Source organism: Micropterus salmoides, unplaced genomic scaffold, assembly GCF_014851395.1.
Source record: "Micropterus salmoides isolate LMB-PRFRI ecotype aquatic unplaced genomic scaffold, ASM1485139v1 Ms_hic_scaffold_9, whole genome shotgun sequence".
NCBI lineage: Eukaryota > Metazoa > Chordata > Actinopteri > Centrarchiformes > Centrarchidae > Micropterus > Micropterus salmoides.
In genome coordinates, this window is record NW_024044681.1 from 1,244,179 (window position 1) to 1,311,727 (window position 67,549).

The 67,549-nt window shown below is 40.6% G+C and overlaps 3 protein-coding genes across 3 annotated transcripts; 1 reads left to right on the forward strand and 2 right to left on the reverse strand.

Moving 5' to 3' along the window:
- Nucleotides 1-16,353: 16,353 nt before the first annotated feature.
- On the forward strand, nucleotides 16,354-34,447 carry LOC119895272 (bestrophin-3-like). Its single transcript, XM_038708257.1, has 14 exons — nucleotides 16,354-16,429; nucleotides 20,576-20,738; nucleotides 21,298-21,392; nucleotides 24,357-24,444; nucleotides 25,911-26,056; nucleotides 27,026-27,180; nucleotides 28,973-29,050; nucleotides 29,247-29,399; nucleotides 30,426-30,506; nucleotides 30,742-30,893; nucleotides 31,450-31,540; nucleotides 32,031-32,149; nucleotides 32,292-32,567; nucleotides 32,776-34,447. Exons 2-14 carry the CDS (start codon nucleotides 20,587-20,589, stop codon nucleotides 33,176-33,178), a joined length of 1,989 nt encoding a protein of 662 aa, XP_038564185.1. The 5' UTR covers nucleotides 16,354-16,429; nucleotides 20,576-20,586; the 3' UTR covers nucleotides 33,179-34,447.
- Nucleotides 34,448-34,540: 93 nt separating this feature from the next.
- On the reverse strand, nucleotides 34,541-41,937 carry nots (nothepsin). Its single transcript, XM_038708258.1, has 9 exons — nucleotides 41,785-41,937; nucleotides 40,391-40,571; nucleotides 39,485-39,602; nucleotides 39,185-39,303; nucleotides 38,498-38,697; nucleotides 37,322-37,447; nucleotides 35,771-35,915; nucleotides 35,557-35,655; nucleotides 34,541-34,779 (listed from the first exon to the last, which is right to left on the reverse strand). The coding sequence occupies exons 1-9, from the start codon at nucleotides 41,844-41,846 to the stop codon at nucleotides 34,603-34,605; spliced, it is 1,227 nt and encodes a 408-aa protein (XP_038564186.1). The 5' UTR covers nucleotides 41,847-41,937; the 3' UTR covers nucleotides 34,541-34,602.
- Nucleotides 41,938-43,839: 1,902 nt separating this feature from the next.
- Nucleotides 43,840-57,097, reverse strand: cct2 (chaperonin containing TCP1, subunit 2 (beta)). The gene is made up of 16 exons (XM_038708259.1): nucleotides 56,999-57,097; nucleotides 54,957-55,031; nucleotides 54,797-54,862; nucleotides 54,239-54,350; nucleotides 54,058-54,134; nucleotides 53,501-53,613; nucleotides 51,628-51,830; nucleotides 51,429-51,529; nucleotides 50,137-50,264; nucleotides 49,834-49,937; nucleotides 49,171-49,290; nucleotides 48,945-49,073; nucleotides 47,055-47,158; nucleotides 46,486-46,585; nucleotides 45,361-45,502; nucleotides 43,840-44,299 (listed from the first exon to the last, which is right to left on the reverse strand). The coding sequence occupies exons 1-16, from the start codon at nucleotides 56,999-57,001 to the stop codon at nucleotides 44,269-44,271; spliced, it is 1,608 nt and encodes a 535-aa protein (XP_038564187.1). The 5' UTR covers nucleotides 57,002-57,097; the 3' UTR covers nucleotides 43,840-44,268.
- Nucleotides 57,098-67,549: the final 10,452 nt, after the last annotated feature.

Genomic DNA, 67,549 nt, shown 5'->3' on the forward strand with positions numbered 1-67,549 from the left:
AGAGAAGAGAGAGAGAGAGAGAGAGAGAGAGAGAGAGAGAGAGAGAGAGGCAGGATGAGTGGAAGGCTTGTCGGTTCAGCCCACACACTGCCAGCATGACACACACTCCTGAGTGTACGAGAGTGTGTGTGTGTGTGTGTGTGTGCACGTGAGAGTGCGCACGTTATCTCCCACTCGAATGCGTGGGTTAGAAAACACACCTCTCTCTCTCTCTCTCTCTCTCCTGCTCTCTCTCAAACGAGCGAGAGAGCAAGAGAGAGAGGGGGGAGAGCGAGGTGGGGGGGGGGTTATGAAGCGTGGGAGTGGAGGAGCGGCCCCGTCGCCATGGCAACGATGCAATAGCAGGACAAAAAAAAATTAAATTAAAAATTAGAATAAAAAGGATTCATCATCATCGTCACCATCATCACATGCCATTGATGACGAGCCCAGGTGCATGATGGGGGATGCTCAGCTATTAAGTACATGTTTTTGTTTTATTTGACTTTTTATTTTTTTTCTGTAAGTGGGATCGACCAATCAGAGCACATGTGGCAGATGGTCACATGACCCAGGAGATGAAGAGGGTGTTTTCCACATGTGAACCTGCAGTCAGGCAGTCAGAGACGCTGGAGGATCGCAGACGTTTGAATCTCGTCACAAAGATTATTTTCACTGTTGATTTATCTGTCGATTATTTTCTCGATTCATCGATTATTTTTTTGGTCTATAAAGTGTCAGATAATTGTCACAAATGTCGATCAATGTGTTCCACAGCCCAATAAAACGTCCTCAAAGGTCTCTTTTGTCCCCAACCCAAAGCTATTGATTTTACTGTCATGGAGGTGCAAAGAAACCAGAGAATATTCACATTTAAGAAGCTTGAATCAGAGAATTTTTCTTCAAAGAAATTATTCAAAGCAATTAATCGATTATCAAAATAGTAGCCGAAAACCGTAATGGTCCGAATATATGACGACCCCGCCTTTTTCAAAACTCATTTTTGGAAAAACTTTTTGAAGACCAAACCTGTTTTTTTTAAAGAAAATTACCTTTGAAAATAATTCAAATAAAAACATATTGAATAAAATAAAACAAGGTGTTGTTTTTAACATCTTTTAAATAAAATAACGTTACATTTAAGGTCACATTTAAATTACCGCTCTAATAAAATGTACAGGTTATCACATTTGTAAATTAATGATTTATTTCATTATTATTATTTACAGTAAATATCATAAAAATGAGAATAAACAGTCTACTGGTGTTTCTGATACCAATTAAGCTGTCCATCATAGTGAAAAATGTGACTCAGGTGAGTTTTTTGTACAAATTTCCAGGAAATAAACTCTTATATTTCAGACCAATATAGTAATTTAATAGTTGACAACTAATTGATTATTCGATTATTCGTTGCAGCTCTACTTGTCATCAGCTTGAATCCGTTCACATGGCTGTTTTCTATGCTACAGACATGTTAATGTTAAAGCCAACAATTACATAAATATGAGATTTTTTACATTGAATCAGCCTGGAGTCCATTTTAAAGGTTCATTTCTGTGTTTTTAAACCTATTTTCACACATTTTGGTGAAATGAAATGACTCGTAGGTACAAAAAGTTTTCTATCCATGCAGTCGATGCTTCAGCCGGCAGCTGAACTGGCTGCAACTTATTTTATCAACTTATCACATTTAAACAGTGATTGCTGCAGAAATGTAGTGTTTTCTGTGCAACTGTCCACAGAGTCGCAGTGTTATACCTAAAGAAGGACATACATTTGTATTCTGTGCTGAGGATAAATCCATGATGTCAGGAGATAACAGATGACAGACTGATCATAAAGCGGTCATGTTTGGGTAAAAAACTAATAGCCTATTCAACCGGGATTTTAAAGTTTTTAAAGGTGTAATGGCGTTCCGATAGGTGCTTTAAAATCGAGAAGCATGAATGAGGAAATGTCAGACAGCCGCCTAAGTCTCCGCAGGAGGGGAGGAGTTAGACAGAAACTGGTGGTCCAACATATCCAACGAGTTACTGATCTAGGGTTTATCTGATCTGGCTCTCTGAAACAGAAAACCCAGAGTTTCCCTCATCTCAGGCTTAACATACTCAGAATTTTCACTAATCCCGCTTTCTGAAACAGGACCCTGGTGTCTGACAACGTCATGGAAAGGATCCCTACGAGGGACTCCTGGCTCAACAACTACAGCAGCAACACCCTCGTTACATTAATGCATGAAGAATAATAATCTGATGAGAGAAGATATAACAGGCACAGGGACATTTAAATGCTTTGTATGTTGCATAATTTTACCTTTTTTACTGATTATATTTACATACTTTGGCAGCACACTAGAGGATAATTGGGACAATTTCGGGTCCAATTTGCTCTCTCGTCAATCTCGGGGGTCTTCCTGAGCCGAGGCTGGTCAGAAGTATAGACGTTATTAAAGAAGTTGGTGGACCGATGTTTTGAAGCATCGAGTTTGACATTTTGGCCGTCGCCATATTTTTTAATCAGCTAAAGCAAAACAGCAACGTGAAACTCAGAAAGAAACTCCAGCCGCTGCTGCCAGTGCTGCTTGGACTCATCGGGAGAGAGTGGCGTTATATCACCCAGTAGTAAGTAGAGTAGCTAATATTACTTTTTTAAGGAGTATATGCTAAGTAACTAGTAGGTAATAACTATTATTTCTGAGTAACTTGCCCAACACTGAGTTGACAATAAGGATAAATTGGGTATGTTTTGATTATTGCTTGTTTTAGGCTATGTCTAATGTTTACTTTGACTTTGTTGTCAATTGATCAATCAGATTGTACTTTGCTGTACAAATGGCTGTTGGCACATTATAAGTTAATGTCTTGTGAATTGTTGTGACAGGGTTTTTATAAAGCCTTTTCATACACAGCTTGGATCCGCGGGGTCACCCTGCGCTCCTCATCAACAGACAGGCAAACAAGCGCTCCGCGAGGTAACCATGGCAACGGCTTCTGTGTAACTGGCGCGATCCCGTGAAACTGGCAAACTTTTTCCTACAGTTTATCACTAGACAGCAGACTGATCTGCTGTTTGATCTGAGTTTCCTGTATAACTGTTTCTTTAACAGTCAGGCCACCAGGTCTTAAACAGGCAACGACCTTTTCGTAATTCACCGTCTCTTATTCATTAAAAATAATCTATTAACTTCTACTGAAGTCTTTTGAAACTTAGTAGTTATATTATTTAGTTAAAGACTCAATTATTTCATGCTGCATGTTGCACATTTAGCTGTTGAAGTTTGGTGAAAAATGAATACAAACTAATAATTATTATAGAGAGGTGGCGATGGCGCAGTGGATTAGACACTTGTCTTTGATTCCCACTGCAACACATCCACCAAATAAGTTATTGTCATGGGTCCGGCTTTACCATCCATGCTATAATAGAGCCGCCGCCAGTTTGATCGGGGTGTGGAGGGGTCTCATTATTTATTCCTGCTTTTTTGCCCTTGGTCAATCTCATGCTGTGTTGAAGAAGACTTGAAACTAGCGACTGAGACCATAAACTCATCAGGAAAGTGTTTACAGAGGTAATATATCAGCTGATTAGTAGAATGCAGGTTTAAGGGACTGCCGTGTTGGCATCCGATTGCTGACCGGAAGCTTCCCGCTTGGTTGGAACAATTATCAGCCCAAATTATGCTCAAGTGTGACAGACATAATCTTAAGATTGCCAACTGGATTGATATTTACGATTTAATACTCCGAACATTTCTTGTACCTTGAAAGGAACAGCGATGGAATATTGAGCAGAACCCCGCAACAGCCAATGAGAGTGAGCTGACCGGGAAGCATGTTGTGTATTTGCCCGCGCTATAAAATGTATAACCTGCCGATTCCGTCTTCTCAGCTTCCAGTTCATCCACAGTTTCACTTTCTTCTTTTGTTTGTAGCTTTTGTTTAAACAAGGGCAACCAGCTGATAACGACAGTCTGCCTCCATGTTTGTTTCTGTCAGAAGTTTAATCACGCAAGTTTCTGTGAGATCCTAAGTCCCCTGAACCGCCACTCTCAAATCGCTTAATATTAAACGCCAAGTGTGTGGCCCGGCGTCTTGACTGAATCATCTGGTGTGCGTTCTTATTATTAAAATATTAAAAATCTGTTAATTCTGTTGTTACGTCCGTGATACCCCATGTTTTTTTGACAATCCTGAGATTACGGTAACATTACTCGTAATGGAGTATTTTTACCCAGTGGTATTAGTACTTTTACTTAAGTAAAGCATCTGAATACTTCTTCAACTAGTACAATGGAAAATTTGTCCACACTTTTTAAAAAAGTGTTTAAAAAGCATCCTTTGCCAGATAAAGCTCGGGTCAAACGGGACTTAATGCCGAGGACTGAAGGAGGATGTTTTATTTACTGATCCTGAGATAACAGGCTTTAATTTGATGATGGCGAGCATAAACGAGGTTAAGAAATGATAAAAACAAACTGTCATCATATAATTACATGTTCTGAAGCTTGTGCTGAAGTTGCAATCACAACAAACCCTTTATTTACGTGGCTTGAAAGGTTCAGCCGGATGTCATTTCTGTATTTGTTTGAACTGTCGCTGAATCTGTATGTGAGAAACAAACAATATACTCTGAGGGAGAGATCACACACTTGATGGCTTCCCTCCTCTACAGATCTGCTGCTGCTCACATCACCAACTGTAAAAGGGAAAAGGAGCTTCAGGTGTGTTTATTCCCACTGAACTGAGACAAAAGAGAGATAAGATGGAGCCTAAATGTTATCAAGACTGAATCTGAGCACGGGCCGGTGGTAGATGAGTTTGTTAAATGGTGTGATGAGGCCTTCCTCCAACTAAATACTACAAAGACTAAGGATATAATTATTGATTTTTAGAAGGAAGTCATCCAAATCACCAGTCTCAGACCTTCATTAAAGGAACTGGTATTGAATTTGCAGAACAGTATAAATAATGATCTGAAATTTGATACTAATTCAGATGCAATATGTAAGAAGCAGCAGCAACGTTTGTATTTCCTCAGGTAGTTAAATGTTTTCGATGTTGACAAGCCAATTATGTGTTTCTTTTTTAAGTCTTTTGTTGAACCAGTTCTTACTTTTGCTATGATTACATGGTATGGAAACCCCGAACATTAGGGACCAAAACCACCTAAATAATATTGTGAAGGTGGCTGGTAAGGTTATAGGTGTCTCACAGACTTAAAAACATCCGATCTGTATCAGATTTGAACCACATATGGAAGTGGCCCAATTCCAAACTGGAAAAGATCAGATTCCACGTGACTTGGCCTGTTCACACGGTCATAAAAAGATCAGTCCTGAGTCACATATGGGCAAAATAAATCGGATTTGGGTCACATTGGCCTGCAGTCCGAACGTAGCCACAGACTCCCCTGACTGCTATCCTTGACCAGCAGGTTCTCCGTTAAGTCCAGGTTTATATTAGACAGCAAAAACCATCCTCTTCATTCCGAGTTTGTAACTCTTCCCTAAGGTCGTAGATTTAGAGTTCCACAATTCAAGTGCAATAACCCTGCTAAATCTTCTCAGGTAACATCATAATTAGAGATTGTTTTATATAGTTAATGTAGGCCTATTTACACAGTATTGTATGCACCAGTTACATTTCATTTTATTTTTGTGTGTGCATTTTTTGGGTATTTATGGTGTTTATTCTGATGCTTATATGTTTTATCTTGTGCCCTGACTGGAAAGTCAAGTTTCCCACTTGGGATAACAATAAATGAACTGAACTTCTCAATAGAGAGATAAGCTGATCGGGTGTGTGACACAGTTAGGCAACTTAAACCCGCGTATATTAAATTGGACCTGTAATATATTTTATTAGAAGGGAGTTTAATATATAAATACACTTCTGTTCATATGTAACTTTCTCCTTATAGATAGCCTACCTCCCTTTTGCCCCATGGGATTAATTTCTAATTATAGAAAAAATACAGTAGGCTCCGTAGTCAATGGCGAGAGACAACTAATGTTGGAACTGTGCCCTGAATTACACACGATGTCTGTCAATTTAAAAGACAATTTAAGTCAAGAAAGTCGCAGTTTGTCACAAAACAATAAAGTAACGTTTAGTTTTGTGTGAGACCGCTCAATGACCTACATCTCTCATCTTATAGAATATACATGTTAGCGCTGTAATGCTAAGCTAATGTTTATTTCTTACTTGCTAACAGCTAGGTAACTTTGCTACGTTCCACACACAGATCTCACTCGATGTGTTTAATCCAATAACCCTTTCTTGACTTAAATTACCTTTTAAACTGACAAACGGGATCAAAACAATTTGTTGCGTCTCGCCATTGAATACCGTACATATTTCTGCCGAAATAAGGTCCCATGGCGGTCCACCGAAAGGGGAGGGGCTTAGGCTCTTTATACCGCAGCACCCAGAATTCTTGATTCTGATTTGGCTGATTTGTTTTAACTTTAAGTAACCAGCCAGCAAGTTTCGATCTAAAAGTAGCGCACATTTAAACTGAATTTTCTGAACATGAGCAAAAGAAAATGGTATTTAATGCGCGTTTCGAGTTGGTTCATCACGACAAACAGCCGGTGGAGCTAATTCTCCAGTTCCTCCCATTAAACTACCACAGAAGAAGAGAACACAGCGAAGTGACGTCATTAAAATAGCTCCATCTGAAGCTCAAATGATGGAAAACAGTGTGGAGAAAATGATGAAAATCAGTCATTTGTGTTAGTTTCATGTGTTAATGTGAGGAAGGTTACAGTCTCCACACACATCTGATGCTTTCAGCTCTTCGCTTCAAGCCTCTACTTCATTTCATCATGTTTAAGTTGGAGCTGATGGAAGTTGAACAGCGGTAACTTTTAATAAAATTACTAAAAAGCAGAAACCAGAGAAGGCGTGAGAGGAGATGGGTACGACCCTTGAACCGGTTGAGGCAGGAGGAGGAGGATGAAATGTGGCGCTACCAAGCCGACCGATCACAGTTCATGCGGTCTGCGTCGCTGTGTAGTACAAATTGCGCTCAAGTCTGTTTCTACTGTACTTTTGTCACATTTTGCAATATTTTATGTGTTTTCATTCGGGATTTTTTTTTTTGTATTTAAAATTTGAAATGTGCATAAAAACAGGTGGATGTGAAAAGTTATAAATGAATGCTCTCTAGATAAAGACAGCAGCAGTGAGGCTTAGCTAAAGAGCTTGGAGTTATTTGTGTAAGCAATAATAATAAACTTCATTTCAAACTTTGCATCACTACACTCATAGGACGTACAACTTGTTGGGTATTTTAGTGCTACTTCACATTCGACCTTTTCTCTATACGTTGGGGATTTTTCTGCAGCCTTGGATCAAAAGTTTCTCACATAGGGGAGAATCTGTATTTTGGGATTTACATTTTAATGCCATGCCGAACACCCGACTGTCTAGTTACCATAGCAACAAACCCACCTGCTGGAGATTAAAACCTGCTTAAAATGCCTATCTGAGGTGCGTTCAGGTGTTCGGAGCCCCACAGTGCAGAGTTGTGTCAAGCTATTATAAATTCCCAGGAACAAGCCCCGAAATGGAGGGTGGTGGTTCACAAAAACTTACTTCTATTCTCACTCATTTTCCCATCTATTAAATATATTTTATCTTGCCTTTTCTTATCTAAAAGCATTTCTGACAGCACCATTAAAAAATTACATAGACACAGATTTATACATACAGAGGGACAGGAAAATAAATACATGATTTAAAAAGTTTGGCTTTTATTTATTAATTAAATCACAATGATACCAAACCCAATATCCTTGACACCAGCAATACCTAACCTGCCGTTAATGTGTATTTATACTTTTCTTGGCATTTTTGAGCTGCAATAAATTTAACTGACATGTCTTCCATGTTCACCGTCTTAGTTTAGTGTGTAAGCAAGTTAACATTTGCTAATTATTAGATATTTATCACATCCAGACGGGATATGGTCCCATCCCTCCGAACCAACTGGACCCGCAGATCACTTGTTCCTACCAGTCTTACATTATTGAACCTCTGGGTGTGAGGATGCTGAACCTTATTATAATATATAGAGCAGTCTGATGACGTTTTCTGTTGGTATGGTAGTGTGTTGGTCTGAAGATTGCTGTATGGCACATGATGAAATTGGGGGTGGTGATGGAGCAGTGGATAAGAGACCGGGGTTTAACTCCGCACTGTGACATGTCCCCCATTGTGTCCCTCAGCAAGACTCATGACCCCTCGTAGCTCCAGAGGCCTCTGACATAAATAGCAATTATATTATATTATTATAATTATATAATATTCCCAGAGAGTTGGCAGAGAACAAAACAAAGCTAGAAGTTGGACTTACATTCATCGGATGGGCACAAACACTCCAACGGGATGATCATGTTGCTCTGTGTCTGCTGGCTGTCATGTTTTCTGTCCCCTAGTGGCCAAACGCAGTATTTAAGCCCAAAATAAAACCACAAATCACTTCCCTGTCTTTTTAAATCTGTGCCAAGTCAGTAACATCTGTACAAATTATAGTTGTCAAGGTAAACACACATCGCCAGATTGTTTTAATATTTTTCAGCTAACTTTGTGCTACAAGACTGTCAGCTGTTTAAATCCACTCACATAAAACAGCTGTTTGAACACAGTTTATTGATTTAGAAAAAAAAAACAAAAAAACAGGACTTTTACAAAATAAATCCTGTCATATAAATGTACAACATTCAAGCATGTTAATTAACAGATTATATAATCTAATCACTAAAGTCATCACTGTAATCTGATTACAGTGTCATTACTAGATTATTCTGATGACTGTATTTACATTACTGCAGGTCTAAATACTCACTGTTTTTAGGACACTGAAGAGTGTAAATGTTGGTATTTTCTATGTTTTATTTTGTTATGTTTGGTCTCTGTTCCGTCTCCAGGTGTGCGTTTGTTTTATGTCTCTTTGGGTCCCTTCAGTAACAGGTCCATGTACGCTCCAGTAACCAGACTCTCCTTTGAAACACCCAGCTTCTCCATCAGATCCTCCGCCACCTTTACGGCACAAAAACACATCAAACTGTTTAAAAACATGGAAGTTGACCCAAAATAGTGCATAAACCATGGAGTTAATAGTGGTAAATTATGTGACTGAATTAAGTTTCTTTAGCCTCAACAAGAAGCAAACAGTTGTCTTTTTAACTGCAGCACACAGTCAGTATCTCTCCAGTTTCTAATATTATTACAGGTTGTCATTTTAACTTTTTTGGGTATATTTAGAACATTTTAGGTGAAGCTTTTCCAACACCCACACACTTAACATGCATGCAACACTCAAGTGGGCATCTGTGAATTATGAAAATAACCACTCTGCATTAATTTAATTCTCCCTTTTTATGAGTAGTTTTAATTGTCATTTATTAACCTCAGTTATTAGGCTGCTGGAGGGAAAGTTACAAGCTAATGTTAGCGTTAACACAGGCAGGATTATAACATGCAAACAATGCAGCACAGATGGACGGACTGACAGACATCCGCCAGAGTAACGCTGCAAGTGGCTTAACAGTTCACACCTACCTGCTGTCCCTCTTCTACAGTCTGCTCTGGACGCATCACCACCTGAACAAACAAACGGGTTATTCAGCCGGTGAGTTCACATTTACTGCATCGATTTTGCTCATCGCACATTTCCTCACACCTGTTTGTCTTTCAGGACGACTCAACTTTCTCACTGAGGAAAAGGATTTCCAGCTGCGTAACCTGCTCCTCTCTGTGCTGTCGGCGGCTTCACTGGGAAATCTCAAATGCTTTAAATACAATATTTTCAAATGCTGTAACAACTCGGCGTCGACCGTGGACACACGGCGCTTTAAACTAGAGGGGGGCAGATGACACTGAAGGTTCAAAGTTTGTTTTACTCCTGTTGTGCCGGAGCTTGTGTCAAATGAAGGTCATCATGAGTGATGCTGGTGCGTCAAAAGGCAGCTTCATTCAGTTTGACAGTTTTGAAAGTTCTCCAACAAAAGGTCAAGGTCAAGAAAGTAGACGTAATGTAATCTTGTATCTATCACGTTACAAGACGCGGACACGGTGGATATTTCATAAGCAAGGACCAGGTGAAGCGTCAGTGAACACGCCAGGGCAGAAGGCATTCGGTACCACGTTGGTTTAAATCGTTCCGATAGGCTACGTCATTGACAAACCTCCACACACACTGAACAGATGAGAACAGGTGAAATTCGGGACAGAAGAGTTTGGGGTGGGCGTGGCCTCCAGTACGTTACTTTCAGCGTCAACTAACAATAAAACAAAATTAAAAACGTAGAGCTAAAATTAGGGCTGTACATAACGATTAGTCGATTAATCTAACGACTCATTTTGAGTATTCTAAACAAAAACAGTTGCCCGTTACTCGATTAACAGACCAATTTATCCAAAATAAATACCAAAAAAATGTCTAATCAGTAAATCAATATTTTATTCACTCATCTTGATAAAGCACATTAGAATAATGACAATAGCAGCAGATATTAAAATGAATCAGATGTGTTGTAATAACAATATTGAGTAATGCAGTATGATATTCAAATGTATTTCTGCATCAGTGTGGGGCAGAGAAAAGCTTGTCGGGGGGGGGGGGGTCCCTGCTAACACCGAATGCAGCGACGCTTCGACACATGTAATGCGACTACGTCGACGAATCGCCCCAGCCCTATCTAAATTTAATTATTCTTGTTCATGAAGTCAAATGTGTGTCAAAAACAACTAATGACCATGTTGTATGTAACAGTGTGTAAATCATGATCCGTTCCAGACAATCCTTTTTAATTTAATCAGTGTGGGGCCCTGTCACATCTGTCGGTGTCAGAGCTCTCCTTATCCAGGGGTGGACTGGTAATCTGGCATACCGGGCAAATGTACGAAGGGCTGACGCACCTATGGGGCCGTTATAACTTAAATAATTTATTCAAATCACATCATTAAAAAAAATGAGCCAACGACCGGCCCCAAAAAGCACGAACAGCAGCACATTTTGTATGTCTGACTAGCCCCCAGTCTCCCGCCATCTGTTTCTTGTGTTGCTGGCCAAAAAAATATTGAGACGCTCGCGTCAAATGTGCCAAAATAACCGATGCCACCGGGGCTGCAGTAGCTTCAACGTCAGCTGCAGTACCCGACACAGAGCAGCCACAGGTACTTTAACTGATTAAAGGATAGCGTGGCCACTGCCAGGCAGAGGAGGCGGCCTGTGACAGAGAAGAAATCGACGAGAACCAAAAGACGAGTTCTGCATCTTTTCTGAGACTTTAAAACAAACATACCGCTGATGGAAAAATCAGAGCAGACACATAAGCAGATTCAAATGGTGAGTACACACCAAAACACTAGAAATATAAATATTATAATAATAAAATCGTTGTGATGTCAAGCTAACAACAACAGTCACTTCCAGGTATAAAATTTTTAAAATACTCTGATCTGTAAAAATCTACACATTTGTTTATAATAATGTTTAAAAAAGACATAGCTAAACACAGTGGACAGACCTATCTGACGTTTCTGCTGTGCTTATTTTATGTACTGTGTTGCTCTGCTGTAGTAGCTCCCAAACATCTCAAACTGGTTTAGAGTGAGCTTTCATTGTCTGCATCCCAACAGGTAAATTAGGTTGTGTTGTTGTTGTTGTTAATGAGACTTGAAAGCATAAAACATACAATATACATGAATGAGTTTGTCTATAGTTAATAACAGTAACAACACAACTGCATGTTTTTCTTCTCTCACAATTTTGAGATCATCATATTTCATTATTAGGAGTTAATTTCTCATAATTTCAACAGTTTTTTTATGATTACAAGATGATGAGACAGCTTTATACATAATACCTTGTAAAAACACTGTTTCATGAGGGTTAGACGTAGGGCTATTGTCAATTTATCAGTTTTTAATTCATTGTATGGTTTATAAAATGTCAAAAAATTGTTTTTTTTGTCTAAACAACTGTCTTAAACTCAAATTTACATTATAATATATCATATAAATTTAATTTATAATGATAGAAAATTAAGAAAAGCAGCAAATCCTCTCATTTAAGAAGCTAAAAACCAGAGAATGTTTGGTTTGATTTTTACTTTACGATGGACTCAAAACGATTATCATATTGTTTTTTCTACGACGGATCTATTAATCTTTACATCACCAGTTAAAAGACAAACAGTGTGTGTGTGCTGACCTCCAGCTCCATGTAGTTTCCCAGTCCCTCCACTGTGTCCAGGTGAACTCTGGTCTGACCAATCAGAAACAGTCGTCGCTCCTTCCGCACTTCACCTTTAACCCCGAGGGCGTCTGACAGCACGGCCTGAACACACACACAGTTATTAACGAGCGAGAATAAAGAGCAATATAAAACTGCAAAAACACAGGTTGGCGTTTTACCCGCAGGCCGGGCGGGTCGCTGGTTGGACTGATGGAGTAACGGGACAGTTTGGGTCCATCAGTGTCCGGACGCTCGTAGAAGATCAGCTGACCCGACTCATTCTAACAAACAAACCAAAACAAACAGACGACCAGTGAGTCGGTTTTATACCTGGGAACAAGACATGGCATATTCTGGCAATTTGATGGGTGTTTTTTTTATTTTTAATCCAATATGATTTTGTATCTTATGCAATAATTTATTTTTAATGTTCATTTTATTTTGCATTTTAAATTTTGTTTTTTTTAGTTTTTTTTTTCTTTTTATGTGTATTTATTGTTTCTTTTTAAAATTAGTTTTTATTCTTTATTAATTTATTCTTGATCTTTATTTAAGTTGTTTTCTTACATATATATTATTTTTGTATATTGCTCTGGGGTATTTCTATATATTGTTTTTTGTGACATTTGCACTGATCACAATTGCTTGTTTGAAGTCAAACCTCTTTTACACACTTGAGCGTTTTCACTAATACCAAACAAATGGTTGTTTTTACATATTTAAGCTTTTATGACATCATACCTTTTACAGAACCTTATGACAGTAAATATAATTATTAGTGTTAATTAAAAATCCTTGATTGAATTTTACAATGTGCTGAACGTGCAGTCACCACCTCACCTGTCAGTCAGTGTTGTGGCCACCAGGTGGAGCACTAAGTTCAGACTCTGGTGCTGATGTTGAAGCTCCAACACACACACACACACACACACACACACACACACAGTACTGTACGCACCATAAAGTCTCGTAGCTTGAGTCGTCCTTGGTTACAGTTGAAGAATGTGTCGTGCTGTCTGATGATCGTGCCCTCTGATTGGCTGAGCTGGGCAGCCTTCTCGGCAAAACTTGTCGGGTCGCTCACTTTGGCCTTGATCTCCACGTTGGACGGCATGACTCTACTGAGCATGTGCAGAACAAAGAGAGAGAACAAGTGTTTCTTAAAATAAACTGAACCTCTGGGACCATCAACAGTCCTCTATACTGCTAACTGCTGACTCCACAACCATCTTGTAATCAATCGATTAGTCAATCAGTCGGTATATCTGCTTAGGAAAAGAAAATATAAACAGATTCATTCAAAGTTAGGGTACAGAAATAAAAATTGCCAGGTAAAGGCTAAAAAACATTATAGAGAAACACATGATACAAATATATGACAAATAAATAAAGTATAAATTAGCATTAAAACATCTAAATCATTATTCAATATATGCATTTCTTGTATTTTATAATTGGAGTTCTTTAAACTGATTTATGTCTCAAATGTTTTCGTTCTGATTAACAAACTAAATTTCACCCAGAAGTTAATTAATTCCCTTAAAAAAATTAGTGGTGGAAAATAACTAAGCATATTTACTCAAGTACTATTATAGTATTTCTATTTTCTGCTACGTTATACTTCTACTTCACTACCTAAATATTGTACTTTTTCACCAATTAATTGATTTTAAAAATAGGCAATAAATAATTGATTGTTTCTTTCCGATTAAATAATTCAATTTCACCCAGAAGTTAATTATTTTATGGAGGAATATCAACATCATAATGTCTGAAATGTTTTCTTTATGATTACATAAAATTATTTCACTCAAAAGTTAATTCCCTTTATATTTTAATGGAGGAATATCAATATTATTAGTGGTGGAAAATAACTAAGCACATTTACACAAGTAGATGAGTTAGAATTTTAATGTACTTTAAATTACTTGAGCATTTCCATTTTCTGCTCCGCAACACTTAAACTCCACTAACTTACCTCTCTGAAGGAAATATTTCACTTTTTACTACACTACATTTATATGTGATTAATAATACAATATATAATCAACAAATCAACAAAGTGGATTATTATTGGTTAAGGTGAGACTTGAAAAAAAAAATGTAAGATTTAAGAAGCTAATATTTTACTTTTTTATACTTAAAAAATTACTCAAACCGATTAATCTATCTTTTAAATACTTGCCAATTAATTTAATAGTCAACAACTAATCAATTAGCTCTAATTCACGAGCTAACGTTACCCAGAAGTATGAAAAGTAATTAAAAGCAGCTGCACCAACATTAATACTTTAATAACGTTAATTATAATCCACTAATATAATATCTAGAGTTTTACACTGTAGTATTTCTTCCAGCACTGCTTGTCCTGAGTAACCATCAGTATGTTAGCATGCTACACCGCTAGCTCACTCCGCAGCATCACATCATTCAAGCTAACGGTAGCTAGCTTGAATGCTACCAAGCTAGCAGCTAACTGCAGCTGCTAACCGTTGAAGTAAACATGTCGGACAGCAAACTGGCCGCACAAACAGCGGCACACATGAATAAAAACGACGCCTAAAATGACTAAACTTTTGTTGTCTTACCTGTTGTCGGTGTTTCTTCTGCTGTTGTCGGTGTCGGGGCTTGATTTTCCCGCGAAACACTCGCTCCGAGGCGGAGCGCCAGAACCGGTCTGAGAGCGGCTGACTGCGCACAGAGGGGCCGAGAGGAGGCGGCTAACTGACCGCAGAGCAGCGTGGAGTGAATCCGCCTCCTGACGGAAAGACACGAACAGGAGGAGGGAGTCACTGCGTCTGCGCAGAAGACACGAAGACGCCTCACTCCGTTTTATTTCTGCTTTACACACGTTTTAAAGGAATAATCCACCTAAAATATATCTTTTGAGCATCAAACCCTGTCTGAGAAGAAAAGTCAAGTTCACTTTTCTGGTCTATATGTCCCTGCTTCTGCTGAATTCTATGTAAACGTATCCGGTCGGTACAGATAACGGATTCTGCGATCTGTTGCACCACTGTAGTGAAGAGAGATTAAATTCTTGCATATTTTGTTGTGCATGCTCACACAACATGTGTCCACGTGTGGAAAGCTCAAGATATTGATACTGAATATACACAATATTGAACTGGGCTACTTGATGCCTCAAATGAGAAAAGTGGATTAAATATATTAAAATATTTCTGCAAATCAAGTGAAGAAGTTCAAGTTGTTTGTGTTTCCAAATCTCACCAGGAACATCATATAAATATGCCCAAAATGTTGGAAGCCACAGGTACAGACATGATCCAAAAGACCGTCAGACTATGCTTAACTTAATGATGTTTTGTCTTATTTCTTTCAATTTCTGTAATTTTTCACACGGGATTTTTAAATGTGAGATTTGAAAATGAGCATGTAAAACACCTTGTCCGAAGTTCAAAACTACACCTTCCATAAACCTCAAAAGCTCGGTGATAAACACTGTCTCATTAGTTAAAATCTGTACACGTTATAATAATTAAAAATATGTACTTTAAACGCAAACATGAGATTAATATCCACCTTCTCATCTCAGCATCTCGAGCTGCAGTTCCCCTAATGGCCACTAGATGCTGCCCAAACAAACTTCAACTGTATTGAAATGAATGGAAAAAAACTATTATTCTATTCATGGAGAAAATTTATACTTGTATTTTCTATTTCATGATTTTAATGATGTTGCTCTTTTCTTTTTAAATCATGGAAACTGCCATCTTAGTAAATTAGTGATGCTAAAATAATTCAGGCAGCAGATTTAAAAGCTACGTCTCTGCGTCTGTGATTGGTCGGTTATTACTGACACTTAGTGGTGTGACACCGCTTCTGTTTATACTTGTTTACCTCCACTGTTATTTATTCACACACACTCACACGAGGCTAAAGCATGACTACATTTAGCTCGCCGGCTCATCAATACAACTCTGAAGCTGTATTTGTGTGTCGTCTGCTGCCTGGCATTACTGGGCAACTGGACAGCATCATGGAGAGAGAGAGAGAGAGAGCATCAGAGAGAGAGAGAGCATCAGAGAGAGAGAGAGAGAGGGGGGGGGGGGGGAGAGCATCAGAGAGAGAGTGGGGGGGGGGGCAGTTGTTGGTTGGCATTTGGAAAAACATATCAGGAAAGAAGAAGCCTGATGGAGAGCTCCGCTGAGGAAAAACACAGACGTCTGTGAGGTTTTCTGTGAGTAAAATACTAATAATTATAATTATTAAATGTGTTATTATAATTTACAAAAATAATTTAGGTTCAAAACATCAGTCATGATGTTACAGAAGTGTTAATTATCCAGGCTGCAACCGGAAAAGCCGAGTAACGAGAGACTTTCTGTCTGATTGCCTCTCTTTCTGTCTGTCTCCCTGTCTATCTGCATGTCTGTGTCCCTGCCTGTCTCCCTGCCTGTCTCTCTGTCTGTCTCCCTGTCTGTGTCCCTGTCTGTCTGTCTTCCTGCCTGTCTCTCTGTCTGTCTCCCTGCCTGTCTCCCTGCCTGTCTCCCTGTTTGCCTCCCTGTGTGTCTCCCTGTCTGTCTTTCTGTCTGTTTTTCTGTCCACCTGTCTCTCTGTTTGTCTCCCTGCCTGTCTCCCTGTCTGTCTTTCTGTCTGTCTCTCTGTCCGTCTGTCTCCCTGTCTGTCTCTCTGTCTGTCATTCTGTCTGTCTCTCTGTTTGTCTCCCTGCCATCTCTCTGTCCACCTGTCTCCCTGTCTGTCTCCCTGCCTGTCTCTCTGTCTGTCTCCCTGTCTTTGTCCCTGTCTGTCTGTCTTCCTGCCTGTCTCTCTGTCTGTTTCCCTGCCTGTCTCCCTGTCGGTGTCCCTGTCTGTCTCTCCTTCGGTCTCCTTGTCTGTCTCTCTATTTGCCTCCTTGTCTATCTCCCTGCCTGTCTCCCTGCCTGTGTCTCTATCTGTCTTACTGTCTGTCTCCCTGCCTGTCTCTCTTTCTGTCTCCCTGTCTGTCTCTCTATTTGCCTCCTTGTCTATCTCTCTGCCTGTCTCCCTGCCTGTCTCTCTGCCTGTCTCTCTGCCTGTCTCCCTGTCTGTCTCTCTGTCTGTCTTACTGTCTGTCTCCCTGCCTGTCTCTCTGTCTGTCTCTCTATCTGTCTTACTGTCTGTCTCCCTGCCTGTCTCCCTGTTTGCCTCCTTGTGTGTCTCCCTGTCTGTCTTTCTGTCTGTTTTTCTGTCCATCTCTCTGTCCACCTGTCTCTCTGTTTGTCTCACTGCCTGTCTCCCTGTCTGTCTTTCTGTCTGTCTCTCTGTCCGTCTGTCTCCCTGTCTGTCTCTCTGTCTGTCATTCTGTCTGTCTCTCTGTTTGTCTCCCTGCCTGTCTCCCTGTTTGTCTTTCTGTCTGTCTCTCTGTCCGTTTGTCTCCCTGTCTGTCTCTCTGTCTGTCATTCTGTCTCTCTCTCTGTTTGTCTCCCTGCCTGTCTCCCTGTCTCCCTTTCTGTCTGTCTCTCTGTCTGTCATTCTGTCTCTCTCTCTGTTTGTCTCCCTGCCTGTCTCCCTGTCTCCCTTTCTGTCTGTCTCTCTGTCTGTCATTCTGTCTGTCTCTCTGTTTGTCTCCCTGCCTGTCTCCCTGTTTGTCTTTCTGTCTGTCTCTCTGTCCGTTTGTCTCCCTGTCTGTCTCTCTGTCTGTCTCTCTGTTTGTCTCCCTGCCTGTCTCCCTGTCTGTCTCTCTATTTGCCTCCTTGTCTATCTCCCTGCCTGTGTCTCTATCTGTCTTACTGTCTGTCTCCCTGCCTGTCTCTCCTTCTGTCTCCCTGTCTGTCTCTCTATTTGCCTCCTTGTCTATCTCTCTGCCTGTCTCTCTGCCTGTCTCCCTGTCTGTCTCTCTGTCTGTCTTACTGTCTGTCTCCCTGCCTGTCTCCCTGTTTGCCTCCTTGTGTGTCTCCCTGTCTGTCTTTCTGTCTGTTTTTCTGTCCATCTCTCTGTCCACCTGTCTCTCTGTTTGTCTCACTGCCTGTCTCCCTGTCTGTCTTTCTGTCTGTCTCTCTGTCCGTCTGTCTCTCTGTCTGTCTCTCTGTCTGTCATTCTGTCTGTCTCTATGTTTGTCTCCCTGTTTGTCTTTCTGTCTGTCTCTCTGTCCATTTGTCTCCCTGCCTGTCTCCCTGTCTGTCTTTCTGTCTGTCTCTCTGTCCGTTTGTCTCCCTGTCTGTCTCTCTGTCTGTCATTCTGTCTCTCTCTCTGTTTGTCTCCCTGCCTGTCTCCCTGTCTCCCTTTCTGTCTGTCTCTCTGTCTGTCATTCTGTCTCTCTCTCTGTTTGTCTCCCTGCCTGTCTCCCTGTCTCCCTTTCTGTCTGTCTCTCTGTCTGTCATTCTGTCTGTCTCTCTGTTTGTCTCCCTGCCTGTCTCCCTGTTTGTCTTTCTGTCTGTCTCTCTGTCCGTTTGTCTCCCTGTCTGTCTTTCTGTCTGTTTTTCTGTCCATCTCTCTGTCCACCTGTCTCTCTGTTTGTCTCACTGCCTGTCTCCCTGTCTGTCTTTCTGTCTGTCTCTCTGTCCGTCTGTCTCTCTGTCTGTCTCTCTGTCTGTCATTCTGTCTGTCTCTATGTTTGTCTCCCTGTTTGTCTTTCTGTCTGTCTCTCTGTCCATTTGTCTCCCTGTCTGTCTCTCTGCCTGTCATTCTGTCTCTCTCTCTGTTTGTCTCCCTGCCTGTCTCCCTGTCTCCCTTTCTGTCTGTCTCTCTGTCTGTCATTCTGTCTGTCTCTCTGTTTGTCTCCCTGTTTGTCTTTCTGTCTGTCTCTCTGTCCGTCTGTCTCTCTTTCTGTCATTCTGTCTGTCTCTGTCTCCATGTCTGCCTCCCTGTCTGTCTCTGTGTCTGTCTCCCTGTCTGTCTGTCTCTCTATTTGCCTCCTTGTCTTTCTCCCTGCCTGTCTCCCTGTCTGGCTTTCTGTCTGTCTCTCTGTACGTCTGTCTTTCTGTCTGTCTCTCTGTCCGTCTGTCTCTCTGTCCGTCTGTCTCTCTTTCTGTCATTCTGTCTGTCTCTGTCTCCATGTCTGCCTCCCTGTTTGTCTCTGTGTCTGTGTCCCTGTCTGTCTCTCCTTCTGGCTCCCTGTCTGTCTGTCTCTCTATTTGCCTCCTTGTCTTTCTCCCTGTCTCTCTGTCTGTCTGGCTTTCTGTCTGTCTCTCTGTACGTCTGTCTCTCTGTCTGTCTCTCTGTCCGTCTGTCTCTCTGTCTGTCTCCCTGTCCGTCATTCTGTCTGTCTATCTGTCTGTCTCTCTGTTTGTCTCTCTGTCTGTCTATCTGTCTTTCTGTCTGCCTCTCTGTCTGTCTTTCTGTCTGTCTCCCTGTTTGCCTCCCTGTCTGCCTCCCTGCCTGTCTCCCTGTCTGTCTCCCTGTCTGTCTCCCTGCCTGTCTCCATATCTGTCTCCCTGCCTGTCTCTCTGTCTGTCTCTCTGCCTGTCTCTCTGTCTGTCTCCCTGTTTGTCTTTCTGCCTGTCTCCCTGTCTGCCTCCCTGTCTGTCTCCCTGTCTGTCTTTCTGCCTGTCTCCCTGACTGTCTCCATATCTGTCTCCCTGTCTGTCTCCCTGTCTGTCTTTCTGCCTGTCTCCCTGCCTGTCTCTCTGTCTGTCTCTCTGCCTGTCTCCCTGACTGTCTCCATATCTGTCTCCCTGTCTGTCTCCCTGTCTGTCTTTCTGCCTGTCTCCCTGCCTGTCTCTCTGTCTGTCTCTCTGCCTGTCTCTCTGTCTGTCTCCCTGTTTGTCTTTCTGCCTGTCTCCCTGTCTGCCTCCCTGCCTGTCTCCCTGTCTGTCTCCCTGACTGTCTCCATATCTGTCTTTCTGTCTGTCTCCCTGTCTGTCTTTCTGTCTGTCTCCCTGTCTGTCTCTCTGTCTGTCTCCCTGTCTGTCTTTCTGCCTGTCTCCCTGTCTGTCTCCCTGACTGTCTCCATATCTGTCTCCCTGTTTGTCTCCCTGTCTGTCTCCCTGCCTGTCTCCCTGTCTGTCTTTCTGTCTCCCTCCCTGTCTGTCTTTCTGTCTCCCTCCCTGTCTGTCTCCCTGTCTCTCTGTCTGTCTCCCTGTCTGTCTTTCTGTCTGTCTCCCTGCCTGCCTCTCTGTCTGTCTCCCTGTCTGTCTTTCTGTCTCCCTCCCTCCCTGCCTCTCTGTCTGTCTCCCTGTCTGTCTTTCTGTCTCCCTCCCTCCCTGTCTTTCTGTCTGTCTCCCTGTCTGTCTTTCTGCCTGTCTCCCTGTCTGTCTCCCTGACTGTCTCCATATCTGTCTCCCTGTTTGTCTCCCTGTCTGTCTCCCTGTCTGCCTCCCTGTCTGTCTCCCTGTCTGTTTCCCTGTCTGTCTTTCTGTCTCCCTCCCTGTCTTTCTGTCTGTCTCCCTGTCTGTCTCCCTGTCAGGTTGCCTCAGGATGACCGTCACATATTCCAGTAAAGTAGCGAACGCCACCTTCTTCAGTTTCCACCGGCTGCTGCTGCGTTGGAGGGGAAGCATCTACAAGCTGCTGTACCGAGAGTTCATCCTGTTCGTTGTCCTCTACACCGTCCTCAGCGTCGTGTACAGGTCACACACACATGTTCACGTAGGGATACGTTTGCGTACAGTGTGAGGAACTGGAGACGCTTCGTACATCTTTATAAACAGTCTTTGGGATTCATCCGCTGCTGGAAATAGTCCCCAACATCTTACAGAGTCTTTCTTTACCCTTTGACATGTTTCCCTGCGTAGCTTTAAGGCTGTTTAAGGTTGTTAAAATCATCTTAATATCATATATATTCTGTGTTTCAGGTCTTCAGAGAAGGTGTGTGATGTTCACACTGAGCGGCATCACGTCAGCAAATAGAAATATTATACACTTTTCTTCAAAATTCAGACTGACATATTTATTACCTTTGATATTTATAACAGCGTCTTCCCAACATCAATATGTTCAAATATTTTCTCAAGAACATTTCTTTAAATACTAAAAAAACCACCACTTGGAGTCATATCAGAACAAGAATAACTAACGATTCAGAGCTTAAACTTAAACTTTGAATTTCTGGAAATAATCACTTCACTACAGTGAACGTTTTCTTGTAGCTTCGTCGTCAGTCATTGTTCTGTGTCCTCTGTGCTGCAGGCTCGTCCTCTCTGAAGAACAGAAGAGATTGTTCGAGAAACTTTCCATGTACTGTGATAAATACGCGGAGCAGATCCCCGTCACCTTCGTTCTGGGTACGTCTCACTGTTTACTATCTAACCATAACCATATCCCTCACAATGGTTTACGTTGCCAGAACCAAATCTTTCCCAAACCAAACCGTAGTTGCCATGATGTGCCACGATAAAAAAAAAATCAAGGACTCAAAGGTTTATTTGAGTTGACAAAAATTATTAGAAAAAGGAAACATGAAGGATAAAAAATTTAGATGAATATACATATAGAAAAACCCGCTCTGTCTTCCAAAAATACATAATGAACTTAAAATGTAAATGAAATCACAGCAATAATCTAATTTGCTGAACGATATGTGATCCTTTGCCGCTAAACCTGCAAGCCGCACATACAGGCTACCAGTAGACGCACTTTATGCTGGCGAGTCGTTAATGCTTCTTGGTCTCTAAATATTTTAGCTTGCTCTTGTTTATCGTGTGTTTACAGTGAGTTAATTCATGGTTGGGTTAGTTAACTATTAACATAATGTGAATCATCAGTACTGTTGTTATGCTTAACTGAACCTTAATATACTTTACCTTAAAAGGTAACTTCGTTATTTTTAAACCTGGGCCCTGTTTTCACACATGTTGGTGTTGAAATCACTGGTAGGTAAACAAGGTCTTGAATTCGTGTAGTAAATGCTTCTTTCAGGGATGCTGATTTTGGCATTAAGCATAAAATAAAATATACTTACCAGAAATATAAATAGCTCCTAATAAGCTTTTCAGTGGCCTCTATCCTGATTGACAAGTCGCCATGTTAGCGACTTGTCTGACAGCTGCACGCACGTCGTGGTTCCTCGCGGGTCTATTTCAAGTAGCCGGCTATTTAAAAACCAAATATAAAATATTCTTTGTGGGGTTCATCAACGGTGATAAATTATCCGAAAGTCCCGCGAGGTGCGGACAACTCGGCACAACACTGGTGAAGCTGGAGCTCAGTCTCTTCAGCAAGCGTTCCTTCGCGTTAGGGTTACAATTTTGGATTCATTCACGCACTTCTTTAAATGTTGAAATGTATATTGTAACAGCTGTATATTAACTTATTGGGAGAAAACTGGTAGTTCTATGTAAAATCAGACGTTGAGCACCCCCATAACGCCAAAATGGCGCGATCCTTGTTTCACTGAGAAGCTTCGACTATTAGTGGTCAACACTAGTACCTACTAGTTATTTTCACCTCAAATTCTGTGAAAATAGGGTTTAAAAAAACTAATATGATTCTGAAACAGAACAGTTTAAGATTAAACTATATTTAGTTTGAGATGTCGTCCTATATATTAAAGTACACCCGACAGCTAATTAGAAACCAGTGATGTCTGTTGCAGTTGTATAAGTTTTAGGTATTGGGCTCACATATGGCAGGATTTTGAATGCAGGTATTTTATTTCTACTTGAGTTTAGATTGGTGCAGAGCCAATGAAATGCAGTTAGCATGTAAGAGTGCAAATGTCAGGATGTTTAAACGGTATGAACAGCAATCTATAAAAACGTGCACGCATTAGGTTTTATATACAGTTGGTTAATGTACAGTAATATAGTTGTGGAGGGCTTCAGTGTGTGCAGAAAATAGTGAAAATAACATGTACTGTGAAAAGTGCAGTATGAATACGAGGCGTAATTAGATTCGAAGGTGTGGAGTTGAAGATCGATAACTTCTTCCACCGCTGTTGAAGACTAACAATTAACTACTGTATTAATATTTTCAAACAGAAGCTTTCTATCTAAACTAAAATTTAGCTTTAATTTTGCTTCCTGCCTGAGGACAGAGCACGACAGACAAGCAGACAGAGTGTTTGGTTGCCTCATTAGCCGGCTGCTAATGGAAACAGATCATTAAAGAGCGGAGAAAGACTAAAAGCAGGATGAGTGTCTCTGTCCTGATTCACACTCAGTGAGAGAACACGGCGTCTATAAAGTGCTGCGTGTTCACTCAGTGTGAAGCCTCCAAACAACCACGTGTTTCCCACATCCAGTTATACAAGTTGACCAAAAACAGAACTGTTATTAATTAATTAGCTCATCCATAATGAGCTAATTAACTTGGTTACACACAGTGAACACTTGCTAGTAAGAGACTGAACATGCACTCAACACACTGAAGGCAAACATGCTCTAAACATGCTACACCCCAAACACTACCACAACAGTTACTACACAGACTGTTACAACTAGTATTGCTATTGCTGGTATGAACATTTATTTGTACATGTTGTTTTTGTAGTATTAGCTGCTACTATTAGTACTGTTAACTACCGTACTAACAGTATTAATAGTAGCAGCAGTGATAGTACTATTTGTAGAACCAGCAGCTGTTATTGTTTTATTTTTGTAGTATTATCAACAGCAGCAGTAGTAGTAATACTAATAGTAGGAGCAGTGACAGTACTATTTGTTGTACCAGCAGCTGTAATTGTTAAGTTTTTGTTTTAGAAGTATTCTAGTATTAGTTTTTGTAGTATTATCAGCAGCAGTAGTAGTACTAATAGTAGCAGCAGTAATAATACTATTTGTTGTACCAGTAACTTTATTAGTTTCGTTTTTGTTTTGGAAGTATTCTAGTATTAGTTTTTGTAGTATTATCAGCAGTAGTAGTAGTACTAATAGTAGCAGCAGTAATTGTATTATTTGTTGTACCAGTAGCTGTTGTTGTTGATTGTGTTTTTGTTTTAAAAGTAGTACTGGTTTTTGTAATATCATCATCATCAGCAGCAGCAGCAGCAGCAGCAGCAGCAGCAGCAGCAGCAGCAGTAGTAGTAGTAGTAGTAGTATTAGTAGTAGCAGTAGTAGTAGTAGTATTAGTAGTAGTAGTAGTAGTAGTGGAAGCAGTAGCAGCATTCAAAGTGTTGAATACCTTAAACACACACTGAAGACATGAAATGTCAACCTGAAGCTGCTACTTAAGTTTTATTTATTTGAACTGAATTGAATTTAGAGAAAATAACTGTTCACAATGTTTATCGGTGAGAGTTTGTGTTTTAGGTTTTTATGTGACGCTGGTGGTGAATCGATGGTGGAATCAGTTTGTTAACCTGCCCTGGCCGGACCGACTGATGTTCCTCATCTCCAGGTACTAGTACACAGTGACTCAGACTTTGGTTGTTGGGACCTTTAAAGAGACAGGAGCATCTATAGCAGTGGTCGGCAATAGGCGGCCGCAATAATATCAGATTGCTTTGATAGCAGGAAAATAAAAAATAAATAAATTGATAGCGGTTGGTGCTGAAATAGATCTCAGACATGACAGCTACAGTTACTCACATAATCACTTCCTCTTAAGTGATTGTGCCTCCAAAATAAAAGCAGGAGAAATTTTTTTTTGCAGCAATGCTTTATGTCGAGTTTATTGAGAGCTTTTACTTTGAAAAGTTCTAAGAGTCTCTGGCTTGTTTGACACACCTCTAAAAAAGCTGTCAGTAAACGTGTGATTGGACTCCCCTGAATTTCCTCAGGGAAATGAAAATAAGCGACCATCGGTTCACAAAGGCGGATCAAACGCCGGGACGCACACAAACTGCAGCACATTTTTTATTGTGAGCATGTGCAAAAGTGTCCTTCTAATCCATTTGATTAAGAAAGGAGAAAAAATTTGACCCCTGATCTACAGCTTGTTTCAGACAGAGGCTGAATTAAAGGCCTTTATGAAGAGACAGTATAAGACAGGAAATGTTTTTTTTTAACTTTGAATCATGCAAAGCTGCCATACAGGAGTCACAGAACTACAATATAGTGCTGGAAAAGCAGCATAATAGGTCTCCTTTAACTGTGTTCCCGTCTAGCTACACCGGTAGGTGATCTGCAAAAGTCAGTAGATGTATTATATTTGCTAAGGTTAAAAAGTTTTCCTGAAGAACTTTTGTGCAGAGAAGATGACTTTCAGATACTGATTACTTTAACCAGCTACCTAATAACACTGTTGACATATGTTGACATCAATTTACCTACCAAAACAGGTTTTACTATGTGATAGTATGTATTATTTTAATTAAATACAGACAAATATACTTAATGTGCTTCCTTGGTGTTGCCATTGTTGTGTCAGACAGTTGCCCCTTCATGAAGTTGGGGTAGTTGTATGTTATATAAGTATGAACTCTGACTTTGAGTGGCGATCAGTTGTACTTTTTCTAGTTGTCCAGAATGCAGCATAAGGCTGGAAAGTCAGGAATGACCCTGAGCGTGACCTGAACATAAGCTTCACCTCACCTGTAAACCTGTAAATTAAGACAGCTAAGAAATTTCCCCGTACAGTACATTAAGTAGGACTCGTATCAGAGTATTTTCACACTGTGGTACTGTTATTTATACTTAAGTAAAGGATCTGAGTACTTCTTCCACCACTGCCATCCCGTTTTTCAGAGAGGCTCCTAACCAACCTTTTAAATTCAGATAATAACTCCATTTCTATGGACGTTAAAACACAGACAGATGGCGGTTAGTTCACGGTGCTCGGGAATGTAAAGCATCGAGAGTTGGTAGGAAGTTCAGGGAGGTGTGCGTGTACCGTACACCAATTGTTTCCTCTGCCTCCTCCAGCTGTGTTCAGGGTAAAGATGAATATGGCCGCCTGCTGCGCCGGACGCTAGTACGTTACGTCAACCTGACGTCGCTCCTCATCTTCCGCTCCGTCAGCACCGCTGTCTGCAAACGCTTCCCGACCATGGAGCACGTGGTCGAGGCAGGTGAGAGTCTGAGTGTTTAGGTAACAGTTTTGTGTTACATTGTGCAGCCCAAGTATACAGTGTTCATATATTTATGTTTCGTGTGTATAACTGAACGGTCCGTGCTGTGTCGGTGTGTCTTTACTGAAATGATAAAAGTCTGATGGAGTTCAGCTCCTTCCCGGCTGTTCCTCTGCCTTCCTGTAACCGTCTGATCTGGCCCCAGGGATTGGCTCGTTAACGCCCAATTACAGCAGGACTCAGGGCCACAGGAGATCCTTCATGCTTTGTTAGGAGTTAGAGCCCCCAGACTGCGACACAACAGACTGTAATAATATTAATGTCTGTATGCATGTAAAGTCTGAGAGATCTTTGTGTTTGCTACAACATTCAAATTAAATCACAACAGTTTTTGCTGATATTAATTCCCGCAAGAAGATGATTTCTAATGTTTTTAATCATCCCTTGACATTCATTAGAGCCAATTTTGGGTCAACATGTCCCCACTGTGCACATGAATGTTAATCTGGATAAAACCACCCCAAATGCCTTTATGAGATGTTGGACTGCTTCAAAAATACATTTATTTCAATACATTTAATATTTTTGTTAAGAATATGATGAATTTAATGTCTGTGGAAACTCCCAGTCATCCAGGTTAATGATATATCTTCAAAGACGTGGTGTAAATGAGCCTACGGAGGTTAAATTCTGGCGACGGCCTGCGTCTTAGGTGCAGGGCCCAGATATCTCTTCGAAATGGGGGATCGAACATTCAAATGCATTGGCTTTTGAATTGAAATTAAAACAGCTCTATATTGAGACACAATTACAGAAGTAATATTGAATGGCTGCAGGCACGAATAGTATCAACAATGTGTTTGTATAAACTACAAAGCTGCTGCTAATCCACGACTCAGAAGGATTCATTCAAGTGAAAGAGACTGATTGCTGGTGTTGAATAATCAGTTTGTCCGCCTCCGCCTGTAGGTTTTATGACTCCAGAGGAGAGGAAGGTGTTTGACAACATCCCTTCTCCTCATCTGAAGTACTGGATTCCTGTCGTCTGGTTCTCCAACTTGGCGTCTAAGGCTCGACAGGAAGGACGCATCCAAGACAGCATCGACCTGCAGAACATTCTCAATGTGATGCACGGGGATTACACTATTTTATATTTAGTGTCAACATATGAATGTATAGACATGTAGTCCGCGTTCAGACTGCAATTAGTCAGATCTGAGTTTTTAAAACAATGTAAAGTCACATGGAATCTGATCTTTTCCAGTTTGGATTTCTTTCAGATGTGGTCCAAATCAGACACAGGTCGGATTCTTTTAAATACGTCCTCAGTCTGGACGCTCAGACCAGAATTCGCTCAACTCTGACGTCACTCTAGAGCTTGGGTAGCCAACACGGTGCGCGCAACATCAATTCATTAAGCATGCGTGATTTATAACTTTGACCTCGTCAGTCTTTGCGATCCCAACAGTAAAAGAAAGGAGTGTCAGAGTGTCTCATTTGTCCCACGACGCCATGTGGCTCACTATGGGTAGAAAACTATACTGTACATGAATAGTGATAGTTCTCAGTGAACTTAGAATATATATAGACCAGTGGCACTTAAACTTTTTCTCGTCAAGGACCCCTAAACTAACACAAGAACACGGAACGAACCCATTAGATAAGATTTTGTCCCAGGGTTTCCCATCTGATAGCTGATACGCATTGTATTACTTACAGATGGAGTGTATAGTGAAAATAAATGATTCCGCTTTTTGCTGGGGAGCCCCCTCCTCAAGGACCCCAGACCCCACTTTAAGAACTGCTGATATAGACTATTAATTGGGTAATATTGATTATTTAAAGGCAAACCAAGCAGATTTACATTAACAAGTAGCCCCTAATTTTAGTCTTTCTCCTTTAGATAGCTCAGTCTCGTAAAGGTTTGTAACCCCAGGCGACCGCGCAAACCTGCTCGTCAAAAAGCCATAATTAAACTTTCTTCTCGTCTGCGTTATCATTTGCTCACAAATTCCCCTTCTTCCACCTGAAATCACCTTAAAAATAAAACCGTAGACACTGGTCTCTGTGGCCTCCGTTTTTACTTCCGTACGACAGCGTGCTGCATGCGACGTCATATTATTCTTTTCCACACGTGGGTCATTTTCAGCTCACACTGGAGTCTAATTTGAGCCACATTTGAAAAGAAATGTGAACAGTCAGTCAAAAAAATTGGATCCGAGCATAAATCGTAATTGAGCATTAAGGCCTGCAGTGTGAACGTAGTCTTAGAAATAACAATCATGATAGAATATATAATAGTCCAAAAGTCACATGGACATTTTACTGCTTTATTACTTAAATAAGTCAATACACTTAAATACTTTTACTGATAAGGATCTGAATACTCACTCCACCACTGACTAAACCCCGTATACACATGTTCTGTGTCACTACATCACATTACTGATGGTATAGACGCTCTAACTTCTGTTTCACTGTGACTTTAAGGGCAATTGAGCTCACCAAAAGAATAATTTGCGTCATCCAAAGGGCACTAGGACACCTGGGCCGACTGGAGGGGCATAACTGGGCTTGTTAGAGGTGCTGTGGGCTTCAAGTGTCCAAGTGGTGAGATATTCGCGGCAACATGAAGCATGAAACTGTCCCATTAGATTACAGATATACCCTGTGAAAGAGAAAACGGCACTTAAGCAGCCACTCACACTTGTGCTTCCAGCAAAACCACTTGAGAGTCTAAACCCCCATTAGTCTGTGACCGCATAAACCAGACATGTAGGTAATGTGACACTCAGCTTACTCCCCAAAGGGGTGGGTGGGACTGTTCTTCCAGTCACCATGTGGAGTCACAGAAATGTGGGTTTGGTGATTTCTGCCAGACTGGAAACCTTGTTGAATCTGTGTCTCTGTCTTCAGGAGATGAACGTGTTCAGGACTTGGTGTGCGACCCTTTTCGGCTACGACTGGGTCGGCATCCCGCTGGTTTATACACAGGCCTGTCTCTCTTTTCCCATCTCATGTCTGTCACTATAACATGTTTAAAATGGATGTAGCTCATCTAATCACATCAGCAATCATCTTCCATCATTACTGTAACCCAATCAGCGCTCTGAATCTCCCACAGAGAGAGAGAGAGAGAGAGGGCTATATAATGTAGTCTCTCTCTCTCGCTCTCCCTCGCTCTCTACAGGTCGTCACTCTTGCTGTCTACACCTTTTTCTTCGCTTGTCTGATTGGTCGTCAGTTCCTCGACCCCGCCCAGGGTTACCATGGCCACGACCTTGACCTCTACGTCCCCGTTTTCACCCTGCTGCAGTTCTTCTTCTATTCCGGCTGGCTGAAGGTGCAGATAACTTTCTTATTGTCAACAAATTCCACAAAAAGACCAAAACCAACAACATCTTAGTGTCTCTCAACGCTGTCTGAGTTCCTGTCTGTGGCTCAGACCCAAGCCCATTTATAAAAACCTCAGTAATTTCCTAAACTCACCGTGGTTTCTATCAAACAATCAGGACAAAATAGTGCATTGGTTGGGGACTATTTCAGGAGTGCAAAAGAATTATGAAGTTTGCTTAACTGAAACGTAGCTTTGCAATAAATTTACTGTAAAAGAAGAGAACAGTTTATGACATTTAAATACCCTCCTGACTGAGACAAGATAAACAGACGTGTGGGTGACTTGTTTTCCTTTTTGAACTTTGTCCTGTTATATTAATAACGCACCATATAAAGTTATTAATAACTCACTTTGTGGATGTGACCCAGAGTGGCAGAAACAAGCCTCACAAGTAGTGGGACTAAAGATTTAAAGAGGTCGTTTTCAGGTTCATAAATTTTAGGGGTTGTACCAGAACAGGTTTCATTTTCAAAAAACACAATATTTTTTGTCATACTGCACATTGCTGCAGCTCCTCTTTTCAGCCTGTGTGTTAAACGCACCGTTTTAGGTTTTAGCTAACGAGTGAAGCATCTCACTTCTGTGTGATCTTTGTTAGATGTTGAGCAGTAGCTAGGTAAGGACTACTAGCCAATCAGAAGCAGAGTAGGGCGGGTCCTGACAAGCAAGGTAGTGTGAAAGGAAAAGGAAAAAGCATAATGTGACCTCTTAAAGTTTGTCCTGGGTGTAGTGCTAGAAGAAAATTGCGGGGGTCATTAAATAAAAAATAGCTGATCCTCTGAAGATATTCTGATCACATTTTGGGGAAATCTGGGGTGGACCACCACAGGCAGAAAGAAGAGGATGCAGCCGAATGACACCTCAAATGTCCTTAAAAACAAGGAGGGTTTTCAGAACAGTCTCAACTTGTGTGTAAAGTCACGTCTTTACAGTGTGACTGAATTCCACATATGATTTGTACCTTGCTGTTAGGTAGCAGAGCAGCTGATCAACCCGTTTGGAGAGGATGACGACGACTTTGAAGCTAACTGGATCATCGACAGGAACCTTCAGGTCAGCGGCCAATCAGAGCGCTCAGAGAGAAGCTCAAGACCTCTGACATGTGAAGGTTTTACCGTCTGGTCCAGTAGTAGAGACCCAGTTATCTTGACAGAAAGGACTAATTTTGGGGGCTAGTGGAACAGTACTGCTCCTTAATGTTTCCAAGCAATAAGTGTTTAATTATTAATTATTATTCTTATTATTAATTATTTAAATGTCATCACTTCCTGTTTACCTGTCCCTCCAGGTGTCTCTGCTGGCTGTAGATGAGATGCATATGAACCTGCCTCATATGACCAAAGACATGTACTGGAACGACAGCGAGGCGAGGCCGCCCTACACGCTCGCTGCTGCAGACTACTGCATCCCTTCGTTCCTGGGCTCCACCACCGACATGGGGTAAACACACACACATAAATACTCACACACATATTACACAAAGAGCAAGCTGTCGGGTTATGAAACCCTCTTTTAATTTTTATGGCATTTTTCCGCAATGAGTGTTTTAACTTTAATGTGTTTGGAGGATACTTTTAAGGCACTTTTTTATTTAGGATACTTATTTATTTTACAATGCATGATACATTGCCTTAAAATGTATACAAAGTAGATGCCTACATGGTTCTAGCTGTGACTAATTTGCAACCCCTGTCAGTGTTGAGTTTAAAATATTACTTAATGCCATTAAAATACATACAATAGGTACATCCAGTACATGCAATATGATTCAGGCCTAAAAGGAAGTGGAGACCAACATAAAACAGAGACCAGAAACAATACAACACAATGGTCAGCAGTTAACTGTTGAATAAAGCCATTATCCTCCAGAGCTTGCAGTCTTCCATCATCATTATGGAAATCAGTGTGTTGTGTTACTCTTCAGTGTAACGCAGTTGGTATGTTTAGAGTAGCTCCTTCAGTAAAATAAAAGTTGTTTGTCCAATGTGTCTCCCAGACTGTCTGACATCCTGCAGTTTGATGATACTGACTTTGGTGAAAGTCGTCCACGGCAACAGGACTCTGTTTTGACTTGGCGCCAAGATTCGGTAATACTACGTTTTTTTATTACCTCTGTCAAATGATGTTTTGCCACACAAATATTGACACATTGGGCCCAATTTGGACAGTTTCACTTTTGTTGCCAGCTGTTTAGACATTAACGACTGTGTGATGTGTTATTTTGAGGGGACAGCTAATTTACACAGTTATACAAGCTGCACACTCACTACTTTACACTGGATCACAGTGTCATTTCTTCAGTGTTGTCACATGAAAAGATATAATCAAATATTTACAACAACGGGGGGTGGGTTAGGGCTATAGAAAAGTGAAGGGTGTACTCTCTTTTGTGAGAAACTGGATATAGATATCACAGATTGATAACGAGCTGGCTCTACGTGCAGATTTCTAAACCTGGTCTTCACGTGGTCCTAGTTTGTTTGAACAGTCCTGAATGGAAGAAGACAGCCTTCCAGGGAAAGAGTGTATATATTTATAGAATATTTCTTCTACAGTCATATTCCTTTGTGTTTGCAGGTTCTGGGTCGTGTCCGCCGGCTGCTGAGCGTTCAGGAGCCTCCTGACTTCCGACCTCCTCAACCCATCTTCAAACGACACAGCAGTGACGCAACAGGAAGCTTTTTCCCAGACATCAGGTACAGTACCCGTATTGGCCGATTGCAATTACATCAGGTATGTTATTGGGCACCGAGCTGGCTCAGTGATTAGCACTGTGTGTGTCTAATTGTATTAACAGTCGGTCCTTCTTCCATCCATTTTGTCGTCCAATCAATTCAGGGTCCATCCAGGTCCAGAGGACGTGCGTCCACCCTCGTCCTTGGTCATGCCGCCCTCTGCCATGGACACCCTGTCCACCTTAAGGGAGGTCAGCAGCAACCCTCCATCCCCAGAAAGCCTGCACTCTGCTGTTTTCCCTCGCCTCGTTGTCAGCCCGCCGTTGTCCAGTGACGTCTGTCACAAAATGGATTCTTTTGGCAACAGTGAAGCGGCAAAACCTCAAAATGGACTGGACCTCTCCCCAACTGAGGAGGCACTGGGTTCCGACACCCCTAGGTAAGTCTTTGGTTTTCTTCTCAAAGTGTCACACCTCCTGACTTTCCACTACTTGTTTGCCAAACTTTGTCCAAATTGAAACCGTTATGCTGTGGAGATAGTGGGCCACACGCAGTCATAGCTTTAGAAATTCAATTTAATTCATTTACTATTTGTAATCGTATCCCTTCTCTCCTTTATATCCCCCCGGTGGTCTTTGTATTTCTAGGAGCAGCTCTGCCTGTGTTTCCCCCACCCAGATGGGACCTAAGGAATTCCGCTGGACAACGCAAAACTTACAGAATCGCCCACCGACCCGACCACGGGGGCGCCAGTTTTCCCTCCAGTTCTCAAGGCAGTCGTCAAAGGGTTCGGTCCGCAGCCTGCCGAGCCCCAAGGCTCTGGGAAGGCGGCGACGAGGTCTGGCCCGATTCCAATCCCGACGATCACCTGGTCCGACTACGAACACTCTGCAACTCCCTGACCTTGAGTACAACCACGAGTTCCAGGGAATGCCAGGGACTGAGGACGACGACAAGGAAGGAACCAGTAACAGCGACGAGATCAAAAACCCCAACTCCCAATCACAGAGCTTGGGGGAAACAAATGAGAACCACTCACACATAACATAATACTGCCCAAACAGAACCAATCGCTGAGTGGGTAACGACATTACCCAACAAGAGAAGTCTCAACCTTGACTGAGAGGAAAGTTGACTTCTTGAACCAGGAAACCCTTAGTAAGGTCCAGCCTCTGAAGGGAGCTACTGCTTGTCGCCAGCTTTTTCACTGGAGACAAACCCTAACCCTACAAAGGTACACCAAAGAAAAACAAAAAATACAAAAGAAACCAAACCGTTCTCTCTCCCAAGTCATCATATACGGACGCATGGTCAAGACCCCTTGCTTGTTTGAACCACACTGGGCAGCCCCTTAGCATTATAGTTCAAAGCACTGGGGGAAGCCCTGTAGTGTCATATATGAATGCTAAAAGCAGGTGTAGCATATAAATAACTGGTTGGACGGGTGTTCATTTCCCGTGTAAAACAAAAAGTTAACACTGATTGTTTTTAGTAGAGTTCCGTAAGTTGCTGATATTATGGAAGTAATGTTACTTGACTTATGTAAGTTAAATGACGTAAGTAACAGTTAATTTAACCCAAACCATGATGTTTTTCTAAACCTAACCAACCGAATGCCGTTTGGCAACATTAACCGCTAGTTTTATTTAGAAAGTCTAACCGGATGTTGGCCGAGAGGTCTTGACCATGTGTCCATGTGCGATGAACTGAGAGGGAGAGTGTGTTGAAAAATCGTAATGCTCGTAATCAATTTTTAACTCCATGTTGCCTATTAAAAAAATGGGCAACATGGGCAAAGATGGGAAGAGAAAGCAACAATCACCACAGCTGAGCATGATAGGCTGAAACATCTGCCATACAAGGTAACTGCCTTAACATTTTCTTAATGGAAGAATAAACCAATTCACAATTGAAGAAGTGAAATTAGAAACCAAAAGCTGAACCTGTTATTTCTACAGAAAGATTGGGGGTTTTCACTCACTTCACCACAGGCAGCATTTTATTGGATGTCATCTGGTGGCCATCAGAGAACCTGCAGCTGAACGGTGACTGCTGTTTAAATATACTCAGGATTACTGTCTGGACTTGAAATGTTTCTTGAAGAAAATTGTTTTCTTGCACAAAATCTCCTGTCTTTGTGTGAAATCGTGATGTTTGTCATTGTTTTTGTAAATGTAACTGAAGTAATCGCTAGAAACTGTACATTTTTTTTAAATAAAGCATTGTGACTCACTTGTCAATGTGTCACCAGAAATGAAGAATGGTGTCCCCGAGGCCATGACTGAGGATTCAGCCAATAACGGTTGTTCGTCCTTCGTGATGTAATGTGGGGATGGGTCTACGATTTGCTGCACAATGCTGTTAGCTAGTTGCAAAAAAAGTGTCTGTGGCTTTGTAAGAACTACAAAAAGCTGTCTTTTTAATTGTATAGTATTTATTGATCTTACAGTTGTCAGCTATTGATAGCCGATGGGTTAGTCTTCGCCTGAGTGCTTAGCAAGGGCAAAGCCGACCCGGTCCTGTCCTCTGTCAAAGATGCTGTAGAACTCCGTCAGAAATACATCTCCCAGAATCCACAGAGGGCCTTCGGGGGAAAGAATGTCCACAGCCTGAAAACCACTAAAACACAGCTCCCTGTTGCCAAGCATCTCCTGGAGATAGAGAGAGAGAGACGTCGAGAGAGGACTTTTGAACAGACATTTCAGTAGCATACTGTGTATTTAAAGTTTATTTTTCATGTCAGACATAAAAACATGGCTGAATTAATTATCATTTCTCTAAGTAACAAGATATAAAAACAGACAAAACATCAAAACTGCATGGTTAAGTCAGATTTGTATGTTTGCTGTATTTACTGAAGCAAAACCTTTGATTAAAAACATTTTTGTGCAATATCCTTTCCGACAAAACATGTTCTGAGATCGAACTAAGTTGTGGTATAGAGTTTGACTGTGGTGAAAACCTGCAGAGTCTTGGCCACATGGTTTAGGACGTCAACCTTCTTGGAACATCCCTAGAACCCTAGACCTTCTATGACCCTTTGACTCCTGTGAAACCTTCAGATACTATAGAGTTCTTGGATTTCCCTGAAACTCTCTGGAGTGTCTCAAACTATGTACCGAGAGTCTAGGCCAACAAAGCATTACATCAGCAGTTTTATTATAGCAGCATTACACTGAGCCAGAGACGAGAAACTAATCTGTGGTCTGAAAATCTTCATTCTCTGCCTTCTGTGGCACGTGGATTAAAATATCTGGCCAGACCTTCTTGTATACTCCCTAAAACCAGCTGGACCTCCTAAAACTAACACAAGTTGGCTAACAATGTAATCCTCACTAATATTTTAAACCATTTTACAACACAGACAGTTGAACAAAGTATGTCAGCCATCTGGAAATTCCAGCTAAAGAAAACAAAGAATGACAAACCCTCCTAATGTAGTGGTCAGCAGTCAGTGTGTACTCTGTTCCTCCCAGGACGAATGTCACATGAGGCAAACTGGACAACCTGGCGCAGTCGATAAGAAACTGAAACACACATAAAGTAGAATTCGCTTTTGTGTTTTAAGTATTCTCCAGAATTGTCTAGTTTACAATCAGACATAAGATTTGAATTAAACAATTTTATTGTATTTTTTTTTACCTCTCCTATGTTTGTCGGCGTGGCTCCAATCAGCTGCTGCAGGCTGAGGATGTCATTGGTCGGTCCGGCGATGAGGGAGGTTCCAGTATCGACAATAACCTGGCAACCACGAGGACAGAACGAACTCACACCCTGCACGGCCACACTGAAACATAGACAGAGATCATCATGTGGCAGCTTTTTGTGAGTGGTGTGTGAATTCTTGTTTCTCGCTGATCATTAAGACTAGGAGCGTGAATCTTCTTCTGGCCCCACGATTCAATTAAGATTCACCTGTCAACAATGTGAAAGCACAACGATTCTCAATGCATCTCAATGTATAACATATTAAATTTTCCATAGTACTGTACAAGGCTACTTTTTCATCAATTACTACAAGCAGTCAGACCAATCTGAACTCCCTTTTTAAGTAGATAGTGCTTAAAAAACCCAGAGTAAAAACTGTTTGTAATATTAAAAAGCTGCATAATTTCAATACCGGTATCTATGTGACCCACCTCAGTACAGCGACGTTGACAGCGCCTCATCAATTCTTGGCTGATTAGCTGGACCCTGTGTGTTCTTTATGGTTGTAGACATTAGCTCAGGGTGAAAACGGCTAATGTGGTTCCTCAAAGTAGTAGTAGTATTACCAAAGTATTACATTTTTGTAAGGCGGATTTTACACACAGAATGTCTTGTCCAGTTTGTGCTTCCCCAGTAATTTCATAAAATTTGAAATGTGTACGCTTTCAAAATAGGGCTGGATTTATTTAATACCCCTCACGGCTGATCTCTACCTCCCAACATATAAAAGTAACTTTAGCTAACGTTCACCCACAATTTAATGCAAGAGAGCGACATTGCAACGAAACAACGCAACTTAACAACTGTGCTGTCACTTCATTAAAGAAGAATCTTCCACATCGAGATGCATCTTAGAGTCAAGAAATTTCACCACCTTTAATTAGGACTAAATCTCCTAAAGGATAGATTAAAAAAAGGTGAGAACATTTTGCTGATTCTTATTGATCCTTATTTTAAGATTAACTGCACCTTGTCTAATTATCATGCTTGGACTGCCATCTAGTGGTGGCTGCATGTATTTCACAGCCCTCCTGCACAATGTAATATTTTTGATCACAAGTAGTATGTAGCTGTAGTACCAGAGGCTGCAGTTTCAGGACCACAATCCTAGGACCTTTGTTTACTCTGACACTGCCAGCTACCTGACATGCTAGCAGACAGGGTTAATCTACTTCCTGTTGCTGTGCATTACCACCGCCACTCCACTAGATGGCGCTGTCGCAAAAGAACTGCGGTCCTAGAACTGCAGTCCCAGGATCGCGGGGGGTCCTGAAACTGCAGCCTCCGGTACTGAAGCTATATAATATTGTTGATCACACACAACTGTGATGTTGGATTTGGTCAGGAGCCGCTACCGTTGTTCGCCAAAGGTGCCGCCAGAATCAATGAAAATCTTTTGAAAATCAGTACTTTCTGTAAGTACAGGGTCTGGAATTTATCATTGGGTTTTACTCAGAATCACAACGTTAAAAACATGTGGGGAACCTGTCCATCTTAATCTGCCAGTATCCTTTAGCAGTCACAGGAAGCCAGTTGATCGGTCCCTTGTACAACGCCTTATCGGTTCCGCCTAGCAACAGTTGACCTCCTCGGTTTTCGTTACTTGATCTCCTGCAAGGATAGAAATCAACAAATCAACAAACTGCTATTTATACTCTCTTTATGTTCAGTCAAGGGCCCCAAACACTTCCTTATCACACCACTGAGGACTCCCATATGGTCCCAGAGTCCTCTGGACCCTACTGGGACCAATCGACTGCTGTGAAATCGTTGAAACTGCTGAAAACTCTTGGATCAACCGAAAATCTTAAACCATGTCTCAAGAGTCAGCATGTTATTTTACCATTAAATTTCAGTAGCACTCCTTGAACAAGACAGTAAAAACCAGATAAGGTTTATTTTCTCACTCCTGCATTTGTGCACAATCACGTCTATGCTCATGTTTTATTTGTAGTACAGAGTTTTGCTGGAGTCTGAATCTCTGCCTCTAGAGTTGGTCTAGAAGGTAGGGTAGACTCTACTGTCTAGACACACGATCCTTCAAGAACCCCGGGACCCAAGATGTCTCGGATTCCTCTCTGAAGCTCTTAGAAACCTTTGGACTACGTTGAAACTCTTGACCTCGGCAACTCTTGGGCGCCCATGGACCCCTCAGGAACCATCTTGAATACCCTGGACTTTCCTAAACACCGGGAAACTCTCTGAAACCACTGGCCCACCTTGGAATCCCCTGGATCCTTCTAGAAAAATCTAAAACATATGGATACCATCTGAAGCCATAGGAACCCCACTGGACCCCCAAAACAGCAAAGGTACTTTGTAACCCTTTGGATCCTCCTAAACCCTTGGAGATCCCTGGAAACCCCTCTGCATCACATGAAACATTTAAAGAACTTCCTGGAAACCCTGGGCCCTTTCCAAACCTCTCCTGAAACTCCCTAAACACTCACATCTCTGTGGATCTTTCAACTTGATTAGGGATTCCTGGAGGACCTCGGACTCCAGTTTAAAAACTACAAGCAAGTGTGACTTGAAAGTTGCTTTCATCACAATAATGAAACCTTTACACGTAAGATCAACAAGGAGCCTCCAGATAAACCTGTGAGGCCTAGCTTGAAAAAGTCCCTGAAATTAAATTCTTTAAAACCAGTAAGGTCGCACCTGCAGAGGTAGAAGGAGAAGACTGGCTTCTCCACGATCTTCTGTGCCAGCATGTTGTCGAAAACAGGGTTTCCGAGAATTTCTGCCAGGGAAGGGTAACCCAACCCCAGAACCCCGTCGAACCTGGCCATTACAAATGCAGAACCGGGCTCGTAGACTGACTCCCCAAACTCCTGGTTCAGGGCAGTCAGATCCGCAATCTGGAACAGAAGACAACTTATAACAGAATAGTATTTGATAAAGAGTATATCTTCAGCTTCTCCAGCTACATTTCTCGAGAAGATTTAATTATTTTGCGAGCAATTGTGGCAACCGATGTCAACACCAGTCTCATTTTGCCGACAACCTCTTACACTTTTGAGGATGTTTCTTGAAGTTGATTGAAATGGGACGGTAAAATTGTATTTTATCTTGAAATTTGAGGCAGATGAATACGGTAAATAACTTAAAGGTGATTAAAGGCTTATAATTAAAATATAAATTTATTTATATAAGTTTATTCTATCGTTATCTCTGGGGTATCCCACATTTTTTAAATCGATTAAGATTTGAAAATCCTTCCACGAGTTAAACTGAACCGGGGACATTGCAGAGGTATGTCTTTTACTATTCGGCCACCAGTTTACCCCAAGCGTACGCACATTTGCCGAATACAGTCTTTCTTGATATTGTAACATTAATATGGACCTTCACTGTGTCTCTGGCCATAACTCCTAGCAGGTGTCCTGATCCGTAGTGAATCCCAAACATCCGACCATCATGATGGAAAGAAGTGGACTCAAATGCCCTGAAACGCCTGTGCAACGCTGTGAACACACACAGAAAGACAGAGAGAGAGAAAGAGGCCTTGAACTTCTTATCAGGAACACACTAAACTTCTGCTGTCATGCTGCCCTGACCCTCAAACACAACCTCATAAAACACCAATACAAACACTTGTCTGGTGAGTAGTGTAGTGTTGTGTAGTGTTGTGCAGAGCTGGGGTACCACAGGCTTCGCTGACGCAGTAGGATGACGGCACCCAGAGGTCGGATGAGCCAGTGTCAAAAACCACAGAGAAGTTCTGCTCCGGAGTCCCCAAAGTGATTTCACCATAATACTGAGCCTGACGCACAACAGAGACACACAGTGTAAGTCCACAGCAATATGGCTGTGATTAAAAAACAAACAAACATGGTGTTATGTGAAATGGTTGCTGGTTTGATGTCTGACCTAATACTCATAAATTCAGATACCCTGTGCACAAACACAAACAGCCACTATGTGTAGGATTTACAAATTCCTTACTTTGCTGCCATCTAGTGGTGGTTTCAAGAACGACTGTCCCCACACACCCATGACTCTATTCTTCGACCAGGAAATAGTTTTTCTCCTAAATATATCACCACATAATCTGATTAATTATATATTAAAAGAATAACAACAGAAAAATGTACTAATACATTTAATGATGGATTTATTTATTTAAAATAATAACTTACTTTATTGTGAAATATCCCTGAAGTAGCAGTAATATATTCGAGGAAAGTGATCATTTTAAAAAGCACAACCTTGAACCCTAAACTGACATCAAGACAGTTTTATAATAATTTTGAACCGTTTCATTTTTTTACCAAAAAGTATGACGTGTATTAACAAAAAAGAAAATAGACAATAACAAATCGTGCATGTTTTTCTGCAAATTTGTTTAGTGAATACAAACAATTAACAAAAATCCATCCTAAAAAACGGACCCCAGAGGCATTTTTAAAGCACTGCATCAAGCAAACTTATATCTGTGCACAATTTTTAAAAACACAGATCAAAGACAAAAAGAAGGAGGTGTGACTTCCTGAGCAGATGGCGGTTAGTGCCTTGCTCAGCAGCACATGGGACAGTCGACGTTGTTCTTACGTCCAAAAAGTTGTAGATCTTCTCGCTGGAGCGTCCGAGTCGCAGTGACGGCGTGCCGGGCGGGTAGCACTGAGCGTAGCGCCGGTTAAACATGTCGGGTCGGTGATGCTTCAGGAACTCCGACAGCTGGTTGTTGGCTCGCAGCTGGGAACGAATCGAATGCACCCGCCTCAGAGGGACCCTGGGGAGGAAACATTTTAGTTGTCCCAGTGATTTAAATCCCGTACAGTAAAACAGCCAGTTAGCTTAGCTTAGCATAATGACTGGAAACAGAGGGGAACAGCTAGCCTGGCTAGCCAAAGATAACAAAAGCCACTTCCCAGCACCTTTAAAGTTTAATGGTTATATTCATATATAACCCAAATTGTAAATACGACACATTGTGCTTCAAGTAACTAAGCTAAGCTAAGCTAAGCTAAGCTAACTCATTTTATGTCCATTTACTTCTTCTTTATAACTCTAAGAGCTCTGACATGTTTTAGATTTTGAACTCGGCTGTATGAGTTTTTGAAAGTTAAACTTTGGACAATTCATTTTGCTGACTGCTTGAGACGTTTGTCAGATATGTTAAAGACAGAGTGGGTGTGCGGGGAGCAAACAATACTTGAGAGGAAATAATAATTGCTGCGTCAGTTTGTGAAAAACTGTCTTCTTTGAACCATGGCAAAGCTGAAGAACGGACATTATGAACTGGTTATACACTGCAGATAAGTTGTGTATTCAAATTCCAAATAAAATATAGACACTTTGGTGCTAAACAAGAAAGGTGGAGAGTGTTGGAATCTACATCCTCTTGAGTTGAAATTTAAAGTCATTTAAACATGGTTAAGTTGTTTTAACTGTGAGATAGAATAATGCAGAAATGTATGTCAGGTAGACTAGTTAAGTTTTCTTGCATTGATAAAGTAAAATAATTATTTGTAGTAAAGTATGAAGCTGAAATCAGTTAAAAAAAGTTCAATCAACTTAAACAACGTTGGGTCAACTACAACACCGACGTTATATCCACTTTATAAACTTTAATTTGTGAGTTAAAATAAAGAGTTAACTTGCATTTCCAAGTCAGTGTTGGCTGTATGTTATTAATCTTCTCAACTAATTGTCAGCTAGAAAATGTCGAACTATTCCTTTAAACAAGAAAGAAATTGAGACTGTTTTTTTCAAAACAAACCCGACTCAAACTAAAATATTTGGGACCCTGAGATGCATTTGAACTGAAACTGACAATAATAGCAAAATAAATAAATAATCTGTAATTTAATTAACGAGCCAATCGTCTTTCATGATATATAACACAAACAAAAAACAAAAAGGAGGCCCCAACACAAGACTTGAGTACAGAGTTACTGTATTTGTTTTCAGATATTAATGGAGGTGTGAGCTATTTTTCCTACCTGACCAGCGCCGAGCTTGTCCATGTCCAAACCAACAGCACCACCAGCACCAGCCTCCACATGTCCGTCTGTCTTCTGTCCGTCAGACTGGTAGTTTGGCAGACGATGAGGAGTTTATCATTATTCACTGCTGCTCTGATTGGATCCAAGTCTCTGTGAGAAAATCCACCCCAAAAAAACCTCAATCGCCTACAAATGCAGCAAAGACCGTGTGTAATCTGAAACTTGATGCATCAATAATTATCTGATGAATAAAAATAATGTAAAAGTAAAAATGAAACAGATGATATGAGAATCTGAACATTCATCAACAGTGATTTTAGTCAGTCCGGGTAAAGGTCGGATTTGGAAAAGAAAGTGATAATTAAATCCGAGTGCTGGGCAGTCCGGACATCTGTGAGAGTGCATGTTGGCTTTAAGGAGAGCCATACAGCGGCTGTTCCTTTTCTCATCTTACATGATGAATGAAGGGTTTATTTTTGACCCAACCAGAGTTTGCCGATTGTTGGAGCAGCAGAAAGACTAACCTGTGAGTTTTATTTTGTTTCTCTCCAGTTTGAATGATGTGCGTCTTGTGCGTGAGGACCTGCAAGGTGAAATTCTTGTTTTTTTTCCCCCCACTGGAGTCAAGGTCTATTTACTTGTATTTCTGGACATTTGATCCACCGAGGAAGCTCATGAGATGAGGTTGAAAGCTCTGGAAAAAAAAATGTTTTATAGAGAAACTGTTTTCCCTTATCAATACAAACTTGTCATGTCCTACTTAGCAAGTAGTGTCTGAAGTTTGGTAATTGTATAGATGCTGTGGGGAAGACTGAATAAGGAAGTGATTTTAGTCTCATTTATGGCTAACAAAACAAATCTACTCAAAGCTGAAGGTCTGTGTGGTTTCAGTGTGGACAACCCAGTCTTGTTGGGTAACTTTAGCGTGTTGACTCTCTGAGGTCTCAGTCACTCTGACCTGATGAGGCAGACACTGCCAACAACACGCAGGGGGCGGACAAAATACCCTGAAAACAATATGAAAAAGAAGCGTTAGGTAGTCAAGGCCAAGACCAGAGATTATCGAGACAACACCAAGACTTTTAGGGGCTGAGACCAAGACCCACATTACATGACACACAATAAAATGAGAAATGAGATCATAGGTGCTTCTCAAATTGATCTGAAAGATCCACATTCCAAATAAAACACCCACATACAAGAGCTGAAATCAACGCAAGCATCTTTATTCAACGCTCCTTTTCAACGCTGACCATCCACTTAACACTCGAGCTGTGCGACAGAAGGCCAAAAACGTTATCACGATAAAATATGTAAATAACAGTAAAGGTCAAATCATTTGTCCTTTAAAATTAAAGAGTGGTATTCTGCTTTTTTGCCCTCTCCTTTATAGGATTGTATACAGTTTTTGTGCATGTAACAGGTTTGCAAAGTGAAAGAAAGCCCAAAGAGAGATCCCATCTCCCACAGAAAACTCTGCTCTGAACAGAAAACAGCTCGTTTGTAAACTATTCCCCTCGCTCCCTAAAACAGCGGCCACGCCATGAAATCTACAGCAGAACCCAAAGTATGTTTCTGTTTCATTCATTAATAAAGCTTTCATCTGAAACAACACGTTACGGCTGAGATAACGTGTAGATTGGACTCTGCAGGAATAATGGGATTATATTATACACGACTGTTCTTTGTTTTGATTTCAGCTTTTTAAATCTGCAACCCGGGCACCCTGCTCTCTAAATATCGACACTGATCATTGAACAAGCTGCATCGGTCGACCACTAGTCCAAAGCCACATTATGGCTGAATCCCACTTTCACAAACTCCTGGCACTGTCCCGTTAAATCCATGTGGGCTGTAGAACATTATGCAGAGAACATGCTTAAAGCCATTTTTGACTCCAGCATTATGGACAAAATTGGGTGCAGGCGGATGGAGAGTTTTCAACAAAGCGCTTCAACTGACATTACGAACCCGTGAGACTGACGCGATCGCACATCGAGTCAGACGCTTTAATTATCTGAACTAACACTTAAGGCACAAAGACAACAAAGCCAGTGATGAGGATTGGTTTATTTATTTCAGTAAACAAAAACAAACAACGTCCAAACTTTTTCCAAACGTTTTGAGCTGTGTCGGCGCATACCGCTAACGCTAGCGTAACCAGCTTCCGGCAAGTGCTGTGACCTCAGCTAATGTTAGCATCACAAACCGTACCGGCCAATTAGCTTCACACTAGCCTTTCTTAAAGACATCAGCTATACATTATTAGCTTCCGTCTCGCTAGCATTAGCTGAGCCACTGAAGTTAGCCTCGTCTTGATGGTGAGCTAGCGTTAGCCAGCTAGCATGCGCAGTGCTTCTACAGTGAGAGTTTAACAGAGAAAAGACAGCGGGGCGTTTCTTTAATTTGAACTACACAGAGGTGATAAATAACAAAACTGATCCCCTCAGTCATGGTCGTCATCTTCATCCTCCTCTTCCTCTAGCAGGGGTGATGGTCGGGAACTCTCTTCCTACAAAAAACAAACAAACAACAGTCAGTAAACAAACATTTTAAAGACTCAGGCCCCATCCACACTACTGCATTTTCGTTTTAAAACTTTGGGTACCGTTTTAGTGAAGACAGGCAAAAACAGAACTTTAGAAGCAATGGCGCTCACGCTCGCCTCTCTGATTGGGTCTTACAAGTCGTGCAAAGCAGAAACACGATGCTACTGACAGAGTTTTTGACCTGTACGTCGCCGTGTTTACTTTGCGACAACTCTGTCTGTTTTCCATATCTGTTTTTAACTCCCGTGTCACAGTCCCAGCTTGTTATTGGTCCATGCAAATTAAAATCAAAATAAAATTCTTTCACCAAATCTTCTGTAACTACGGTAGAGAGAGACCATCTGCTTCATGTTCGCATTCCCAGTGTACGTGAACGCCTGAACGTCCGCTAGGTGTGTGTTTTCTGTCGTTTTAATATAGACAGAGATCAGCTCTGATACGCAGCTAGAAGATTGTATTTGTTTTAATTCTCCGTTTTTAAACTAAAATGGAGCAGTGTGGATGGGGCCTCAGTAACTGGTAATCAGAAAAAGCAAAACAAAAAACACTTTTCTTCAATCTCAACACACTGCCTTTTTCCAGGAACTTCAAGGACCATATCGGTGGTTTTCCATCCATTTTCCAAGGCATGCAACCAAATATTCATATTTTGCAGTGTTTTGAAATGTTGTTGAACTGTCATCCTACTCTGAAGTCCTTTGAAGTATTAAAATATTTTGTCTGTAATAAAAATAAAACTGCCAAATTTATGACAAACAAATTTTATTATTGTTTGTCTTTCATATTCAGTTTCTGAACATTGTAGCTTGTAATTTAAATGCCACATGAGAGATAGCAGCTGAGCGGCACCTGAACGCACCACAAGGAAAGAGTTTGCAGATCTCTCGGCGCTACAAAACAAAAAAATATTCCTAAAAACATGATTATACATTTCACGTAATTCATGTAATCACAGACATCCTGTTGTAGTTAGAAATATCAAGGATACAGATAGAGACACAAGACAAAGGCGTGATGGACCGACCTGGGCGCAGCTTTGATGATGTTGTCGACTCTCAGGATCATCTCGGCGGCCTCGGAGGCGCTCAGCAGCACCTGGCGCTTCACCTGGAAGGACTCTGTGATCCCCAGCTCTGCCATGCTGCAGACTGAGCCGTCAATCATGTCTGCAGGGAAAAACAAGCATCAGTGTTAGAGCTGCAACCAACGATTATTTTCATAATAGATTAATCTAATTATTTTCTCGATTAGTTGTAATTGTGAAAAATGTGAGTCAGTGTTTCCCAAAGCCCAAAATGACGTCCTCGAATGTCTTTTGTCCAAAACCCAATTAAACTCAGTTTTTATTGCCATAAGGGAGAAAAGAAACCAGAAAATATTCACATTTAAAGAAACTAAAACCAGAGAATTTAGACGCTTTTTCTTAAAAAAAAAAAAAAAAAAGGACTCAAAGTGGTGACAACTAATTGATTAATCACTGCAGCTCTACTCAGTGTTAGTCAGCAGCAATACTAATCCAAAAACAAAGAATTGACAGGGAGCATTTTACTGGACAGGGGCTACTTTTACTTTAGGCGTATTTTTCTGACAATATTTACATACTTTCACAAATGTAAGGTTTTGAATGCAGGACTTTTATACTTGTAGTGGACTGTATTCATTCTGCGGCCGTACTACTTTTACTCAAGAAAAAGATTTGAATACTTCTTCCACCTCTGGATTTATCCCTGGGGACTTTAGACCAGGTCCCACTGGGTTTGTGTTGCCATGTGGCGCCTCGGGATCCTCTCGCTGTTCCCAGGTTCTATTTGTGCTCTACAGAGAACCGTCCCAGGAGCTTCCTGTTTCTGCACAGCGGCCGTCTCGCTGGCTGTTTCTCAGGAAGCTCTACTCTGGGATGGATCCTCAGAGAGCATCTGAGCGCACTCCGCAAGAGGAATTTCATCCTCTACGGCTTTGCTCAGAGGAACGACCATGGAAAGACATTTGCACTGCAGGTCGTCTCTGGTTTGGTTTCACATAAAGTGCGTTTGTGCTTGTGTGTACCGCACAGACCCAGACTGATGTGCAAACGTGGCATTTCAGGATGACACTGGATGTTTAAAGGGGAACTCTCAGGTGATGAATATTAATATCTGTGTTCACTCACTCAGTCCGAAGTTGGTCTTGTTCTCCTGGTGTGCAGCTCTCAGTTGAGCCACCAGGTCGGCGCTGTCGTAGCCGGCGTTGTCGGCGATAATGGTCGGCAGCTGGAGGAGAAAACAAGTTAGTTCAGCAAAACACAAGACTCAAAGAAAACGATTGTGGGGGAGAAGTATTCCGATCCTTTACTTTACTAAAAGTGTTAATACCAAACTACAGAAATACTGTTACAAGTCCAGCATGGAAAATGTTACTTATATAAAAGTATTATCAGGAAAAACTTAATATTAAAGCAGTAAAATGTCCCTGTGACTGATTTCATAAACTCTTAGTATGTCTTGTGTGTAAAAATGTTATTTTGTGTATGAATTAAAGCTGTAAGATAAATGTAGTGAAATAAAAGTACAACATTTCCCTCTGAGATGTGGTGTAAAAGTATACAGTAGACAGATAATAAAGTAAAGTACGTCAAAATTGTACAGTTCTTGAGGAAATGTACATCTCACCACTGAAGATGAGCAGTTAATGGGCTTAAACGTGAACAACGTCGATATGATCCTTTAAAAAGGTCCGTACCATCATCAGAGCCTTGGCGAACGACTCCATGGCGACTGCCTCCTTTCCTGGCGTCCTATTGGCCAGATCGGTCACCACCTTGGCCATCAGCATCTCGGAGCAGCCTGGCGGAGAGGTGGTGGGAGATCACAGAGAGTCAGAATGAGTTTGTGTGTATTTAGGAAAGTCTTGCCCGTCTGTTGTGAGGCAGGGGTCACATATGTATGAAGTGTCGACAGTGCCACAGGATCATAAACCCATTAGACTACAATACTGAATGGGATTAATACTGACTGCATATGGGGGCTGACGACAGCGTATATGAATTATGCCCCCATGAAACCATGTAATACACAAGTCGTCACCATGTTTACTGTCCGACTACGACTTCTCCTGATCCGTGACAGTCACTTCTGGTGCAGGTATAACATGAATCAGACATTCAACGATGTCATCTTTATTTGAAATGAATTATTTCCAATTTTACAGTTCACAGTGAACACAGTCTGCTTACATTTAGATGTTTGAGAACTAAATAAAACGACAAAGCATCAAATCAAAGCTTTTTCCATTTTCGTAGGCAATAAAAATAACTAATTATCACAATACAATTTTCTTCAATAACAAAATATCAAATGTTCAATAAATGTTTGATTAAATTCATTTGAATCCCAAAGGCGTAAGCGCTAAAGTTTTCTATTAAGATATTTATTTAGCTGAGAAAGACTGAAAAAGGACTTTAATTTTACAACTGTGTATTTGTTGAAAAAAAATATTTTATCATAATAGTTTTGAATGTTCTGCCTCAGATTTCCAAAGAGATTCGAACTGTTTCGCATCAAGTGTTTGATCTGACCATAAAGAAAAATTTAAAAAACACAATTAACCATCTGGTTTCTTCAACTTTCAATCAAGAACAAAAAATTCAGCCTTTAAACAAATAAATAATTATTTTACATTTAGTGAGAATTATTGATATCAAATTATATTTTTGGCCATATTGTCCAAATGTATTTTGTAGAGTTACTTTCATCCGAAATATCTTTTTTCCCCCCTGACTAAAACTATACGAAGACGAGACGGCGACACTGTCCTTAAACACCGACAGTGACTATATTAACATGTAATACTGTTGACGAAAAATTACGAGACTAAAATGTAACTCATAAAATAAAAAGGTTACTAAAAATCACTTTGTTATAATGAGGAGACAAAATATTACAGGCTATATTTTCTCCCTCTAAATTTTCACTTCAACAGTTTGTTCATTCAGCTGTGTTTTTTCCTCCCTGTGCTTTGAATTCTGGCCGACCACGGCGACGCCTGGTGCGCGAGGGAAATGTTACTGTGGAGGATGCGAACTCTGGTGATGGACACAACATGCTCGGGAGAAAGAGGTGCTTAGACATTTGGTCCCATTTCAAATATAGTGAGGCGGACAAAAAAAAACAAAAAACAGATGGCCTAATTATATCGGACGGCAAGCACTGTGGTTTTAAAATCTTTTGACAAAACGCTACGAACTTGAAGCTGCATATCAAGGCTAAGCACCCGGGAATTGAGGTACGTTAACATTCAAATTTTACAAAACAATTTATCTATATGTGAGATGAGTGAAGTAAAAACTAAAATGATAAATCTCTGTTTTGGTTTGAGCAGATCAAACCTCAAAATTATACTAATGATTTAGAAAAGACTACAATGATGGTTAAGGAAAACTAGACTAAAACTAGACTAAAATACTTTTGATTTTCTTTTGACTAAAATACCCAGACATTTAGTCAACTAAAACTTGACTTAAAAAAAAAAAAAAAAAAAAAGGACTAAGACTAAATTTTAAAAACAAACAACACTTTAGCCTGTGTTTTAGCAGCACTAATCACCCCCCATACAAAGCACCCGCGTGTGTACCTCCTCCGTAGACAATGCGCGGCTCCTTCACGGTCTGGGATAACACACACAGCGCGTCGTGCAGCGAGCGCTCGGCCTCGTCCAGAATCTGCTGAGTCGCTCCTCGCAGCACGATGGTGCACGCCTCGCCTGAGGGGGGAGGAGGGCGAATCAGTTATAAAGCATTCTGCCACAGAAAGAAGCTAAAGCCAAAGCCAAGTTATTTGTAAATGATTAATGTCCGTACCCATGGCGACTCCTGAGAAGTGGATGAGTAAGTCCTCGCCGATCATCACCTCCTCAATCAGCTTGCAGTGACCAAGTTTCACCAGCTCGGGGTGGTCGAAGGTGGAGGAGATCTCCCCTCCTGATGACACACACACAGATATCGCTCGTCAATCAACCTGATTTGACATCTGAAGCCCGTTAATCTGTGGTAACATTAAAACTGAAACCACAGGCGAAAAAAAAAAAAGGGCTGCAACTTTCACTTTTTATATTCTAGATTAATAAAAAACTCAAAAATGCTTCATGACATTTTTAAAATCATCCAAAATGCAAAAGATGTTCAGTTTCCTCTCGAAGAAAAAAAACGCAAAAACTCACAACGGAGAAGCCATAGTGTGGATCAGAATAGTTTCTGCCCGACGAATCAACTGATCGATTAATGTGAATGATAAATGTATTATTTTGGCTCAAACAGCCAACCAGAGTAAATACTTAAAGTAAAATAAATTAGTTTTTTTAAATAATGCACTTTAATCTTTTGCTTTATGTTCTGCTTGGCCGTTTCAGTTTTGTTTTCATTTGCAACCTTTCTGCAGGACCGCATCTCAAAACATCAAATAGGTCCCACAAAAAGTACAATTTCCCGCATCTACAGAAACACTATGTCGTTGTGCGTGCATACCTGTGACCAGGGCGAGGCGCTCGACGCCGGCGAAGTCAGCGTGCTCGATGGCCATGACACCAGCCTGAGCAAACAGCTGCTCTGGATAATTATAGATCAACTGTCTGTAAAGAAAGAAAGAAAAAGACGTTTAGTTAATTTAGAGAGAGACAAATAAAAGTACTGTAGTACAGCAGCACTCTGAGCTTCAGCGCCCTGCAAATATATTTTTATTTTTAATTTCCTGTTGTAATATTTGTAGATTAGGATCGATGTTTCTGTGGTTTTCGGGGTCAGCTTCTATCCGTCAGTATGTGTCTGTACCTGTTGATGAAGCAGTTGATTCCGTGTTTCAGGATTCGTTCAACCTTCTCCTTCATCTTCTCTTTCTCCGCTTGTTCGATCTCCGCTACCTTCGCCGTCGAGTCGACACGAACCCTGGAGCCGAAGATCTGAGACACAAACACAGGAAATATACTGTTAAGAAGCTGTGGATCTCAAATTAGTGTGGAACGGGCAGCTGAACGCAAACAAATAATCCTTGTTGATACTTGGAAAGGAAGAAAACTCTACACACTTCAGCCTGAAGATCAAAGCTCAAATCCTCTCCATTTTCACTCTGCCAGCTCGATTACTAAAATGCATCGACGTAAATTGTTGCGCTGTTGATGTTGTTGTTTTGATGTTTGCTGTCCGCCTGAGATCGCACGTCGGCATTAAATACAGCTGATTACAGCAGGTAATAAAGCTCGTTAAACATCAAGTTCCTTCGACGCTCAGGCGACACAGAAGTTAGTGGAAATGTTTTAATAACTTTCCAGACTGTCCTGATTTTATTTTTGTGTTTCTTTCTCTGTGCTGGAGTTATTTTAAGAACTTGATGGCTTCATCCAGTTTCTTATTAAGTGTGTAGCAAACTTTATCGTGCGTCTTTTCGTCATACTCCAACACAAAATAGCTGTTTTTAATGGTCAAGCATGTTCATTTATAAATGTTGCTCATGGATAGTGGTTACAAATAATGATGCCTGTGCATCGCTCGCTACGGCGTGCAGGCCTACAGCCTGCGTCAGCTGGTTAAATTTGCATAATCTTTGCAGGTCTTTAGACCACGGTGGAAACACCCAACAGTGGGCTCAAGGAAAATTTTAGTTCCTTGAAAAGAGATCTGGGGATTTAAAAGTCCCGGGTACTTTTGGAGAAAAAGCGGCTAGTTTCTCTCGACTGTCCCTCAGGAATACAACATCGCCGAACCTGCTAGCCACATTAGCTTGCAATATGCTAACGCTAAGTTAGCTAGCCTTTAAAATTAACAGTAAAAACACGGCAACACTTGGAGATTCCAAGTTTGAAGCCAGGTCACGTACAGCCGATGGCGGTCTGTCCTTGAACCGTCACAGAGCTCGTTACGGTTGTGGAACTTTTGAAGAACTCATTTATTAATTTAACGCGCACTGAAGTGCACAGTTCTGAACATTGCGGTTGTTGCCATCCTACGCGGTGGGAACAGCACGCTATCTCAATTTTGTGGTTATCACGACAGCCCTGCAGGTGGCGTTTGGTGCAGGTTAGTAAGAAGTAATCTGGTAATAGGACTGTGTGTGTGTGTGTGTGTACCTTGATCTTGTCAGTGTCCATGCCGGTGTTGGCGATCAGGATTTTGGCGTTCTCCAACCTCTTTGGCTGGTTCACTCCGATCTTCTTGTCCAACAGGAAACCTGAATGAAGCAGAAACACACTCGCGTGAGTCGTTCAAGTGGCCAATCAGTGCAAAAGGAGAGAACAGCCAGGTTGTTGTGACATCACACGGCCTCACCTTCGTCCAGGTAGGAGTCGGTGAGGCTGCCTCCCAGCTTCTTGATGATGTGGATGGCCTCCAGGTTCCCGGAGCCCTTCAGCCTCATGACGGCGTCGACAGCCAGCTGGGCGAAGTGAGCTTTGTGGTGGGTCAGCAGTTTGGAGGACAGCGTCGTCCGGGCGATGTTCAGCAGGTCCTCCTGGAAACGAGCCGAGTCGTTGCTGATGACACCACAGAAGAAGAGTTGTTAACTGGGGGTTTGAAGCTGGTGACAGATTTATCTCTAAATCAGCTGAATATTAATTAATTAAAACTTTATTAAAATGAAAGTTCAGAAACAAACTGATGATTGTTATTTGTCACCTGCTGTTTTCAAGTACAAACTCAACTTGGGAGTCCGAGCACGAACAAGAAGTTTAAGAGAATAGAAACTGATAATTTAAATGAAAAACCTACTGGGCTCTGTCATTAATCACAATATGCCGTACAAATACATTCATATTTAACATACCATAAGTTTTTGGGGTGTGTTTGAAGAAAATGAATCAAGGATGTCACTTTGTGTTGAGAAGTGGGGTTCAGAATAGGCGTGTGACGATACACTTGGCTCACATGCACGATTTATAATATTGGGTTCACAAGAACAAGATATTTTAACACTATTTGATGAAATATTCAATGCTGAAATATAAAAATGGGGGTCTGGGGGTCCCCTAGAAAATAATTTCCTGCGTTCTGGAGACATTTTCTGCACCAATTTATGGTAGAATTGTCTTTATTTATTTATATAAAATGATTCAGAGGACAATTCAAACAGAATATAGTGCAGCACTCAGCAGCTTGTTTGGACAATGCCCATTTGCTTCTTTTATCTTTAAATTGCATAGCATGTTTTCTTATTGTACAAATAAATGTTAAAGTACTTTCATTTGTTGTTGCAAGCCATTTTGCAGAACATATTTAACAAATGCTTTCAAAAGAGTGATGGAGACATGTCCCCAGTATCCACTGTGTAAATGACACCCATCAAATGAATACAATATTTGTGCACTAAGAACTCGAGGGGTGAAATAAAAAATACCAAATAATTGTGTAGTATGAGTTGTTACAGTTAGTTACACCTTGGCTAGATAAGGTAAAGTAATATGTCTATTTCTTCAGGGAGTATTAATTCTATTTTTGTGTTTGCTTCTAAAGGCTGCTTGAAGTACAGTATTATACAGTATTGGCTTGAAGGCAGCGGGGATAAGAAGTTAAAATTAGTAAATGTAATCTAAAAATGTAAATGTCTCTCCGTTGCTGTTGTAACATTAACTGACCAGTAACCTGCAGCGGTTCTTCCAGCTGTTCCATTAGCGCTTGCCAACCTCAGCGGCACTGCCCTCAGCCTCAACTTCTCCATATCTCTGGCTTTCTGAATTTCAGACACTTGCCCATTCTCAGGCGACGACCTAGCGTTAGCTTGTTAGTAGCACGTCAGAGAAGTTTTGTTTTCTTTCCTGACAAATGACTGATACGCGCCAGAGCTGGTGCACCGCGAACACGCCACAGTCCAGAGCGTAAAGCTGAACACTGACGTAAACGGTAACGTTACCCGTCACACCAAACAGAGTAAATTATGAAGTCTCACACACACACAAAGTATTTACTTATGACGTTACGGCTTTAATTAAATCCAAGGAAAGGACAAGACAAAATTTAAGACCTTATTAAACAAATACTTTGAAGGCCTTATTTTTGGAATATGAAATTTAAGACTTTAATACTTTTAAGACGCCGCATGTTCCCTGATTTTGTTGCTCATACCGGTTTGTTTGGTACCGGGATGAGCCGAGCAAAAGTATTTTGTTTTTCTGTGTGTTCAGTGAGGTTATTTATTTATCAGTCTCACCTGTGATCCACAGCAGCCTCCCTCAGAGCGTCTCTGGCCACCTGAGTCGCCTTCCTCCAGCCAGAGATGATGGTCTGTGGGTGAATCTTCTTAGCGATCAGAAGCTCCGCCTCCTGCAACGGCAACAGTGGCGGTTAAAAAAAACAGCAACACGCAGACTTGCATAAATACTTTTATGTTCATGACACACAGTTAATACTTGCTTCTATAATTTCAAATGTGCAAAATATTGATTTCTGAAGTCAAAGCAGTTAAATTGACTTTCAAGGGGCCTTAAAGGATTTTATAACTTCTTTTCACGAGAGGCCAACGAGGTATTTTATCATAGACTGTTACGCTAGGTGTTTGTATTTTCCTTTTCTAAGCCATGTACTGTACAATGCACTGATAGTCGTACTGTATTCATTCATAAAATGTAGTTCTCACAGCGTGAACAAAGCGTGGATGCATGATAGAAACCAGACGTGCCCTAAGCAATAAACGCCCGTTTCAAAGAACTGATCTGTGTTTTTGTGAAGAGAGCTACACATTTTATAATAAAGCAGAAGGTTATTTACCCGCAGCAGCTCTGCAGCGAGCACGGTGACGGAGGTCGTCCCATCTCCAACCTCATCATCCTGAACCTTCGACATGTCTAGAAACACAAAGAGGATTTTAAAATGACACCTCCTTGATGGATAGTTCCTATCATTTCTCTGCAGTCGGTTTGACCAGCAGATATTCGGATGCTTCACTCACCAACCAGAACTTTGGCAGCGGGGTTGTCGACTCCGATGGCCTTCAGGATGGTCGCGCCATCGTTGGTCACCGTCACCGTACCGCCCTTCCCTCCGCCCAGCAAGATCTTGTCCTGAAGAGAAAGACGAGAAGGAATTCTTTTCCTTAAAGTGGATTTTGAAGCTCTCAAATAAAAACTGCATAAAAAGTAGAAAATAAACAGCATTCAAGTTATACTTGGAAATATTTACAGCCCGACCGATATGGGATTCTTAAGACCGATACTGATGTTGGTATTTGAAGATTTTTAAATCTGACATGCAGATAATATTCTTCTTCTTTATAGAAACACACAACATCCTGACATTCATTGTGTGTAGTTCTGAGACATTTAATATTTATACTTATTATACTCACAACACAACTTGTCATTTGGCTCGTTAACCATTTTGGTTAAACATTTTTTTTTGGTATGCATTACCAGAAAAAACAAAAACTGAGTTCAATAATGCCTGAATTCAACAGAGAAATCTGGATAAACAAATCAATAAATCAGCTGCAGTGATTAACACCACCTACCATCCCCTTCGGGCCCAAAGTGCTCTTCACCAAATCTCCAATAGCAATGGCACCGATGAAGGACGACTGCAGAGAAAACAACACAGGTCAATTAAGTTTCAGGAGTTTATCTTCCCCTAACAGTGTAAATAAAAACCTAAAAATAACAAAACAAACGCACCAGTCGTGCAGTTTCTGCTTTCTCTTCATCTGCTCCATGTTTGAAAATGTTGACCGGGGCCATCGATAAGGACGCCTGCGGAGAGACAGCATCAATCAACCCATCGATCAATATCATCAACAGACAAAGTGACAATAATATGCAACATCATAGTTCTGCGATATATTTAAATTTGTGGATATCCCACACCGCTTTTTATGATATTGAAACCATGAATCAATTGATGACTAATTTTATTTAAGACACTTTATCGAAATGTAGGTGAAAAATACAACATACAACGGTAATATAGAAAACTTAGAATAAGAATTTATATATTCACTATGTACAGATGTGATTGATTTGAATATTGCACAGCTCCCAGCAGAAGGTCGTGACGTGGAGTAGACAATAAATACGACTGCACAGGAAAAAATATATTCAGCAGTATAGTTATAGGGTAAATAATGTATGTATAGTTGCAAGGTAAACGTATGAGGTTAAAAAGAAAAAAGTATAATAGACAGAACACGTTTTCTGTCTTTAAAGTATCATATTATTGTTGCTACCTCCTTTGTGAAATAAAACCAGAAAGATGACGCTTACACACTTTTGCCACTTTAAAATCAGCCTCGCTACAGTGAATGCAGTCTAATACAAAAGCTCTGCAAAAAAAGCCTTCATGAAGGTTTTAATGTTTTTGTTTTAAACCTTTTGAAGGTTGATGAATAAACTTTCTTAATTAAGACTTTTTGAGGTGATGCTTATCATTTGTATAGAAAATATGTAGCCCAATGTGATTGATATAAACAGGATTGGCAGTACTTTACTTTAGTCAGTATAATAGGGCTGCAACTAACGATTATTTTCATTATTTATAAGGTGTTTGGTCAATAAAATGTAACATGTGATATATGTCCATCATAGTTTCCCCAGAGTCTCAAAACTCTGAAAACTCAAAAATGTACCGTTTAAAATCACAGGAGACTAAAGAACCCAGCTACTAGGCAAATTGAAGAAGCTGTAACCTGAAATGTTTGGCATTTGTCTTTAAAAATGACTCAATGGATTATCAAAATGGCTGCAGATTATTTTTCTGTCGAGCGACTAATCATTGCATCTCTACAGTGCAATTCAACAGAGTCAAACTACAGTAATAAAGTAAATACAGTCTCCAGTTATTTAATAGTTATATAAGTTAAATAATATTCATAACTTAAAAATAATAATACAAAAGTTACTGCATTAACTTTAGCTAGTTGAACCTTGATATACTGACACTTGAGAGTACGATTAGCATATGGAGCTTTTTCAAAATTTGTATATGGCCTAAAGAATACGGTGATTGGAAAAACATCTTAATCGATAGATAATATGACAGCTGCGTATGCAAGTGGAACACAATTTAGGCGTAGACTGAACCATTTATTCCCGAGCGCAAGTGAACGCACCAGCAGCCGGGCCCTGCCCCCTTTCATCCTGGAAACCGCTAGAAGCTTTCAACCAAAATTAAAGTAAAATACTGCAAACATAAGACCTACTGGACAGCTAAGGGGTAGTTAAAGTACGTTAGAGGACAGTTGGTTAGCAGCTGTTTCACCCACACACACTGTACTTTATTATTTTTACACTATTTAGTAATAAATTGCTGATTCGTTCCTCTTTGACAGCCACAAAGCCAAACTGACAAGCTAACCTAGCATGCTAACGGGCTGTCTGAGAAGAATCAGCAAACTCATGACGCATAATCGTAACGGCTGAGATTATATTAACGTTAGATGTGACGGACCCGACATCTACACCAGACCTTTGAGAGAAATTAAACAACTAACGTACTGATGCGGTTAGCTTAGCCGTTAGCCGTTATCCACAAAGCCCATGTGCTTGCTCGCCGGTTAGCACCAGTAGCTAACAGAAAGCTAACCGGACGCTACAAACACCACAGCAGGTCTGTAACGTGTTTAAGGGACTCTCCGTGAGTTCAGGCTACATATAGACGTAAAGCGATGTATTCTATCTGTTTCCATCCGTTCAGAAGAGAGTAAATAGATGTAAAAGCTCACCATGATGTCTGTGATTCAGGGATGAAGCTGTGCACGCACACAGAAGAAGGGCTGGGTAGGGGAGTGACGCAGTGACGTGAAAACGTAATGCGGCGTTCAGGGTAGATCACGGAAGACACGCCGCTGGAGAGATTTATCATTAAATGGACGTGTATTGGTATCTAAAAGTGGCCGGTCGATACAGCACTGGTCCCAGATATCCCCCCCAATACTGATCAAACAGATCGAAACGTTACTTTTAAATTTTGTTTGGAGAAATAAACCCCATTGTTTAAAAAAGAAGGTTTTATGTAACACATATTGCGAAGGAGGCCTAAATGCATTAGATTTTTGTACCTCCAACACTACATTTAAGGTCAAGTGGATTAAAAATTATATCCAAGGAAAGAATAAACTATGGTACTTTATTCCAGAATTTATTTTTCAAAAAGTGTTGGATCCCTCCTGCTATGCAATTTTGACATAAATAAGATCCCTGTTGTTCTATGCAATTATCATAAACAAGCATTATTGTCCTGGTTAGTTATTTACAAACATAACTTTTATCCCCATAAATGTTTCATTTGTAATATTAAAGATATTACTTTTAAAAATAAAACTTCTTTGATAGCGGGGTTAGAAATTATGCTAAATGAAAATCGACTTTTTGTGTTTGTACCAAATTATTTTGGTAAGATTTAGAATATTTCTTTAAAACATTGACTGGTTCAACTATTATTTTGCGGAAAAGAGACGTCATATTTTTTTAATGATTTTTTTTAAGAGTAATATTGTAGATTCATTTTGAACGTTTTTATTTGGTATGGAAGATTTTACATTCACAAGTGCAAATGGTCGAAGAAGAAACCACATTTACCACTTTTTAAGATTTTTAAACATCATATTAATACTTTATTTGATTTATAATGAAAAACAGTTAAAATATGTAAAGATTTAAATATTTTTCTATAATCCCTTTGTTCTTTATTTATAGTTATGTCATATTATATTTTGTTATTTTGTGTACTTTTGTCTTTCCTAAAATTTGATGAAATCAAGATTCAACAAAAAAAAGGAAGACATGCTGCTGACGCCATCTGTTGAAATAAAATGTCTAGATTTGTTTTTTGTTTCTTAAATAAACTAATGAGGAGTCAGTGCACTAGGTAATGTTTTGCTTGAAGTGTGTTTTCTATCAAATAATGTTTCTTCTGTGGGTTCTGTATCCTGCACTTCTCTCCATTAATCAAAAACACACATAATAACCTTTTTATATACAATCTGTGATAATAACACAACAATAATATTTTCTGGATTAAATTAAAAAAATAGTGATAAAAATGTCAACAAAATGTTTTTGTGTTTTCACTGGATCACAGTTTGTTTTTAAATTGGAGGTATTTATATTTGAGGATATATAGCATGTACAGCAAATTTTAGTTCAGCCATAGGGATGTTTGTTGTACAAATAAAATTAAAAAAAAGCCATTTTATTGAAAAAAAAACAAAAAAAAACAATAGGTTTAGTTAAGTCGCCTGTGACGATTCTTAGTAACCCAGGTCATACCCATGAATATTACTATTATTATTTTTTGCATATTTAAAGTACCGTATTTAATCACAAGTTGAAAATGCAATAAATATCTTTTTTTTAATCAAAAATAAAAGTGGCATAATCGATTCCATCAAGATGTTGCTGCTTTATTTTGAAAAAGAAGGCAGGAAGGAAAGGAAGAAGAGGAGGACAAAGAAACACGTCAGGCAGATGTAAATCACACAAGATAGAAATTATTATATTCATTTAGCTAAGGAGCTATAGGCTACTATAATGTTTATTTATAATCACTCATGTTCAGTGGTGGACTATAAGTACGAGGGACGAAACATCTTCTAGTATCTTCTACCAAGTCCAGTTGCTCTTGACCTCAACCTTCGCTGGATAACTATGACCTGGAGGACTGAGAACCTTCACAGAAAGTACTTAAGTGCAAATTTGAGGTACTTGAGTATTTCCATTTTATCCAACTTAATACTTCTACAGCACTACATCTCAGAGGCAATATTTTTAATGCACTCAATTTGACTGACTTCTTTTGACAGTTTTTCATCCTGTTCCTGTAAAAAAGACGTTTCCCTCTGGAGTCCTACAAGAATATAAATGTAACTCTGTAACTTTCTTGTTTGGATTCTGCTGTAAAAAGGTGTTCTTAAGGAGTACAGAAGAAAAGAGTCAATTTCATTTATATTTAAGGTAAAAAAACATCAAAAACAGAAATATTGATTGAAGTCCCGCCCCCTCATCTCCTCTTTGTGTGGCCCCGTCTCCGGCTTCTGTGATTGGCAGCCTGGACAGGAAGGCAGTAGATGTGCATGGGGAACTTCCTGAAGTAGCTGCTGACCCAGGGTCTGTAGAGGAGGCAACAGGAAACAAGTTACAAGTTAACCATTTGTTGCTCTCAAAGCTTTTAAAACTACCAGAAAAGTCAGACTTTAACCAGCTCAGATGAGGAAACTAAAGTCAAATAAAATCGCTCCCAATTTACTGTTTAGTGCTCTACATTTACGTTAGCTGACTTTCATATATATGTCAGAGGTCACACACCTCTGGAACAAGTAGGGGTTAAGTGTCTTGCTCGGAAAAAATATGTACGGTGAGAGACGAATAATTTTTTGATCCCGTTTGAATTGTGCTCTGAATTACACATCTGATGATGGTCAATTTAAAATGTACATGTTAAAACGTAAAACGGTTGAGTTATAAGACTGTGAAAAAACCTAATTACAAAGACCACAAACCCAAAAGTCGCGTATGTGACGTAACTTTTTCTCACAAAGACTGAAGCTAACGTTGCTGAAGCTAACGTTACTGAAGCTAACGTTACTGAAGCTAACGTCAAAGAACTTACACAAGAGAACAATGTGATAAAATGAGAGTCGTTGGATTAAACACGTCAAGGTAGATTTCTGCATGGAACATTGATAAGTTATCTAGCTAGAGGCAACCAAGCAATGAACGTTAGCTTAGCATTACCACGCTAACATGTTGCAGACGTATATTGTGTGAGACGAGACATGTAGTTCATTGAATGGTTTTCACCAAAAACAAAATTGACAAACATCGTGTGTGTAATTCAGGGCTCAGTTCAAACACGATCAAAAAATAAGTTGCCTCTAGCCGTTGACTACCGCACATATTTTTCCCGAAATAAGGTCCCATAGGCCGGAAGTGGAAATGACTGACTCTCTATTTACTGTCTGCCATTTTGTTTGAGTGTCTGTGTGTGTCTAAACCACAGAAAGAAGTTGACGTAGCCGCTGTGACGTCACCCGTTGGTTTGTGGGCTGCCCTAATTTGGCATTTTGTTTTTTTAGAACAAGACGTGACCGTATTTAGACATGAGCGTGGCACATACAAGGTGCCTGTGAATTTAGCCTGGACGTTAATTCTGCTTCCTGGTCTCTGTTCCTCTAAACGGGACCATAATTTACTAAATGAACATCATGCTGTGTTGAAGAAGACTTGAAACTAGCGACTGAGACCATAAACTCATCAGGAAAGTGTTTACTGAGGGAATAAATCAGCTGAGAAGAAGAAACATTTTACCATAGACTTCTATACAATCACACTTCTTTCTGCAGCCCCCTGCTGGCCGCTAGAGAAAACGCAGGTTTAAGGCACTTCGGCATTGACCTCCGCTTGGTCTAAATGCATGACATGTACACACTGCTAGTGTCTGTTATATAAGACACACACAGACACATAAAGACACACAGCCCCTGATGTGTAAAATCATAAATAATGTGCTCAGGTAGCAGGCTGCTAGTCAGGTGTGTGCATGTTAGAGGTATATAGGTGTACTTGGCGACGCGCTGGCTGAGGCTCAGGTAACAGAGGGTTGTTCTCAGCTGTTTGTTCTCCTGTTGACGGAGGTATTCAGCTTCTTGCTGCTGCTCCATGTCCAGGCGCAGAGACTCCCGAAGGCCAGCCTCGATACGACCCAACTGAAACACATGTACATATACATATACACCGTCCTGCTGCCTTAAGTACTCACTAGAGCACTCCAACACATGGACTCTTAGTCAGTAACAAGTGCAATACCTGACATATGAATACAATACCTGGTTACTCTGTCCCAGTACTGTCATTTTTATGGATTGAATCCATTTCCCATCAACTCTACCAGTACTCTTTATTACTATTAGTATTTTATTCAGTTCACTACTACCATTAATCATTACACTTACTGTAAAATACAATGGGCTTGGAGATGAGAAAGGAAGTGCTGAAAGACGGACTGACATGTTGTTTCCTTTGATCTTCTTTTGGTTTACAATAAAAATGAAAACAGTCTATAGCTATGGCTACAGTCATAAAGTCATATAATAAAAAATATAAGCATTATAAAACATTTAAGAAAGTCAACATAAACATGAACGTTATTGAAATAGATAACAAACAAGTTTATTTGATCAGTTTCATTGCTCAGAATTCAAATGTCAGTGTTGCTATCTGACCTCTAGAGGGCGCTGTTTCGCCCCATGCCTCATGTAAAACAGACGAAAGAGGTTATTTTAAATGTCACCTCCTCCAGCAGACTCTTGTGCTCCTCCTGCTTCCTCTGCTGCTCGTACAGCGCCAGAGACGCCGGTTCAGACAGACGCCTCACTTCCGGTTTCTTTGGCTCGTCCACGCCTGGTTCACCTGGTTTGTCTGCCCCGCCTGTCCGCCGGACGATCGGAGGCAGGAAACTGGGAGAGAGAAAGTGATGGGTTCATATTTCACTTATTCATGTTTTGAGCTTGTCAAGCAGCATCTGTGTGCTGAGTGGCAGAGCTAATGAACATATGAACACACACACATTCACATACACACACTTCCATGTAAACCAGTTTCCATCCAGATTTGTTTACAGGTGTGTCTGGCCACGGTAACGAATCCCTCTGCCAAGGTCATGCTTCGGTGGAGAGTATCACTCACACACACACACACACACACACTCTTATCAGATTGTCAGTCCAGACTAAGTTTCCAGTTCCTCTGCAAATGTTTCCATCAACATTTAATTTGGATTTCTCCATACAGCATATATATATATATATATATATATATATATATATATATACAGTAAATATATCGAGATGCTGATCAGACAGCATGGGTATTGCACAGGTGTGCCTTAGGCTGGCCACAATAAAAGGCCACTCCAAAATGTGCAGCTCCATCGCACAGATGTTGCAGGTTTTAAGGGAGTGTGCATTTGGCATGCTGACTGCAGTGAATTGCCCGTGAATTGAATGTTTATTTCTCTACCATAAGCCGTCTCCAAAGGTTAGTGTTGTAGTACTTGAGACCACTTTTTGATGGTCTTGAACTCGACCGCATATGTACTCGGTCTTGTCTCGGTCTTGGACATTGAGGATTCAGGATTTTATATAAAGACCAGTCAAGACCATAACTTTGGGAATATCAATAAATTTCTTTTACATTGTCTGATTTATTTGTTAACATCCTAACTTTGATTGGATGTAAAACATTTTGCTTCAAATGCAACCAATAAAAACTAATTAAAAATGTGTTGTTACCGTTAACAACTGTCAGCCCCCCCGCGATGGTAAGCATGGAAAAGGAGTGTTGAATAAAGACCTTGGTTTCAGCTCTTAGTGTTTGTATGTGGGTGTTTTAATGGGAAAGTGGATCTTTCAGATAAATCTGAAAAGTACCTATGGTCTCATTCTACATTTTATTGTGTGTCATATTATGTGGGGAACTGGTCCTGGTCTTGACTCGGTCTCGCCCTCCCTTGGTCTTGGTCTCAGCCCCTAAAAGTCTTGGTCTTGTCTCGGCCTTGAAAAACTCTGGTCTTGGTCTTGACTTGGTCTTGACTGCAACACTACCAAAAGCGTTTCAGATAATTTGGCAGTACATCCAACAATCCAGACCACGTGTAATCACAGCAGCCCAGGACCTCCACATCCAGCATCTTCACCTGCCACCCGGACAGCTGCTGCATTTTGGAGTGGCCTTTTATTGTGGCCAGCCTAAGGCACACCTGTGCAATACCCATGCAGTCTGATCAGCATCTTGATATGCCACACCTGTGATGTAGATGGATTATCTCTGCAAAGGAGAAGTGCTCACCAACACAGAGTTTGACAGATTTGTGAACAATGTTTGAGAGAAATAGACCTTTTGTGTACATAGAGAAAGTCTTAGATCATTGAGTTCAGCTCATGATGAATGGGGGCAAAAACAAAAGTGTTGCTTTTTTTATTTTGTTCAGTGTACACATATTATATCACAGTTAAGGCGCGTTGTTCGGCAGGCTAACAGACACACTGCAATTTGACTTTATTTCATCAACAGACGTTTCTTTATAAATACAAAAAGTAGTTCCACCAGGCTGCCGGTAGGCTACGTAACGCATGATGGATGCTAAGCAACATACATCAAAGGCTACAATTATTAGAACTATTTATTTGTTTCTATTTGCACGTCGCCGTTTGTTGTGCAGCCGCTAAAAATCTGTCCAGCGGCAGGAGATTGACTTTGGTAACTTGAATTTATATGATAATATGCTTGATACTGTGTGTACTGGGCGGCCAGCAGTGCGTAAAATAATAACACTTTAATATTATATCTACCAGAAAGGGCAGATCGCGTCTCTCCTTGAGCAATAGTCTTTTGAACAGGCTATTGAAACTTAAACTTTGTTGCAATATCACAGACATCTGGAGCAAGTAGTGGACTGCTGTGTGTGTTTGTGTTGAGAGAGGGAAATGTTGAATCACGTAATAAGCAATGATTTATCTCTGTCGCTCTCTACCTCTCTCACACTCGCATATATATATATATATATATAACCCAAACCCTATTTAAAATTTTAATCTTAATGTCATAAATATAAACTAAACATGTTTGTAATATCGTTTTCTAGTTTGGTATTTTTCTACCCACTCTACTCTGTGAAAAGGCTGGTCCTAGACCTTTGGGGACATTTGGGAGTCTGGACAAAATAGGACTCATGTTGGCCAAACAACAAAAATCAGAGACCCAAATCTTTACAGACACCTGCCTCATCAACATCATGAATCGAGCACTCGGCGAATTGTCCCTGTTCCAAGCTGTCAGCGCAAGATGAGAAAATGTGGATTCTGTGTTTTACTTCGATGATGTTTGGTTGCTGTTTACATCCACCCAGATAAGAACTCAAAAATTGCACTGCAGATTGTTCTGGGTCTGATTGTCGGTCCTGGATGGTTAAATAGACTCTCATAGTGACCTCGCACACAAAGGCATCGCTACTCATCACAGCCACCTGCCCTGTTACCTGTGCTCTCTGCTGTCCGACTCCTCCCGAATCTGAGAGAGATGGCGAGCTCCCACCCTGCCCTGCAACACACAAACACACAGAGGATAGAGTATCAGTTAATTAAATGTCATCAGAGGACAGACTGAAGCCTGGAAGAAGAGGAGACAGTTTCGCCGGACGAGTTTTCATTGGTGACAGGAGACATCAGTCTGTCAGTCTCAGAGCTGACAGACGACACCGCTGCACACACACACTGATCAGTCCACACACACACACACCTGGTTTTTGTTTAGTTTGGATTCACAGTTGATCTCAGAATTAATGCATCAATAATTACAGTCCAATAATGAAATACATGTTATTCTGATAGGCCATTCTGCACGATGAGTGCTTTTACTTTTGGTAAACTGTAACGCTAACGGGGTAGGCAATTTATTTCAGAGCCAGTTTTTTGTTATATTTGTTGAATTTCTTTACAACTCAACAGCAGTCAATAAATAGCTTGTTTTTCTGACACAGAAACAAAAAAATCTGCTTCTGTGGTTGCCTGTCTGCGTGCACTCACAGTGCATGAACATGTGTTTTGGGGGAGTAGCTTTGGACAGCGGCATGAAGAGAGGAGGAGTTTATTTTTTCTCAGTTGGATACTATACTATTAAAAATCTAAAACATTTCTTACCCCAGCTTCAGTGTATTCATGCTTTTACTTAAAGCAACATTGTGTAAGATGTTTTTTGTTTGTGTGTGGTATGGCGGCCCTTCCGTTTCAGTGTAATTCACCGTTGTCGTAAATAAGCTGTATACATGCATTTGTTATCATTACATTAGATCAAAAAATACAATAAAAGTGAGAGATGTAAGGACACCTGTCCTTTTAGCTCTTTTAGCTCACGCCAACGAGTAAAAGCCAGTCCAATATTTACTCTTCTCCAGTCTCTTGCTCGGTCACTGTCTCTTTTTCTCCTCCTTGTTTCCTCTAATAAAGTCTTCTTCCGTCTCTTCGGGTTCTCTGCCATGAGATCCATGAATAATTGTCTGAGAGTTCTGAGCTAGGCTGCCGCAAAGCATTACGCCGTTGTCACAAAAGGTTTCTTGCCCTGGATTTCAATGTGACATAGTGTAATAGAGACGCCATTCCCCCTATTACAAGTCAGAAGGTTTTATTTTAAGATATAATTACTAAATAATGTTGCTATTAATAAGATGTTAATGCAGGACTTGTAATATGTGTATTTCTACACATACACACGATATGACATATATGTGATTATGTTTTCTTAGAGGTAAAAATGTGAAGGTGGTGCTACAGGAAAGGTCATGAGGTCATTAAAATGTTAAATATTAGCATTTATATCACAGACATATACAGTTTAAGGCGTCTGAGCTTTTGTAGACTCATATTTCACTCAGTTACGAATGTAAAAAATGTTTTTTATCAATTGATGCGGTTGAGTCTGCAGAACGTATGATCAGTATCACTGGAAATAAGAACGTGTTGCTGTCTTCTGCAGATAACATTTCTTGATTTATGAAACTGGCGACAGTTTCTAATAGACTGTAAGTCGTGCGTTGTGAAATTAGATTTCTGAGCACAAAGAAACTAAAAGAAAAATGGATCCAGCTTCCTGAGCAGCTTCAAGGATTCTTGTTTTAAGAATTGAAGTCGGTTCTGAATCTCCTCTGGTCAGGAATATTTCCTCTGATTTTGTCTTAGCAAATACATCAAAGTAATGAATAAACAATAAAGTCAATTTCTGTAAAGGGACAATTGAAAACAGATAATCTATCTGTACATGCAGATACTCACAGTGTGCAGGGCATCCATCTGTCTGTTTCTCTGCAGCAGAGACGTTTGTCTCAGACACCCAATTAGTTTGAGGTTTCTGCTGCGCCTCCTCCACCTGAATTAGTCATCAGTGTGTGTGAGAGAGTGTGTGTTCACAGCTGAGTTGAGACAACCAACCCTGTCTCCCAAAATGACTACGGTAAGATGTAATTTGCGTGAGTCCATAACTAAGTTTGTTCTTCCTTCTTAAGTTCTAGTTATAGTCATGTGTATTAAAAATAAAATAAAATACTTGTGCTCTGGCGCTCCCTGCTTTAACACAAGGACAGGTGGTGCACTGAAATGTACACATTTTACACAATGCATAGTACACGATAACAACTAACATATTTACAAAAATGTGTAGCGCGTTCAGCAACCTGACTGTGTGTCACAGTTTGGTTTGTAAGGGTTTCTGTGTTTGTAGTTTTACATTTACATATTTACATTTACTCATTCGGCAGATGCTTTTATTCAAAGAGACTTACAGCGTTAATAAAACATCAATACAGTAAGAGATCTTCAAGTGACAATAGATACTAGTATGAGCAGCGGTATATATGTCAGAGGTCACTAACCTGTGGAGCAACTAGGGGTTAAGTGTCACATTAGTGGATGTTGCAGGGGGAATCGATCCTGGGTCTCTCACACCAGTGCGATGTGTCTAATCCATTGTCTTGTCACCACCCGGTGTTATCTGTGCCTTTCTGTTATCTATGTTTATTCTGTACTTGTTCAATTCAATTCAGTTTTATTTATATAGCGCCAAATCACAACAACAGTTATCTCACAGCGCTTTTCATAAAAGAGCAGGTCTAGACCGTACTCTATGATGCTATTTACAGAAGCCCAACAGTTCCCACCAAGAGCAGCACTAGGAGACAGAGGCAAGGAAAAACTTCCTTTAAGAGGCAGAAACCTCGAGCAGAACCATGGCTCAGGGTGGGCGGCCATCTGCCTCGACCGGTTGGGGTGAAGGAGAGAGAGAGAGAGAGAGAGAGAGGGATGGTTCAGGACTACCTGAGCCAGCCCTAACTATAAGCTTTATCAAAGAGGAAAGTCTTAAGCCTACTCTTAAATGTGGAGATGGTGTCTGCCTCCTGAACCCAAACTGGAACCTGGTTCCACAGGAGAGGAGCTTGATAGCTGAACGCTCTGGCTCCTAGTCTACTTTTGGAGACTCTAGGAACCACAAGTAACCCTGCATTCTGGGAGCGCAGTGCTCTGGTGGGGTAGTAAGGTACTATGAGCTCTTTAAGATAAGATGGTGCCTGACCATTAAGAGCTTTGTAGGTAAGAAGAATGATTTTAAATTCTATTCTGGATTTTACTGGAAGCCAATGCAAAGAAGCTAAGACAGGAGAAATGTGATCTCTTTTCCTGGTTCCTGTCAGAACACGTGCTGCAGCATTCTGGATCAGCTGAAGAGTCTTA

What these genes read in the sequence shown, in the direction of transcription:
- LOC119895272 (XM_038708257.1), top strand. Translation starts at nt 20,587, where the DNA reads ATGACCGTCACATATTCCAGTAAAGTAGCGAACGCCACCTTCTTCAGT. An exon ending in ACCTGCAGAACATTCTCAAT is followed by an intron (nt 27,181 to 28,972) that starts GTGATGCACGGG and finishes CTCTGTCTTCAG; the next exon opens with GAGATGAACGTGTTCAGGAC. An exon ending in TCTATTCCGGCTGGCTGAAG is followed by an intron (nt 29,400 to 30,425) that starts GTGCAGATAACT and finishes CCTTGCTGTTAG; the next exon opens with GTAGCAGAGCAGCTGATCAA.
- nots (XM_038708258.1), bottom strand. Translation starts at nt 41,846, where the DNA reads ATGTGGAGGCTGGTGCTGGTGGTGCTGTTGGTTTGGACATGGACAAGC. An exon ending in AGATCTACAACTTTTTGGAC is followed by an intron (nt 39,603 to 40,390) that starts GTAAGAACAACG and finishes GTTGTGCGTCAG; the next exon opens with GCTCAGTATTATGGTGAAAT. An exon ending in CTGCGTCAGCGAAGCCTGTG is followed by an intron (nt 39,304 to 39,484) that starts GTACCCCAGCTC and finishes GTGTGTTCACAG; the next exon opens with CGTTGCACAGGCGTTTCAGG.
- cct2 (XM_038708259.1), bottom strand. An exon ending in TGGACACTGACAAGATCAAG is followed by an intron (nt 50,265 to 51,428) that starts GTACACACACAC and finishes TTTGTGTCTCAG; the next exon opens with ATCTTCGGCTCCAGGGTTCG. An exon ending in ATCATCAAAGCTGCGCCCAG is followed by an intron (nt 44,300 to 45,360) that starts GTCGGTCCATCA and finishes TGTTTTTTGTAG; the next exon opens with GAAGAGAGTTCCCGACCATC.